The sequence below is a fragment of the Akebia trifoliata genome, unplaced genomic scaffold (assembly GCF_017979445.1).
Source record: "Akebia trifoliata isolate Shusen 1 unplaced genomic scaffold, ASM1797944v1 Contig01319, whole genome shotgun sequence".
NCBI classification, from domain to species: domain Eukaryota; kingdom Viridiplantae; phylum Streptophyta; class Magnoliopsida; order Ranunculales; family Lardizabalaceae; genus Akebia; species Akebia trifoliata.
Genome location: NW_028237667.1, coordinates 24,163 through 96,251, shown reverse-complemented (window position 1 = coordinate 96,251; position 72,089 = coordinate 24,163). Strand labels below are relative to the sequence as shown.

Sequence of the window (72,089 nt, the reverse complement as noted above, 5' to 3'; positions counted from 1 at the left end):
ACGTCGGTTTCTACTTTTTCTCAGAAAAAGTATATTGTTAAACAGACCTAAAAAATAAATAAAGAAATCAAAATTACCTGGTTGATTGTGACAACTGGTTCCCTCAGAGCTGGCAAAGAGCATCCTTGTGTGAGTTTTCCTACTTTTTATTTGTTACTAGATCCGCTTCTGATCTCCAAGATACATGATCCTCTTCCTAGATCTGAGTATTTTTTAGTTTTTTGGATATTTTTTGGGAGGGTTTCTACGTGTTTTTGGAGGGTTTCTGAGTGTTTTTTGAGTAAAAATTGGAGTTTGGATATTAGGTAGGGAATTGAGAATTTAGATTTAAGGTTATGTAAAGGCTGGGAGGTGTTTCTGACCTCTCTTTCATAGGGTTTCTCTTGACCTGCGAGATTGGGTTGTGGAGGGTCCTATTTATAGAGTTTTTTTTGGAGCTTCTAGGTTTAACTAGGTTTCTTTTAGATAAGGTGAATTAGGGTTTAATTAGGATTTTGAATTAGGATTTAGAATTAGGATTTTAATTCTTACGTACAATGAATATTTTTTAAATTTTTTGGAGAACCCCCTAATTATATTTTTACTTCGTTGGACCCCCAAATGGGGGGGTCTTTTAATAAATATCAGGTGGGCTCCCACTTAAATAAATGGGTCACCACTTAAAATTTGGCCCATGGGTTTAATTAATTGGTTTTAATTATTTAAAAATTTTGATTTAATTTATTAAGATTTCACTTTACGTTAATTAATGTTTTAATCATTAATTTTAAAATTTTAAATTTTTAGGATTGAAAATTATCGTTTTACCCCCGAAGAAGACTTTAGTGTTGAGAGGTCATTTTTCGATGTTTTACGATGTTTTGAAATCAATTTTTTGTAAGGAATTCAATGGGAGTATCGGTTTGTTTCACTTATGGGTTTTTGGCGTGAAATGGTAGTGAACCTTATGAGGGGTATTTTCATAATTTTGTCGAATTTGGTGAAAATTGGATAAATAGTTTATTTGATTTTAATTTGTTATTTTATGTGTTCGAAAGGGTTTTCTTAAGCGTAATGTAGGCTTTAGGGATGTTTTGACGTTAGGGGTATTTTGGTAATTTGATCATTTTTAGCGATTTTTCTCGTAAAGTTTCTTTTTGTCTCACAATGATGATTTCTATATTTTTGGATCATATTTTCCTAACATAGCATAGTTTCTAAAATTTTGTTTGTTTGAGATACCTCATCCAAAATTTTGAAACATATCTAGTAACAAATAAAAAATATTAGAATATTCATCCATCATTGGGAACTGTCGCAATCAGATTGACGAGTTGATTATTAAGCGTATGCAAAAATGGGGTGTCTACAAGAAGTCGAACCGATGTAGAAGGAACTAGGATTGGTGGATTAAGTAGATATTTCTTTATCTTGTCAAAAGCTTCTTCGTAGTTTTTGTTCCATTTTTTTTTTGTCTCATTCTTCTTTAGTTGTTTAAATACTGGTTCATGGATTGACTTAAGTTGTGCAATGAACTGCCTAATATACTGAATTCTACCTAAGAATCCCCTGATCCCTTAATTTTATTTAGGTGGTTCCATGTTTAGAATGTAATTTGCCCTGGTCGGATCAATTTCATGTCCCATCTATTAACAAAGAACCTCAACAACTTTCCTGACATTGTCCCAAATACACATTTCACCAAATTAAGTTTTAGACTGTACTTCCTTAACCAATCAAACAATTTTTTTCAGATATACCAGATGATTCTCGTTGAGATTTGATTCGGTTATCATGTTGTCCACGTATACTTCTATTTCTTTGTGAATCATGTTAAGGAATAAGTCAATCATTGCTCATTGGTAAGTTGCCCCAATGTGTGATGAATGCAGTCTTCTCTAGGTCTTTTTCTACCATTTTTAACTGACTTGTTCCCCACTATGATAGGTAAGTTGTGAATAACCAAATCTATGTTTAAATCGAACATGTCTTGATAAGTCAATGTGATGACATCTTGGTATTGTTATAAGAACTTTGTCATTTCTTTGTTCTGCTCAATTGTCAATAGGGCTCCGATCTTGACGATCTATGGGTCATCTTGGGTGCCTAGGTTCACTTAGTTTGTATCCTCTCTATTTGATTGAACACCCTTTTCATGATGCTCCATGAGTTCTTTAATTTCTTTTGGAAGATGTTCAACTTCTTCTTATGATTATTCTTTAATCCCAATGAGGTTGAAGTCGAGGTCGAGGTCGAAGTCGTATTTATCCCTTTCATACTCTGTTCTGTCACAAGGCTTATTCAGGTGAGGTAGTTATTTGAAAACCCTTGTATTTTCAAGATTTATGATTTTTTTGAATTTTGTAAGATTTTTTTTTGAATTTTGAAAAGTTTTTGATTTTTTAAGTTTTTGAAAGATTTTTAATTTTGTGAACTATTTGAATTCCTAAAACAAGATTAAAAAAATTATTCAAATTCATTAGAAACGAAGGTGAGTTTCCAAAATAGTCTTGCACCGAGGACGAAGGCTCATTATGATGCTAGAGCAAATGAGATTCTAGTAACGACATTTTTTTGAAGTCCGTAGGGATTCTGAACTCCATCGCGGCCTCATAAGTGATTGGCTATTCTTCCAAAATTTTGAAGACTTTTTCCTTCTTTACATGGTAGATAGATCAGGATAGTGGCTTTCTTGATGGTTCATATATGACCATCATTTCCGATTGACTGTCGCCAGATATAGGGACTAATAAGAATGCATGATGATTTATTGGGTCAAGTTGGATTAATTTGGTAAAGTTGAATTAAGAAAACTTTAGATTGGGTTTGAGATTGAATTTGTAAAGGTTCATCAGCACGGAGTTGGAGATTTATCAGTACGGAGCTGACGGTTTGTCAGTACAGAACTGGGGTTTGTCAGCACGAAACTGAAGGTTTATCGACACGAAGCCAGATGTTAGTTAGCACGGAGTTATGATTCGCTAGCACGGAGTTGGAGGTTCGTCAGCACAGAACAAAATTCTGTCAATATGAAGTTGAAGGTTTATCGACACGTAGCCGAAGGTTTGTCAACACGGAGCTAGAAGTTCCTCAGCACGAAATTGGATGTTTGTCAACACGGAGTTGGGGTTTGTTAGCAAGGAGCTGAATATTCATCAGCACAGAGCAGGAAGTTTGTCCACACGGAGCTAGAGGTTTGTTAACATAGGGTCGGATGTTCGACAGCACAAAGCTAGATGTTCATTGACATAGAGCAGGATTGTCAACATGAAGCTGGGATTTGTCAGCACTAAACTGGAGGTTCGTCAACACAGAGCTGAATGTTGGTTAGCATGGAGTTGGGCTTTGTCAGCATGAAGTTGGACATTGTCAGCATGGAGTTGGAAGTTCATTGGCATAGAGTCAGAGGTTTGTTAGCATGGAACTAGACTTTATTAGCACGGAGTTGGAGGTTCATCGGCATGGCACTAGAGGTTTGTCAAGACAAAATTGTGGTTTGTTAACACGGAGCTGGAGGTTTGTCAGCATAGGACCGGATGTTTGTCAACACGGGACTGGATGTTTGTCAGTACGGAGTTGAGGTTGTTGATAGTGGACCTATTATTGGGTTTGATCGTGGGTAATAGCCCATTTTTAAGGTCGATGAAGATCATAGACCCAATTAGGGTCAAAGAACGATGGTGGACTTGATTAAGATCGAGAAAGGGTGAATAACCCAATTCTATACATTGTTGCCTTCGTGGGTTTCAAACTAAACTTTACAAAATTGCCTCATTGGGTTGAAAAAAAATACAACAATGAGGGGCTGATAAATCATTTTCCTTACACTTGAGTCATAAGCCTCTAATTGTGTTTAATGCATGCGGTTATAGGTGGCTTCATGGTTACCCATTCTTAAAATCTCTATGCATATTGAAGTACACACGTCTTAGGTTGGTGATTAGGTTAGTTGTGTTCATCCTCGTACTTGAAATAAGCAATCTTGAGTCATGAAACTACTAAGCATCCAGGTTTTAAAATTTCATAGGTAGATGAGGTTTGTGTAATGAGCTATGTAAGTGCAAGTGCACAAGTGCATTTCAAAAAAAATTATCAACCCCCCTTACAAACATTCAACCCATAAAAGAAAATGAGAAGATTACAACCATTTCTACAAAAATAAAGAAAATAAAATACCAAAACAAATAAATAAGCAATAAAGATGTTAGTGAACTCTTATCAAATTTTTTTTAAAACTTTGTAAAAATGGCAACCACCCCAGCAGAGTCGCCAAGTTGTAGATATGAGATATTCTTCATAGAACCTCAATGTTATGTTATTTGGAATCGTCACCATGTCTTTTTGGTAATAGGTGTAAATGGGCACTTAATTCAATTTTTTTAGAAAAGTCATTTTTCATGATATTTTAGTGACACTCGTTCATGGATAAGGTATGGTTTACCTAAGATCTAGGTAAGGGAATTCGATAAGAAACTATGGAAGGTATTAGGCATCCTATTCTTTCCACCTAAGGTGGTTACCTTTTTAAACTTGGTCATTTTAAATAGTTAACAAAATAATAAAAATGCATGAGATGCATGAAATGGATGTAGACATAGTAAGATATACCTTTTTGAAAGATGATTTAATATTAGGGTTGACATGCATGAATATCGTATGGAAAAGGACATCACATGAAATCAGCACATTCTTACATGAGTTGAAAAGTTGGTCTAGGATTTTAGAGAAATTTCATTGATGGAGTTCCATTAGATCTATAATCTTGATGCATGCATATTTGGCTAGAAACTTAGTGTTCCAATCCTACCATAAGAGTTACACATTTCTTCATCATGGTCAAGAATGTGTAATGTGTGTGCATAGTGGACATTATAATGCATGAAAGATGAATGGGTTAAGAAATTGTGGAATTTGTGAGAAGAAATCTTAAAAGCATTTTTAGTATTTGATTTTTGATAAATAGAGGTGAAAGAACAAAAGTACTTTTGAGAGGATGAGTAGGAAAGTGACATGAGTAAAGGTGAATGGTAAGTTGGTAGGTAAAAAAGTAGACCTTGGTTCATTTGTAAATAACTCATAAAGTAAGGGTGGGTGTATATTTTTGAATGGACTAATGGGGGAGCTCTAAGTATGTACTTGAAGATTTTCACATTTTGTGGGTAGGATTGGAAATTCTCTCAACTTTTTTGTTTGACCTTACTTTTTTGTGAGGGTATTCTTGGGTTTTCTTAAGGGGAGTTGACTCTTCAATTAGGTTGTAGAATTGAACATTGAGGGTTTATGATAGATCAACATATGTCATTTTTAAGATAATGGGCTTGGCATGGACTTGGATTTGAATATTTGAGCTAGGTTTGAAAATGGGCTTGATATTGGGTTAAAAGATGTATAATGAATTGGTTCATGGGTTAGGGGAGAGGGTATGTAATTGGATGGGCTACAAACAAGGTTTCAGTACGCAAGATAATATGAGATTGTACATGAGTGTATGTATACATGAAAAATGTTCCAAGTTACAATGTAGGCTCGTTGAAGGGTTTTAAGTTCTTAATTGAAGTCGATCTGAGAAAATTTAGATTTTTTTAATAGGTTCGTGTAAATTCGGGTATCTACAACTACCCCTCTTTGCAGGAGTTGCGTGCAAAAAACTACAAAGAATATATTGGACCCTTATTTGTGTGAACCTGAAATGATTAATTGTAAAATAGTTGAAAACGTCGAATAGATTGATGGTTTTTTTGTAGAATGTGGCTACCCATATATGAGGTCTAATAGGGTTAGTCATTTTTTTTAAATCCTTGACTTCGTGTCATGAACCATGCAATGCAAATATTTTTCCTTTTCTTCTTGTCAACTTCAACCAATCCATTGACTTGACTCTCTTTTTGTTGACTCTTTTATTATTTTCTTTAATTATATATATATATATATATATATATATATATATATATATATATATTTATTTAATTTTTTTTATTTGTATTTTAGCCATTCATAATTTATACTCATATGGACCATGACTTTTTTTTGTTCCCATTTTGCCCCTGATGCTAGTTACGATTTTCACTAAACCCGATTTTCACGTTTTTACGCATCAATACCCTTTTTTAGATATTCATCATGTCGGTGGTTTTGATCTTGTCATAGATAGATTTTTTACTCACAGTACCCTTGTGGGTTTTCACTGTGCCCTTTCAATTTATGCTTATTTTATAGATTTTCACTTTGGATACCTTCTCGATTTCTCAATATCCCTTGTAGCTTGGTGACTCAAGTTAAGCTGTGAAATCGAACACTCTACTCTTCTAGTGATGCTTTTTCTTGAGTAACAGAACTAGACTTCTCTCTCTAGTTCTTCCGACAATTTTTCATAGTGCAATAACTTAAGTTGAGCTTCGAGATCAATGACTATAAAATTCAAGTCACGTTTTTTCAAATATCCGACCTAACTTCCCCTCTCGGGTCCTCTAACAACTTCGGCAGCTTGAAATCTGAATTGAGAAGCAAGATAAAATATACCTTTATGTTATTTCCCAGAACATACTTCCACCATTACTAAATTGCCTTAAATTGTTCCTTGATCTGAGAGGACTTTGAGTAGGACGAAATGATAAGGAAATGCTGGATCTGGATTTATTGAAAGATAGAACAGACATAGGATTTGTTTATTTTTATTCCAAAAGTATTATCTATGTCTCCTCCTAGCGTCTCATGAAGTTATTTAGGTATGAGATTTGGGTTGAACTTATGATCAAACATTCGAGATTTTTTGACTTTTTAATTTTTTTTGTATTTTTAGTTGTTCATAGTTTATACTCATGCGGGCCAGAAGTACTTGGATATGTTTTTTTTTACTTTTGATTTTTTTTTTTGTTATTTTTCTTGGTGACAATGACTTGCCCCAATGCTAGGTTAAGAAATGGATGTGATGGCTCAAAAAGAGTTAACTAAGGGTAGATAATTAGTCAAATAGTGGAACGATGACCTCTCTTCATTTCAAGGTATGATTTTAAGCATAGTATTTTTTGATAGTGTCAGCGTTGAATGGTTGTTGAAAGACTTCCCCGTCCATCTTTGTGAGGACTAGAGCTCCTTCGGATAAAACCTTTTGGATGAAAAACGTTTTTTCATAATTCGGCAAAAATTTTCCTCTTGCATCTTCTTGTATTGGTAGAATCTTCTTCAAGACTAGGTCATTTGATACAAATTCTTGAGGTCAAACCTTCTTTTGATAAGTTTGACCATGACAAATTGATGAAAGACGTTTATCTTCTATTAAGTTCAACTGAAAGAACTAGGCTTGGACCCATTTTGCTTCATCTAGTTCAATTTTTTTAAGATTCGAAGGGAAGGAATCTCGACCTTGACAAGCAAAATAACTTCCATTCCATAGACTAGTGAATAAGGTGTTGATCCAATCGAAGTTCAAATTTAAGTTCAATAAGCATGTAGAACGAAGGATAACATCTCATACCAATCCTTGTAAGTGACAATCATTTTCTCGATGATTTTCTTAATATTTTTGTTAGTAGCTTCAACTACTCTGTTTATCTTTGGCTTGTAAATGATTGAGTTGTGATGGCTGATCTAAAAATCTTTGCAAATTTTTTACATGTCTTTGTTATTGGGATTCTTAGCGTTATTAGTTACTATCCCACTTGGGAGGCCATATCGATATATGATGTTATTTTTCATGAACTTCAAGATGTTGCCCTTCGTGACAATAGAATAAAACACAACTTTTACCCATTTAATAAAATAGTCGATGGAAACCACAATGAAATGATGCCCATTAGAAGTTTGAGGATTGATTTGCTTGATGACGTCTATGCCCCATAGTGAGAAAGGCTAGGAAGAAGTCATGTTGTACAATTCTGAGGGCGTTGGCGTAGATTTGACACAAATGATATTTTTGAAAATGTTGGTACCCATCTCTTTCCATAGTCATCTAGTAGTTACCCATTCTCATTGTCTTCTTTGAGTGCATATGTCCATTCATGTGAGGTCCACAGATTCCACCATGTACGATTTCGATTAAATGCTGAACTTCTACTTCTATTACTACATTTGAGGAATATCTTGTGGTGTGAATTTTTGTATAAGACTCCACTGTTCAAGAAGAATTGTCCTGTCAATTTCTAAATAGTTTTTTATTCATTTATTGTGGCATCAGGTGAGAAAGTTCCATCCTCTAAAAATGCCTTGATGTATGCATACCATGATTTTTCCTCAAGCTCTTCGATTTTCATAATAAGCAAACAATATGATGGTTTTTCTTGAATATCGATCTCAAGATGGTCGACAATGGTATCTTCGAAAATGTTAACCATTGAAACAAGAGTGGCCAGTGCATCTACAAACTAGTTCTTAGCCCTCGTCATATAAGTGAGTGAGATTTGGGTGAAATTCAAGTTTAAATCCTCGAGATACTCATGGTGTGGAACTAGTCTCTACTTTTGAGTCATCCATTCTCCCATTATCTGGTAGACTACAAGACTTAAGTATCTAAATACATCTATTTCATTTACTTCGAAGTCAATTGTTGTTTTCAACCCCACAATTCATGTTTTGCACTCGACTTCGTTGTTAGAGCATTGAAACTTTAGTCTCACTTCAATGGGGATGTGAATTTCATCTGGTTTAATTAGGATTGTGCCAATTTCGTTTTCTTTTTTATTTACTGCTTTATTAAGGTACATTTTCAAGCTAGAATTTTTTTCCTTCATCGTCGTCTTCTACTTCAACAAAGAAAATGGCTTCATTAGAAAATTTATCTTTAGTGGTTCATAGTCGGGCAAAGGGTGCTCCGTTAAGTGGTGAGTAATGGTTTGTCCTTTAATAGCTTTTTGAGTGACATAGGTGATATCGAACTTAGATAATAGTAGTTGTCATTTTGCAGTACATCCCGTTAGTGTCAACTACTCAAATAAATACTTCAAGGGTCCATCCAAGCAATGAGCATAGTAGAATAATTGAGCAAGTAATGGTGTAGGCTTGTGATGCCCCGATGAGGGCATAACATATTTTTTTGAGAGTCGAATATTTCACCTCAAAACTTGTGAACTTTTTACTAAGGTAGTAGATGGCTCGTTCTTTTCGACCGATTTCATTACGTTGTCCTAGCACACAACCCATGGAATTTTCTTATATGAAGAGATACATCAACAGAGGTCAAACTAGTATAGGAGGAACCAGGACAGGTGGATTAAGTAGAAATTTCTTGATCTTATCAAAAGTTTTTTGACAATCTTCGTTTCATTCTTCTTTTGTACTTTAAATACTAGTCTGTAGATCTGCGTAAGTTATGCAATAAACTAACTAATGTACTAAATTCTACCTAGGAATCCCAGATCTCTTTATTTTATTTAGGCGACTCCATGTTTAGAATGTATTTCATCTTGGCTTGATCAATTCGATGCATTTTCTACTGACAATGAACCCCAACAACTTTCTTGACATTGCCCTAAATACATTTTCATTGAATTAAGCCTTAGACTGTACTTTCTTAATAGACTAAATAATTTCTTCAGATTTACTAGATGATCCTCGTCGAGATTTTATTTGATTATCACGTTGTCTATGTATATTTCTATCTCTTTCTGAATCATATCATGGAATAAGGTAGTCATTCCTCGCTGGTAAGTTTTCCCAATGTTCTTGAGACTAAATGGCATGACTTTATAGTGAAATGTATCCCAAGGTGTGATGAACGTAGTCTTCTCTTGGCATTCTTCTACTATTTTTATTTGTTGTAACCTGAGAAGCCATCCATGAATGAGAACATACCATACCTTGCTGTATTATCGACCTGAGTGTCGATGAGTGATAATTGAAAGTCGTCTTTAAACCTAGTTCTATTCATATCTCAGTAGTCAACACACATGTGTACTTTTCCATCCTTCTGTGGTATTAAAACGACGTTAGAGAGCTACTTGGGGTAGGTGGATACCTCGAGAAATCCTACCTGAAATTGGTTAATTACTTTATTTTTGACCTTAAGTGTCCATTTTAACTTTAATTTTCTTAATTTTTTGCTTAACTGACTTGCTTCTCGGTATGATAGGTAAGTTGTAAACGACCAAATCTATGTCTAAATTGGACATGTCTTAATAGGACCATACGAAGATATCTTGGTATTGTTGTAAGAACTTTGTCACTTATTTTTTTTGCTCAGTCATCAATAGGGCTCTGATCATGATGATCTCTAGGTCATCTAAGGTGCCTAGGTTCACTAAGTTTGTATCCTTTATATTTAGTTGAATAACCTTCTCGTGACGTTCTATGAGTTCTTTGATTTCTTTTAGAGGATATTCAACATCTTTCCCTAATTATTTTTCAATCCCCATGAGGTTGAAGTTGAGCTTGAGGTCGAAGTCTTATTTATCCCTTTCATACTCTGTTCTGTTACAAGGCTCATTCGGGTGAGGCAATTCTTTAAAAAACCTTGGTATTTTAAAGATTTATGATCTTTTTTGAACTTTTGAAAATATTTGATTTTTTTAATTTTGTAAGGTTTTTAATTTTTTTGGATTTTTTTAGTTTTTTTGGATTTTTTTAGTTTTTGAAAGATTTTTTTATTTTCTTCCTAGTTTTTTAGAACTTTTTCCTTCTCTGCAGGGTAGATAGGTTGGGAGAATGGCTTCCTTGATGGTACATATATAACCATAACTTCTTGCTGACAATCGTCAGATATAGGGACAAATAAGAATGCATGATGATTTATTGGGTCAAGTTGGATTAATATTGGTAAAATTGAATTAAAAAAAGCTCTAGATTAGGTTTGATATTGAATTTGAGAAGGTTCATCAGCACAGAGTTGGATTTTTGTCAGCATGGAGCTGGGGTTTGTTAGTATGGAGCTGGAGATTTATCGGTATGGAGTAGGAGGTTTGTCAGCATGGAGTTGGGATTCGTCAGTATGGAATTGAAGGTTCATTGGCACAGAGCAGGATGTTTGTCAGCACGGAGCTAAGGTTCATCAGCACGAAGTTAGAGGTTCATCTGCACAGAGCTAGGGTACATCAGCATGGAATTGGAGGTTCATCGGCACGGAGTCGGATGTTTGTTAGCAAGGAGCTAGAAGTTCATCAACACAGAGCTGGATATTTTTCAACACAGAACTGGGGTTTGTCAGCACGGAGCTGAATGTTCATCATCACAAAGCCAAAAGTTTGTCAGCACGGAGCTATGGTTTGTTAACACAAAACTAAAGGTTCGTCAGCACAAAGTCGAATGTTTGTCAGCACGGAGATGAGGTTGTCAACACTAAGCTGGAGGATTGTCAGCACAGAGCTAGGGTTTGTCAACATGAAGCTGGAGGTTTGTCGGTATGGAATTGGATATTGGTCAACATGAAGTAGGAAGTTCATCGGCCCGAAGCCGGAGGTTTGTCAACACAAAGTTGGAGGTTCATCGGCACAGAGTTGGAGGTTTGTTAGCATGGAACTGAGGTTTGTCAGCATAGAGTTGAAAGTTCATCAACATAGGGCCTAATATTTATTAATACGGAGCTAAGGTTGTTCATAATAAACTTAATTTTGGGTAATAGCCCCTTTTTAGATGTGGACCCAATTAGGATCGAAAAAATGTGAATAACCTAGTTATGGTCATCTTGATGGATGTAGACCCAATTAGAGTCAAGGAGTGACGAATAACCTAATTAGGGTTAACTTGATGGATATGGACCCAATTAGAGTCCAAGAAAAGCAAGTAACCCAATTAGGGTCAACTTGACAGATACGGATCCAATTAGGATCAAGGAGTGAAGAATAACCCAATTTAGGTCAACTTGATGGATGCGGACCCAATTAGGATTGAGGAGTGAAGAATAACCCAATTAAGGTCAACTAGATGGATATGGACCCAATTAGGGTTGAGGAAAAGTGAGTGACTGAATTAGGATCAACTTGATGGATGCGAACCCAATTAGGGTCGAAGAGTGGCAAATAACACAATTAGGGTCAACTTGATGAATAAAGATCCAATTAGGGTCAACTTGATGGATACGGACCCAATTAGGGTCAAATAAGGTTGATGGACCCCGTTAGGGTCGGGTTTGAGGATAGCAGACCTTAGTGGGATCCATAGATTGAAATGAGATCGAATGAGGTTCGTTGACGGGTGATAATTGAAGTCTTAATTTGGATTTATTAAGTTTAGAAAGTCGAAGACTCGGGCACAAAACTAACTCATTTTAATGTATAATATACCCCAAACTCGATAGCAAAGTTAAGATTTTTTTTAGGTCCATATTTGAAAAATGGATAAGTATAAATTATCTAGGGATTAAAGATGTAAATTAGATTAAATAAGAACATTTAAAAATCTGAAATAGAATAATTTATCAAAATGGAGAACTTTTCAAACTTATTTACCAAAATGGTAAATTTTATCATTTTCAAAAATATTTTATGTTATCAAAATGACAAAAACAGTAATTTCCATATTTTTGCTATAGAAAATACTGTTTTTATCGGAAGGATCCTTCTGACATAAGATTAGAATGTATTTTATACAATGTAAAAAGGAGTTTTCTGACATTATATAAAATACATTATGATCTCAGTTTAGAAGGATCTTTTTGACACTGTATAAAATACATTCTAATCTCATGTCAAAAGACTTCTTCTAACATTGTATAAAATACATTATAATCTCATGTCAAAAGGATCTTTCCAACAAAAAGGATAATTTCGGTAGCAAAAATATGAAAATTACTATTTTACTATTTTGGTAAAATAAAATAATTTCAAAAACGGTAGATTATCATTCTTGAAAATAAGATGTATTTATCGTTTTAGTAAACAATCAATATGTCGTGCATGTTTTGATAAATTTTCCTTTAAAATACAAGGTAGAAAAAATTTATGGAGGTTTTGAAAGTAGTAAATGGAAAGAGAACCAGAAACATTAGCTAAGTTATTGTACTCTCACCCATCCAATCTTGACCTTTACAATAATAATTTTAATTATAATAACCAAACATTATATAATCTATCACAAAGTAAATCGAAAAGAAATTCAACAATTGATAAAACAAAGTTTTTTTTCAACTAAGCTAACTGGTATACAACCAGTGTGTGACACAGAACCAACTTTTTTTAAACATAAACACAATTAGCGAGACTAGCGTAATTGCCTTAGTAAGCTATTAACTCTTACTAAGGATTGTGGGGCCCATGTGGACTGTCATGTTGGCCAAATAGCACATTCGTCCTCTAAGTTCATGGCTAAATTAGATTTATAAAAAAAATAATTTGAGCTTGATCTAAGGCTTTGGAAATTAATGGGTATAGATTTCCCAAATTTAAAATTCAAATTCAATAGTGAATTTTTTTTTTGTTAAACATCATATGATACATTGATAATGTCTAAATGTATTAGAATATCCAATATGTTAGCATTGTTAGTACCATGTTTTGTCAATTTCAAGATTAGTTGTGTGTTGTCATGTTGTAACTATTGGAAGACATTGTTCGTTTGCATTACATCAACGACAAATCCATAAGTATATCAAAACAAATCAAGGACAAAAGACATTTTCACCCATGGAGCATCAGAACATGTTTATCGAAGCATCTTGTGAGTGTTCTAAGGTCATCCCAAAATCAACTCTATCTCAAGGGAAACATAAACTGTAGCAGGAGTGAAGGATCCACCGTCATCCACCGACAGATCAAAATGGGAAATCTTCTATCGGTGGCAGAAGCTCTAACCTGTCGGTCCCACTGACAGAATAGTCATCGGTTCCACCGATCAACAACCTATCGGATCCACCGCCATCCACCGACAGATCAAAATGGGAAATCTTATATCGGTGGCAGAAGTACTAACTTGTCGGTCCCACCGACAGAATAGTCATCGATTTCAACGATGAACCTCTTGTTGGTCCTACCGCCATCCACTGCCAGAACTAATTGAGAAATCATCCTTCGGTGGCAGAAGCATAGTTTTGTCGGTCCCACCGTTATAATGCTCATTGATCCCACCGATGACTCTTGGAGGTTCCACTGACAGTGCTTCTGATAGTGTTCAACGGTAAGATTTTCGACCGTTATATTTCGTCGGTGCCACCGACGAGATTCAGGTGCCACCGATAGGAAGCCGTTAAGAGCAGTTTCTATAAAAAAAAATCTCCAGGCTTCATTTTTCTTTGATTAACAACTTCTGAGTTAGGTCCAAGCAAATAAGTACATTTCAAAAGGCTTAACAAAGTAAAAAGAATCGTTAGGTGAAGTCGAAGTCATGCACATCAAGCTACTTCATCTGAGTTGATCAAGCTTCACTTACTTCATCCTTTAAGCATTTACATTCTAACATTGAGTTAGTCAAGGAGCCAAAGATGAAAGAAGTAGTGAAGAACCAAAGAATTACAAATTCACCTCATTAATCATAATTGTGAGTTTGATTGTTTTGTTTTAACTTCAAAAATACTATTGTAATAGTTTACTTGATTTCTCCTTCAAAATCAAGCACTTGATTGAGTTGCGGACTAAAGTTGAGTGATAAAGGTTACTGAGTTCCCGAAGTATAAAACTCAGACATTTTGAGTGGATGTGATTCACTCAATCTTTGGGTTGCAGAATTAGCCCCATAAAATTTTATGTACGGTTTAAGGTGAACCAAAAATCTCAGTTTTAGTAAACACCAAAGAACCATCAATTGGGGTTCTCTTGGTGGTGGACGTAGGCACAATTGCTGAACCACTATAAATTGCGTGTCTCGTACTCTTTTTTCTAATTTCCTTATCTTCATGCAAATCTGAATGCATTTCATGACTGATCATAGCTTGCATAAATCTTTTGTTCCATGAATGATTTGGTGAATATATCAATATAACGAACTCATTAAAAATTCAGTCTCACTTAAGTGTTCGGATTTAGAAGAATTTTTAAAAAGTCCTATTTACCCCCCCCCCCTCTAGGTCTATACATTGTCAAAGCCTGTAATTTCAATTGGTATCAAAGCGGGTTGCTTTAGAAAGGTTTAACAACCCTGAGTGATCTGTGGCTTTGCATCATGTCTAGAGCCGATAAATGGTCCTCGGCTCGTCCACCTATGTTCGAAGGTACCAAGTATGCCTTCTGGAAGAATAAAATGATGATATACATCAACTCTCTAAGTAGGGATGTGTGGGACATGATTGAGGAAGGTTGGGAACCTCCCGTTGATATCATCGAGGTAGATGGTGTCACTACCTCTATTCTGAGACCATCATGAAAATGGACAGAACAGGATAAAATAGACAGTAGCAATAATTACAAGGCTCTTAACGCCATTACGAGTGCTATATCCGATGATGAGTATCAACGGATATGCACGAGTCAGTCGGCCAAGCAAGCATGGAAAATCCTAGAGGCCGCTCACGAAGGCACGAGCATATTGAAGAAATCTAAACTTCAACTCCTCCGCACCCAATTTGAAAATATTAAAATGGAGGAAAGTGAAACTATCCAAGAATTCTACGCACGTCTAAGTGACATCTGCAACTCTATGTTTTACGTAGGGGAGACTGTCCCTCAAGGGAGGATTTGTGCAAAAATCCTCAGATCCCTACCTAAGAGATTTGCCTTTAAGGTTACCTCAATTGAGGAATACCGAGATGTGGAAACAATGACTGTTGAGGAACTCATGGGGTCCCTCACTACCTTCGAATTCCATCTCGAAGGGCCTCCCTCGAAAGGGAAAACTCAGGTTCTAAAGACCTCTTCTTCGAAGTCCATGTCAAAGCGAACATCTCGTATCCGGTCTCAATCCTCCTCCCATGACCACAAGAAGATATTGATTGAAGAGGATAAGGAGACATATTCGGATGAGGAAGACTTAGCCTTATTAGCTTTAAGGTTTCAAAAGTTTTTCAAAAGAAGAGGACCTGGTAACACTAGTAAATGTAATCATCCGATAGATAGACATGCGCCTATAAGTAGAACCGTGTCTAAGCCAAGGGAAGATACTGAGTGTTACACATGTGGTGGTCGTGGCCATCACTCAAATGTATGCCCCACTAAACCCAAGTCCAAAGGTCTCCCTAGACCTAAAACTAAGGGCACAATAATGGCTGCTAAGACCACATGGGATGACTCAGATGAGTCAGAGGATGAAGAAGAGCTAGGTTTTTCCTCAGATGCTGAAGACCAAGACACTCTTTGGATTCTTATGGCAGCCACCACGGTCTGTATTCCAGATGTGGATGAAATTGAAGGGGAACTAGACTGTGAAAGTCGGAATCACTCCTTAGTCACTTCTTCCTCTGATGAAGAAGGAGAAGATGAGGACAGTGATGACCTTGAGCTTCAATCTGCATTTAACCAACTGTTCATCAGTCATGTAAAATTAACCAAAAAACACAGTCGAGAAAAACTCCAAAAGGAACAGTGGCATGCCCAATATAAGCACATCTGCAAGGAAAAACTCTCCATAGGCATTGAATTAGAAGATATTAAGATTCAATTCTCTACAGCCTTAGAAAGATAGTCTAGCTTGCTCTCTACATCTGAGACAGTCCTGATTGAGAAAGATGAGATGGTAAAAAATCTTCAACAACTCAAGAATCTCCTTTCAATGGCCAACTCCACAATAGCTCGTCAAAATTTAGAATTAGTAAATCTCCGTGATGAAAACAAAGTTCTTAAGTTTGACATCGATGAACTGCAAAAACAAAAGACTAGACTTGAGTATAACTACACTCATGGAAGCTTGGAGTTACAAAAACTTCTAGGGGTGGAAAAATCCTATGGAGATAAATGCGGCTTAGGCTATGATAGGTATACTTCCGCATCACCTCCATCTCCTCCTGTGTTTGTGCATGGAGAGTCATCAAACACTAAGAAAGACTCCAAGAAAGTTATCACATGAAATTTCTGTGGTGGAACGGGTCACATGAAATTTGAATGTATCGAATATAAAATCATCTATCACACAACCTCACAGATCTCTATTGGTAAATCTTTATCGGTAGAAAAGAAGAAGCATGATAAGGAAAAGAATCCATTGGTAAATAAAGTCGAAAAAGCAAAGAAAGAAAAGTCTCCAAAATGGAAGGGAACAAAGAAGTCATCTCCTCCAATATAAAGCAACCATATTGGGGGACTCTTCAAACATATTACCTACCTAAACCTAAAAGTTAAAGCAGTTGCTGAATCAAGTAGAGGAAATTAAGGTGGAAGAAGGTATCCAACGAAAAATTCTCCTTCAAAATCACCCAAGAAGGGTAGGTCCCCTAAGAAAAGCTCACCTATTAAGGAGAACTCTCCTCCTAAATATAATCCTCAACTCCCCAAGACGACTCTACAATGGAAAGTCAAAAATGGTGATAACAAGTGCCTTGTAATTCACACGGCCCTCAAGGCTGGAAATCTTTCGCGATTGTATCTTAATAGCAGTTGCTCCCGGCACATGACGGGTGACCGAAGTCAATTTACCCACTTGGTTGATTTTGACGGAGGGTCAGTCACTTTTGGTGATGGCAGCACCGCTAGGATTATTGGGCGAGGAACTGTCAGTGGCCATGGATTGCCCACAGTGGAAAATGTATTGTACGTAGATGGCTTGAAACATAATCTTCTTAGCATATCCCAAATTTGTGACAAGGATCACCAAGTGAGCTTCAATCGTGAAGCTTGCGAGATCTCCACCCCGACTGGAAAAATTATCATGAGAGGTCTTCGTACTTCTGATAACTGTTATGTTATCGAAAACTCAAGAGAGACCACTGTAAGCAACATGGCTCAAATTGATGAAGTCCAGTTATGGCATCAACGTCTAGGTCACGTTCACTACAAGAACTTGTTTCGACTTGCCTCAAAAGGCTTAGTTAGAGGATTACCCAAATTGGGAAAACAAGCAAGAGATGTCTATGGGAAGTGTCAAATTGGTAAACAAATTCGAAGTACCCACAAAAAGACAACTACTCTTGCAACCTCAAAACCCCTAGTACTTTTACACATGGACCTTGTGGGTCCCACTAAAGTACAAAGTCTAGGTGGAAAGAGACATTTTTTGGTAATCGTTGATGATTACTCTAGATTCACCTGGGTCGCGTTCCTAAGAGAGAAATTTGATACTTTTGATGAATTCGAAAAGATTATAAAGCGTATCCAAACAGAAAAGGAATCTATTGTTGGTAGAATAAGAATTGATCATGGTGGAGAATTTGAGGATAGTCGATTCACACAATTTTGCGATAAGCATAGAATTTGACATGAATTTTCAACTCCGAAGATCCCTCAGCAGAATGGAGTTGCTGAGAGAAAGAATCGTGTTCTTCAAGAAATGGCCACAGTCATGCTACATAGTAAGAATCTTCCTAAAAGTCTATGGGCCAAAGTTGTAAACACTGCCTGTCACATCATCAATCGAGTATATCTTCGAGCAGGCCTAAACAAAACAACATATGAACTATGGAACAACAAAACTCCAAGTGTCAAGCACTTCAAGGTCTTCGGTAGTAAGTGTTATATCCTCAGAGATCGGGAACATTTGGGAAAGTTTGATTCGAAAAGCAACCAAGCAATCTTTCTGGGATACTCTTCGAACAGTTAAGCTTTTCGAGTTTTTAATTAGAGTACCTCTGCAATTCAAGAATCCATAAATGTGGTGATCGATGATCAACCCATTAAGGAGAATGGTCCCTCTGATGCTGAAGGTGAGGACGAGGGAGTGTTCCCTCCTACATCCTTACCACCCCCAACGTCTCAGGTTCTAGAAACATTACCTATTGTCAAGGATCATCCCGCCAGTCAAATCCTTGGGGATCCTCACATCGGAGTAAAAACCCGACGACAACTAGAGATGTTAAATAGTCATCTCTGTTTCACATCCAAGTTGGAACCCAAAAATATTGATGGGCCCTCCATGATGAATACTGGGTCCAAGCTATGCAAGACGAACTTATTCAATTTCATCGAAATCAAGTGTGGCATCTTGTACCAAGGCCGTTTGATAAAAATGTGATCGGGACAAAATGGATTTATAAGAACAAATCTGATGAACTTGGCAATGTTGTCCGAAATAAAACTCGTCTGGTTGCTCAGGGATACTCTCAAATTGAGGGGATTGACTTTGATGAAACCTTCGCTCCGGTAGCAAGACTTGAGTCAATTCAGATTTTGATGTCCATTGCATGTGTGATGAAATTCAAACTATTTCAAATGGACGTTAAGAGTGCCTTTCTTAATGGCTTCTTAGATGAGGAAGTATATGTTAAACAACCAAAAGGATTTGTTGATCCCAAACATCCTCACCAAGTCTTCAGACTGAAAAAAGCTCTCTATGGTCTCAAACAAGCCCCCCGTGCCTAGTATGAAAGACTGACTCAATTTCTGCTCAGTCATAAATTTGTATGGGGGAGCGTTGATAAAACGCTGTTTGTTCAAAAAATTGATGGTCACACTCTTATTGCTCAAATCTATGGGGACAACATCGTGTTCGGGTCCACTACCGAAGGATTAGCTAACAAATTCGCCCACCTTATGCAATCTGAATTCGAAATGAGCATGGTTGGTGAACTCAGCTTCTTTTTGGGATTGCAAATTAAACAACTCGAGAATGGCATGTTCATTTCCCAAACTAAATATGTGCGAGACTTGGTAGATCGATTTGGTTTAAAGTCTGGCCGAACTAACCACACCCCTATGAGCACCACTCTTAAACTTTTCAAAGATCCTTCAGGTAAGAGTGTAGATGAGCATCTCTATAAGAGTATGATTGGTAGCCTTCTCTATCTTACAGCCAGCAGGCTCGACATCTCTTACAGTGTAGGAACCTGTGCCCGTTTTCAAGCCAATCCTAAGGAATCTCATCTCCTAGCTGTTAAGAGAATTATCAGGTACGTTGCCAATACTACCGAAAATGGTCTCTGGTATCCGTTTGATTCCTTGTCCATCATAACCGGGTACTCAGATGCGAATTGGGCCGGCAACATGGATGATAGAAAATCCACTAGTGGGGGTTGTTTCTACATCGGGAACTATTTAGTTGCCTGGCATAATAAGAAGCAAAGTTCCATATCCCTTTCCACCGCTGAGACTGATTACATTGCAGCTAGAAGTTGCTGTGCGCAACTTTGATGGATGAAGCAGATGCTCACGGACTATGGGATATCTCAAGATACGATGAGCCTCTTATGTGATAATACCAGTGCCATCAATATCTCGAAGAATCCGGTCCAATACTCTCGCACTAAACACATTGATATTCGGCATCACTCCATTCGTGAACTTGTTGAAGAACACATAATCAGGTTGGAATATGTACCGACTGAAAGTCAACTTGCTGATATTCTCACTAAGCCATTAGATTCCCTAAGGTTTGATCACCTTCGGAAATCCATTGGGGTCTGCTCTTTATGAGCAGGGCTTTTCCGACATGATGCAAGAGTGCATGTGTGCACTCGGGATGCAGGATTGCTTCCCACTTCTGCTCTTCATTGAACATTCGGTTGGCCCCTATGATTATGTGCCCTTATTGGAAAATTTGAGAAATGTTTGTCTCACAAAAAAAAAATGAGGGGGGGAGAAGAAATCTGCCTATGGCAGAATGCACATTCTATCGGTTCCACCACCAGTTTACTCATCGGCAAATGTCGGTGGCACCGACAGAATCTGACGGTCCGACCGACAGCCCGCGATTCGTCGTTTTAAACCCTTTTCCCCATTTTCTCTTCGCGCCCTTTCATTTTCCTTCCCTGTTTCATTGCTTCATCTCTCTCTCTTCCTTCGTCTTTCTCTGCCTTCCCTCTCTTGTTGCTCGCCACCATGATGATTCTCGTCGCTCTCCTTGCTCTGATCTCCATTGGGTTAGTCATCGATCTCATGGCTCGCCGTCGCCAAGCGAGGCCACCACCTGCCCAAAGGAATGTTAGGAGCAAGCGTGCTTCTACATTATCTGCTCGCCCTTCCTCCTTTTCGTCCTCTTCCATTATGACGAAGATAATGATGAAGAGGACGTTGATCTGCCACCTCCACAGGGTTCTCGTCACCCTCCTACTTCAGATATAAGCATTGATGATGATTAGCGCCAATACATAGAGCGATTGCAGTCCCCTTCGAGATCGCCCAATTGTCTGTGAACACCGCGTTGACATCGCAGTCGTGCACCCATTTGGCATCCCTGATTTACTTCATCAAATGGACTGGGAGGCACTTCTGGACCTTGGAGGCGATGTCTTTCCTTCGCGAGTTCGTCGCTTCTATGCTAGCATTGTGGACTCTCGCGACTTCCCTCTTTCCCTTGACGTGGTGGCATTCGGCACGTCCGATCAGATCAACACTCATGTTACTGTCGCCACTATTGCTTCCATCCTGGGAATCACGTGCACTTATGTTGGCCATCCTGATCCCATTTTCGACCTGGGGACTCGTCGAAACGCATACATGGATGTACTCTGTGGACGCCGGGACATCCAGTGGGTTAAGGACAGTGCTATTCGTGGCATGGATCTCCTCCCACGGTATCGTCTTCTTCACAAACGTTTTACATCTAATCTCTATCCGCGTGCTGGGAACAAGACTGATGTTCCAATGCACATGGCCGATACTATGTACTGTGTTGCCACCAGACAAGCCATGTGCCTTGCCACCTATCTCCTTAATACGATTATCGATTTTGCTCGCTCTGGTCGCACATCCGGTAACCTACCATATGGTCACCTTATTTTTCAATTGGTCGTCTTCTGTGGCCTTCTGGCTAACACCAATCCGGTGATTCATGAAGAACTGTTCACAACCGCTACATTCTCCAAGATACGGATTGCCCTTCCAGCCGCACCTCCTCCACCTCGCCCTGTCCGTCGGGCCCCCACTCCACCTCCTCCGAACACATCCGCTACTCCTCTGACTGCCTCCCTCCGACCTTGAGTCTCGGTTGGCTGCTCTGGAAGCAGGCCAGCTCCACCTGGTACAAGGGCAAACTCGTTTGGAGTCGTGCCTTAAGAAGATGAACCGGTACCTCAAGACTCTTATTCGGGCTTGTGTACCCGGGCACGCCACCTTCGAAGACAGTTCGAGCAGTGCTTAGTTTTTATAGTTATATTCTCCAGCTGTTTTGATGTTCAGTTGTATTTTGTCGGGTTGCTTCTGTTATGACGTGTATTTATCTATCTTCGGTTCCTTGTACTGTTTATACTGAATATATTTGTTTAATTTCATTTCCCTTCTCACTGATGCATGCATCCTCGTTCTTGGCATATTCACTATTGTGCATCTCTGTATCTGTTCACCCTGCCGTATCTCTTGTTATTGGCTTTCCTTGTGTGTTGGCTTTTGGGCGGTTCGCCCTTTGTCAACAACTGACAAAAAGGGGGAGAAGACATCCCACCTGTGAACAAATGTTTTAATGCAAGCATATATGAATAATGCAAGGAGTAAGGGGGAGATATATGTTGCCTTACATCCTATCTATCTGAAAATGTATCTGTAATCTTTTAAAGAATTCTACTGCTTTGTATTTATATATCTTGTGTAAGATCTTGTTGGGATCTACATGTAATTGATTACTTCTACAAATGGTTCACAGTTGGTAGTCTAGGATTGGTTTTGTCTTGTAATTGACAAAGGGGGAGATTGTTAGTACCATGTTTTGTCAATTCCAAGATTAGTCGTGTGTTGTCATGTTGTAACTACTAGAAGACATTGTTCGTTTGTATTACATCAACGACAAATCCATAAGTGTATCAAAACCAATCAAGTACAAAAGACATTTTCACCCATGGAACATCAGAACACGTTTATCAAACATCTTGTGAGTGTTCTAAGGTCATCCCAAAATCAGCTCTATCTCAAGATAAACATAAACTGTCGGTAGGAGTGAAGGATCCACCGTCCAACAGATCAAAATGGGAAATCTTCTATTGGTGGCAGAAGCTCTAACCTGTCAGTCCCATCGACAGAATAGTCATCGGTTCCACCGATGAATAACCTATCGGATCTACCGCCATCCACCGACAGATCAAAATAGGAAATCTTCTATTGGTGGCAGAGTACTAACTTGTTGGTTCCACCGATGAACCTCTTGTCTGTCCCACCGCCATCCACCGTCAGAACTAATTAAGAAATCATCCTTCGGTGGCAGAAGCATAGTTCTGCCGGTCCCACCGTTATAATGCTCAATCGGTCCCACCGATGACTCTTGGAGGTTTCACCAACAGTGCTTCCGATAGTGTTCAACGGTAAGATTTTCGACCGTTATATTTGGTCGATGCCACTGACAAGATTCAGATGCCACTGACAGGAAGCCGTTAAGAGCAGTTTCTATAAAAGAAAAGCTCCAGGCTTAATTTTTCTTTGATCAACAACTTCTGAGTTAGGCCCAAGCAAATAAGTACATTTCAAAATACTTAACAAAGTAAGAAGAATCGTTAGGTGAAGTCGAAACCATGCACATCAAGCTACTTCATCTGAATTGATCAAGCTTCACTTACTTCATCCTTCAAGCATTTACATTCTAACATTGAGCTAGTCGAGGAGCCAAAGATGAAGGAAGTAGTGAAGAACCAAAGAATTACAAACTCACCTCATTAATCATAATTATGAGTTTGATTGTTTTGTTTTAACTTCAAAAATACTCTTGTAATAGTTTACTTGATTTCTCCTTCAAAATCAAGCACTTGATTGAGTTGCGGACTCCAGTTGAGTGATAAAGGTTACTGAGTTCCCGAAGTATAAAACTCAGACATTTTGAGTGGATGTGGTTCATTCAATCTTAGGGTTGCAGAATTAACCCCGGAAAATTCTATGTACGGTTTAAGGTGAACCAAAAACCTTAGTTTTAGTAAACACCAAAGAACCATCAATTGGGGTTCTCTTGGGAGTGGACGTAGGCATAACTGCTGACCCACTATAAATTGCGTGTCTCATGTTCTTTTATCTAATTTTCTTATTTTCATGCAAATCTGAATGTATTACATGACTAATCATACCTTGCATAAATCTTTTGTTCCATGAATGATTTGGTGAATATATCAATAGAACAAACTCATTAAAAATTTAGTCTCACTTAAGTGTTCGCATTTAGAAGAATTTTTAGAAAGTCCTATTCACCCCCCCCCCCCCCCCAGGCTATACATCTAGTCTATACTTGTCAAAGCTTGTAATTTCAAGCATATCCTCATATGGTTTGTTTTGTGTAAATGACTTGTATTCTATCGTGCTACGCAGAGCTGCAAGGATGAAGGGGGCAGCGTCTTGGCCCGAATTTTTTAAAGGATACGAAAAGAGCAATCGTGTAATATTTTCTTATTGATTTTCTTTTTTTTTTTTTTCCTTTTAGGGGGGGGGTTTTGTTTTGGGGAGTTTTACATATTTTGGTAACTCTCGATTTTATAAATAGAGATCTCGAGAGCTATAAAACTTATGAGAAAACAGTGATTGTTCTTGCTCTGTTCTGTGGATGTAGGCACACTGTCAAACCACGTAAATCCTTATGTTTTGTGACATTGTGTCGTCTTTTCTATTTTGATTACAATTTGCACACTTATCTACCATTTTTTGAGTCAACGACCTCAATTGTATGTCCCTATTTCTGTTTAGATATGCTTTTGTACTCTACGTATATGATGAATGAAATCAAACACAAAAAATATTCAAACCAAATTTATCATGGTATCAGAGCCATTGAAGATTCAAACCTTTTAAAATCCATCCCCTCCATTTATACTTCTTGTCCTATTATTGACATACCTAAACCACACCTTCCCTAAGTGCTTTACCATCTGATGACACACCAGATCACTCACCTGTATTCCCTCCATCATTGTCTAATCATTCCAATCGTGTTCAACAAAAACGTAGCTACCTCGTGGATTATCAATTTTAATACGGCCATATCTTTACTCTCTTCTTTTGATTCCATGCAGCTCAAGGATTTTTCCAATACTAATTGGGTCAGTTGTTCCGAGACAGATCGATCGATTACCAATTATTGTATAATGATAGGAAATTGTCCCATTTCATGAAAATCCAAGAAGCAATCTACAATATCCTGTTCATTTTCTTAAGAGGAATACCAAGCCATGGCTTCTACATGTTGTGAAATTACTTGGCTTTTCAATATTATACGAGATGCACGCATTCAACATCTATAGCCTATTTCATAGTTTTGTGATAAAAAAGGCTGCCTTCCACCATTGCCACAAATCATGTCTTTCATGAGTGCACAAAACATGTTGAAATTGATTGTTATATTGTTTGTGAAAGATAAAATCAGGGATAATTCAGACTGAGCACATTCCTACAAACCAACAACCAAGGCACTTAGCGCTTCCCAGTTTCAACTTGTCATTCACAAATTGGGTATTCATAATATTCATACACCAACTTGAGGGGGAGTGTTAGAATATCCACGACTTGTCTATCAATTATTAATGTAATTTTTGGGACCTCCCAAAGAAAAACAACTAAGAGAGAGGGGGGTGGGGTGATCTTCTGAGACTCCAAAAGAGTATACCCCCAAGTAGAGCATCATCATTATGATGCACTGGATGATAAAACCTTATAGGAGGAGTCCAACATGCTCCACCAGAGAGGGTGTACATAAATATCCCAGACTCCTTCCCTTTAGAGAAAAAAAGGGACAACTTATCCCTGTTCAATTGGATAAGAGGGGACATACACTGGTTCTCCCTTGTGGCAAGAACCAAAGCTGAGTTAGCCTTTGGAAGAGTAAATGATTGAAAGGGTTCATAGGTCTTGGAATATAGAGAAAACATCACTATCCCTGTTAGTTTGTATACCTTACAATTATTCAATATCTTTATATCATTAATAAAGCTAATTAATGTAGGCCTACATTGGTGATTATTTAATCATTGTATCTCGAATACCATCTTTAAGGTTCAGAGGATAGTCAAAAAAGTTTAATGATGAGTCCCAAGAAAGTTGGTGATCTGATGATGTAGTATCGGAAAATCAATTATATCATTTCCATTAAATTACATAGAAGTATTTAATAATTCTTTATTTTGTATATGAATACAATCAAATATAATTTGATCAAGAAAAAGCTAAATAGTTAAAGTAATCAAGATCATAATATTGTCAAGTTCGATAATAAAAACTCAATAATCAGCCAAATGTGGAGGCTTCTGTGAGTCCCTGAGGAGATTTCCCATAGGGTCGAGTTCAAATATTATTAAGTTGAGCCATCATTGTCAGTTCCAAACACGAACATCAGACACCAAAATATCCAATTAAATGTTTTAGTTTGGAAACTAATCGTAAGAAGAAAAAAGCAGAAAAAAAGAGAGAAAGAACACAACTATTAGATCATTTTCACTCACATTAACACTTAATATATGCTTTTTCCAGCTAATCTCCCATCCAACAATGAGAAAAAAAGAAAGAAAGAAAGAAAGAGAAAAACAGTCAATCTGTGTCCTGCTGTTAGCTGATCCTTGTTTTATGAAGGCATTTATCTTATTAGACTGCATGGCCAGAGAACCCAATTGCTGCACTCTTCTTCGCCCTAATAAGTTGACCTATCAGATTTTTTTTTATTTTGTTGTTGGTATGGGTGGCATAGTGTGGGTATTTGAAGATTTCCTTTCCTAATTTTCTTGATTTGCATAGAAATTCAGGAGTTACGATACTAGTCAAGCTGAGAGAGAGTTTGGTTTGGGTGTGTTGTTGGGGGTAGGCAATCAGTGCTCAGAGGCAATGGTGCTGCAAAAACCTATGAATCGTCTCATAACTGGTCAATGTAATAACAGCAGCTGGGGTAGTTCTCAATAGATTAGTAGCACAACCGCGATAAAAACCAGCACCACCTTCCTCGTGCAAGATCTTTTTAACACAGTCGATGACACCCTTATAACGTAACTCAAAACCACGGGCTTGTCCTTGTTCTTGCAGCCTTGATCGCACGACCTGATGTCATTGAAACCGCATACATTCTAATAAGGATTTGTACAACAATCATAGGGTTGGGGGACTGATCTTCCAAATTACCTGGGGGAGAGGGGGGGGGGGGGGGGCGATTGTAAAGAAAACACTTTCAGAAAATCAATTTCCTGGGAAATGACAGTAAGAAAATAAATTTCCTTGGATAATGTTTGCCAGTGTTTGATTGCAGGTAGGAAAATGTCAAAAAGTGAGTTGATTTTGGGTATTTTAGAAACACCCCCCTGTAAAATTAGTATATTAGGTTTACCCCCATTGATCATAAGTAAATGTTGCGTTTTCTTGATTTAATGGGGCAATTCTGATTTTTCAAAATGCACTTTAAATACTTAAATTACTAAATCAAAATTTGGAAAATATCAAAATGTCACAGTTAAATCTTCAGGAAAAAACGATGTTGACTTACAGTCAAGGGGAGTAAACCTAATCTTGCATTTTGCAAGGGAGTAAACCTAATATCACCAATTTTGCAGGGGGTGTTTCTAAAATACCCGTTGATTCTTTGCTCATGGCGAGTGAGGGTCTTTGGGAGGGAATAACATTAGGATTTTCCCATCCTGATGAGAAAATTATTTCCCTAGACATTGGGTCAGGTATATTTTTCTGCCAAGACAGGAAAATAATTTCCCTGGGGAAAATGATTCTCTGTTTCCAATTTTCAAGTGTAATCATATAAACCCTACGTAACGCAAGTACACAGCTATCGTAAAGAATGTACCTCATGTGGGTATGTAACTGTGGAGGCAAGAACTTTAGATATAGAAGAGGCAAGAGCGACATGGCCAGCACTGAGGTTATCGACTATTGAATTTTCTGAGTATTTCACTTGTTATCAGAAATAAAATCACAGAAGTGTATAATAAGAAATTGAAGGTTCTGCAGTTTGAAAAACAGCACATTTACCTCTTCTTGCTAAGTAAGACTTGATCTGTTCATACACGGGAAACTGAATGGCGACATGGGTCACCCCAGCTAGTGAAGGCAAAAGGCCACTGTTTAAAATACATTAAAGCATTATGATACTGAAAATGTGAGTGAAGATGCTAAATCTGGTATGCATCCAATAGAAACGAAGTGTTTCTTTAGTTGGTTCCCACTGGATGTAGTTATGGTAGAGACCACTACCATGTATGTACTCGGCATGATTGGATGGCCATTTTTCGACGAGTCTAAGAGCATCTCCAGCACTCTTTAAAGTTTAATGGCTCTTTATTTTAAATGGTGAAATGTAAAAACAATCTCCAAGAGAATCTTTAAATGCAAAAGTTAAAATAGCGGAGTGTTCCACTCGCCAAATGAGTGAGCTTCTAAGACTAGCTAAAAGTAAAAATAAAAAACTAATATAATATTTGACAGAATTTAAAGTTAAAAAATGAAAAATACTTTCCTTACTAAGTAAGATTTAAGGGTTGTTGGGCCCACATGCATTACCACATTGGCAATCCAACACAACATCCTTCTAGATTTCAAAGAAATACTCAGATTCAATATATATATTCATTTATTTTATTTTTGAGCTTGATCCAAAGTGTTGTAAATGGATGGCTACCGAACTCCCAAAACTTAAATTAAAATTCAGCTGTAAAGAGTAATTTTCTTTTTTTAATTTCATTTTCATTAAAATTCTTAGAATTTCGTCCTCTACTAGCCCGTGGCATCGGATCATGTTTTTGGATGCCAAGATGTGAGCTCGTGTCCCTTAGTAAGATTTGAAGTCTTAATTAATTAACCAGGCTAAAAAGACTCTTATTATAAAATATTATGAATAGAGAAAAATTTGTTGAGTCTCTTGGAGTGAGACAAAACTTTAGAGTAACGAAAGTAAAATTTTTCACTTTTTAACAAAAAATGCACTCCATTTTAACTAGCATTGTTGGAGATGCTCTAACATGACAATAAAGTCTGCCATGGATTGGGCTGATTATTCAGCTCGAGTGAACATAAGCAGTTCATGAATTGTTCAAAGTTGAATGGCCAAGAGTTACAAACAATCAAGAATGGAAAAAAAGGAACACACAGATCTTGAACTTTAAATAGAATATTTAAAGAAAAAAAATTGACCTACACACACAGATCTTGAACTATAAATAGAATTTTTAAAGAAAAAACCAACCTATACAATCCTCGGATACCCTCTTCATGCACAATCCTTCTCAAAGCAGAAAATACACTTTTATAAGGAACCACTCCTGACCTCATTCCCTGCGTCTAAATAATCAAAGTACGAAATTAGAGACAAAACTACAATTATGGAAATGAAAAAAGAAAATGTGAATGATGTGTGGGGTTACGTACATACTGAAAGGCTGAAAGGAGGTTAATAAAAGCAACTGAATTTGTTATTAATTCCATGATCGTGAAATCCAAAGGTCAGGTACAAACATTAAGTGACAGATTTTTGGTTCCACAGAAGTTCAATGGTGCACCGTCACCAAATGAAAACTTGTACACATGGAGTGGATGAGTTTCTCTATTACTAATTGTATGAGGATGTATAAAGATTTGCTGACACACAGTGGTGAGTCAAGCTCAAGGAAAGTGAAGTGGCTCCAGTTTCTGTCCGAGAGAGAGAGAAGTTTATTAAGGAATCATGGTTTAAAGTGAAGAGAAGTTTATTAAGGAACTCTTGTGGTATGATTAAGAAGACACTTCTGAAATTGGAGATTCAATTAGCAACCTTATTATGCGCAGCAGAGTCATCCAATTGAAATATGGTACTAGAAATAAATGGTTGACAGCGAATTGTCTCATTTGACCTAGGTCTCTGATGTTTGGAAAAGGATCATGCAGGTGTATTTTGAATTCTGTAAATGCAATCACAAGAGGATCCGTACAGGAGAAGTCAAATTTTGGGAAGACACTGCAGGGATCTCCTGAGGATTTTCTGTTGCCTTTTCTCACTTCCAGGAAATACCTCCTTTTTTTAGCATTTCATGGTCTAGGTTGGGGAGAATTTGTTCAATAGTTTTAATTTCTGGAGAAGTTTTAATAATCATGAGAATGAATCCTAATAGTGAATCATCTAATTAACCCACAAAGTTACCATACAAATCATCAACCAATCTGTTTCTTCATTGTTACCTGGCTTGGAAAATTTGGAGGTCGTTCTTGCCTAGTTTGGGATACACAAGATTATATTGAGTTATGGGAGTTATGGCAGACATGCCACCAACAATTAGCATTTAGAACACATTAGCATTACGAGCAAGAGGGTGGATTTTGTGAAGATTCCTTAATTTCACAATCATTTGGAGCATAAACATATAAACGGGACGATGCTAATGGATAAAAAGAGTCTTCACAAGATTATTCATTGTTTAAAAGGGCTTCTGTTTAAATCATCTTAGTCTTCAGAAAAGTTAAGGGGGCTAGTTTTTGGAGTCTTAGATGGGACGGCCTTGTTATCGAAGAGGGATAGTTGTTCTTTTCTTAGTAGGTCAATTCAAACTATAGGGATGCTCCCATGTTCTGTTTCTTTACTTTTTAATAAATTATTAACTTTTCGGGATATCTATGTATATATAGTGTGTACTTACCTAGAAAGTCGAGGCTCAAGCCTTGCTTGGGCCTCATGCTTTGACACTTGAGCCTCGAGGCCAGAATCAAACACCTCACCTTGAGGCATAAGCTTCATGCACGAGATTTTAAACTATGGTATCACTGTCAACTAAAGCAGCCAATGCAACATTTTGGAGGTGGAAATCCAAACGAAGTTCTCAACCCAGTCCTTTCCCTAGTAGCTCTGAGAGGAGATCCCATTTTCTATCTAAGGTGGTGTTCTTTACATGGATGGTAATTCATAATTAAATCCTTATGATCAATCATTAGATCAAGGTTTAAAATCTTGTTATTTCGGATGCATCTCAATGTTACAAAAGTTCACATATGGATCCTAAATGCTTAAATCGAGTTTTTCGCTGTAAAACTATCAAGACGAGAGTTCGTCACTGGCGAGTGGAGGCGGTAGTTCTGTCGGAGAGGTCGCTCGATAAGTTTTCGAAGGAAAGTGAGGCAGACAAGACGTTCGAGAATTTACAAGATAGGACTACGAGTTCTGTGGGTTGGAAGGGTTTCGAAACTGAAGGGAACTCGAACCAGATGAGCAAAAAGGTTAGTGTGCTTGGTTGCAATCACCTCAACGAGGGATCGTTGGGCGTGGAAACCCAGAATGGCTGCTGTTTTATAGTAGGTGGTAAGCTCAAGGTTAGTTTGTCGCCTGGGAGTTGGGGTTTGGGCTCAGAGGCGGAGGGGAGTCTCTCGTATGTTCTGATGACAGATTCAGGACAATCATGGGTTCCATGGGTCTCTTTTTCCTCGACTTTTCTGGGTGGTTTTAGAGGGGCAGAGCGTAGGTTTGATGAAAGTTTGTGTTGCAAAAGGGCAGACTACTTGGAACATCAACAAGTCCAGGGGTGCGATTATAGTTTAATAAGGGATTTAGGTTCCTTGTTTGAGTCTGAAAAAGACAACAGAGGCTTCTGCATGGACATGTGTGCATATCGGCAAGGCCAGTTACGTAAGTAAGGGTAGGGACTAATAAACAAGTGCACCAGAATAATCTCAGGAACCTTACCGAATAGATCTTGACTAACTTATTGGAAGTTGGATTGAAAGTGGGGATGTCCGTCAGAAATGAGGGGAAGGTGTCCCAGCTTCTCGTTAATGTGGCCCTGAAAACTAGTAAGGGAGTGGAGTTTGCTATGCAGAAGGTGGTGGGACAATGGCCTCTTTCAGAGGCTTATACCCCTGTCAGTGGGGAGGGGGCGATGCTGCCGAGGGAGCGCTTTCAGTATGAATTCTCTAGGTTAAAGATCACGAGACAATTATCGTGCTGCGATAAGATAATCAAGGAGAGGAATAAGAGACTGAAAAAGGAAATTATTCAGCTCAAGAGATCGGTGGAAGATACCATCCCAGTTACACAAGGGAAGAGAGCCGGAAGGCGCTTAGTAGGTTTAAATGTCGATTAAGATCTTTTCTTGGAACGTAAGGGGTTTGAATGCGGCCCAGAAAAGAGCAGCAATCAAAGCCATGTTGCACCAATATAAACCTCACATGGTGGTACTGCAAGAATCGAAGTTAGATAAGGTGGATGATAAGTTGATCAAGGAGATTTGGGGAATCAGTTCAGTTGGGTGGTGTGCCCTCCCGTCTTGGGGGGCGTTAGGGGGTATCATTCTTTTGTGGAATAGGAAGTCAGTGGTGGTGGAGGACAATCTCATTGGAGTTTTTTCGGTGTCAGTGCTATGCAGGCTGATTTGAGAGGATTTTACTTGGGTGTGCTCAGGGGTGTACGGCCCAACAATAGCAAGAGAGCAGAACCAATTTTTGGAGTAACTAGATGATATTAAGGGGCGGTGGGATAAACCATGGGTTTTGGGGGGAGATTTCAATGCTATTGGTTTCTCGTACGAGAAGAGTGGAGGGTCGAGAATTACCTCAAAGATGCGCAAGTTCTCGGAGTTTGTACATTGTAATGGGCTGCTTGATCTGCTTCTCTGTGGCGGTAGGTTCACGTGGTTTAATAATCAGGAGAACCCGAAGCTCAGTAGATTGGATCGTTTTCTAATATCGTTAGATTGGGAAGAACACTTCGGTAGGCTCTCTCAGGATAAATGGCCAAATCCAATGTCAGACCATTCTCCTATATCTTTGGTGGCTGGATTGCAGCGGAATCGGCCTACACCATTCAGATTTGAGAATATGTGGTTAGAGCATCAAGGTTTTGGGGAGATGGTTGATGTTTGGTGGAACGAGCTTTCATTTGAGGGCAGGCCAGGAAAGGTGTTGAGACTGAAACTGAAGGCTATCAAGGAAAAGTTGAAAATTTGGAATAAGGAATCGTTTGGGTCTGTGAGCGGTAGGAAAAATGCTGTGTTGTTGGAAATTCAGGATCTGGAGGACAGAGAGGAGAGTGGGGGTTTGGGCGCTGATGAGAGACTACAACGAGTGAATCTTAGAGTTGAGTACCAAAAACTAGCTGCTATGGAGGAAATTTGTTGGAAACAAAAATCGAGAGTCCGGTGGCTCAAGGAGGGGGACAAAAACACAGCGTTCTTCCATCGTATGGCAAACTTTAATAGTCGGGTGAATTTCATCTCGAAGCTGAAAGTAAATGATGAGTGGAAAGTAGGGGAGGAGGAGGTGTGCGAGGGGGTAGTAAATTTCTATAGTAATCTGTACACGAAGGATTATGTGGATAGGCCTACTTTAGACGCCTTACACTTTGACGGTATCTCTGTAGATCAATAGAGGTGGCTAGAAAGACTGGTTGATGTAAATGAAGTGTGGGGAGTGGTATGTGGTTTGGCTAGCGACAAGGCCCCGGGCCCAGATGGGTTCTCTCTGGGTTTTTTTAAAGCTTGTTGGGAAACAGTGAGAGTAGATATGATGGCAACTATCGAGGATTTTTGCAGGGAAGGTTTTCTAGATCTGGGCTCCAATTGTACTTTCCTTGCTTCGATTCCCAAGGTGTCAGGGACAAAAGACATCAAGGACCTCAGGCCGATTAGTTTGGTGAGCTCAGTTTATAAAATCATCTCGAAACTTTTAGCTTCTAGGCTTAAGACTGTGCTAAGTGATATTATTGGCTCGGCCCAAGGAGCTTTTGTTTCAGGGAGACAGATTTTGGACGGGGTTCTTATAGCAAATGAATGTATTGACTCGCGCAGAAAAGTGAGAATTCCGGGGTTAGTTTGTAAAGTTGATATAGAGAAAGCTTACGATCATGTGAACTGGAATTTGGTGAAGTATTTACTGCGGAGGATGGGGTTTGGTGAAAGGTGGGTTAGGTGGGTCATGAAGTGTATCTCAACGGCTACATTTTCGATCCTGGTCAATAGATCTTCGACTGATTATTTTAGGACTTCGAGGGGTCTCCGCCAGGGTGACCCGTTGTCCCCGTTTTTGTTTGTAATAGTCATGGAGGCTTTGGGACAGATGATTTCCAAGGCCGTGGTTGGAGGGGAGCTCACCGGCTTTACTATCAGGATGGGTGGTCATGTGGTTTCGCATCTGCAGTTTGCAGACGATACATTAATCTTCTTAGATTATTCCCCAAGTCAACTGAGCTTCCTAAGCAGCATTCTTGGGTGTTTTGAGGTAATCTCTGGAATTCCCGTGAACTTTCACAAGAGCAAGCTGTTTGCGGTTGGGGAAGAGGAAGGGTTGGAAGTAGCGGCGGCCTCAATTGGTCTCAGGTAGGGGCCCTTCCATCCACATGCCTGGGGCTTCCTTTGGGGATGGGCTACACGAGAAAAGATATTTGGGAGCCGATAATTGAAAGGATGAGAAAGAGACTTAGCAGTTGGAAAGCGAAGCTTTTAACCAAAAGAAGGAAGATTACCCTTATTAAAAGTACGTTGGCCAGCATTCCTATCTCTACTGTCTCTTTTTTCATTGTCAAGATCTGTGGAAGTTCAACTAAAAAGAATTTGCAGGGATTTTCTGTGGCATGGTAAGGACGGTTTGAGAAAACACCATTGGGTGAGTGGGAGTAAGCTATGTCTGCCCAAGAAGAATGGGGGATTGGGTATACGGAACTTTGGCTCTATAAATTCAGCACTGCTGGGGAAGTGGCTTTGGAGGTTTGGCGAGGAAGGGGACAGTTTGTGGAGGAAAGTAATCGCGGACAAATATGGTGTAAATGAAAACGGGTGGGAGAGTAGTCCTGCTAGAGGTGCGATGGGGTGTGGAGTGTGAAGGGAATTCTTAAAAGACTCCCGGCAGTTAAGAAAAGAGCGAGACGGAAGGTTGGGAGTGGGACTAAGGTGAGGCTCTGGGAGGATTGGTGGTGTGGGAATGGTCCTCTTAAGGACTCGTTTCCAAATCTATTTCTCGTATCTTTGAAGAATAACCAAGTTATTTTTTATTTCAAGAGGGTGGAAAATGGGGCACTAAACTGGGACTTTGGGTTTAGAAGAACTTTTAATGATTGGGAGTTGGATACTTTAGGGAGGTTTATTGCCACTGTGGAGAGAAGATATGTTCAGAGCCCTTCGGAAGATAGTAGATTGTGGGTAGGTACCCGGGATGGGAAGTTCACGGTATCGTTGTATGATTGCATTGTTCCTAGTAACACGGCATTATTCCCTCATTTTGTTGTCTGGGGTGGTAAGATACCTCCGAAGATTTCGTTTTTCCTTTGGTTGACGGCTCTAGGAAGACTTGCAACTCTAGACCAATTGATCAGAAAAGGCTTCATTTCTCCAAACCAGTGTTGTATGTGTAGTTCCCAGGCGGAAACGGCAGATCACTTATTCATACATTGTAGGGTGGCTCACCACATTTGGACACATTTCTTGTCTTTATTCAGGATAGTGGGCTGTTTTCCTAGATCAGTTAAGGAGTTGTTGGACTCTTGGTTGGCGTGGAGAGCCTCATTCTCGTTTTCTAAACGGATTCGTTGGTTCTTGGTTCCATTCGCAATCTGTTGGGGTATCTGGAAAGACCGTAATAGTCGTATATTTGAGGGGAATGCCCCAATGATGGAAAGAACAATTTCATCTGTTCTAGAGTTCCTGTTCTCTTGGAGTAAACTATACAAAGAGTTCAAAGGGGTTTTCTTCGAAGACTTTGTCGTGCGTTAAGACATGGTGTGTGTGTTACAAGGAGACTGACCCGGGGGCCATATCTTTGTTTTGTTATCCTTGCTTTTGTTCTTGTTGCTTTCTTTGTCTTGTAGCTTCGTTTTCTTTGTGGGTGGTCATCTCGACCCCTTTATCATAAATCATCTTTACCGATCAAAAAAAAAAAATTATGTTTCAATACAATGCTTCAGTCAGGAGCAAATCCAAGACGGTCTTGACCAAAACATTCTGAAACATTCAAAATTTTGAAACATTGCATTCAAAATTTTCCAGTGCTTTGTTCTGCTATGTAAAAAAACAAGATTGTAGTGCTAAAACATTCCGAAACAGAACAAAAATTCGAACCATGGATATTATTAGTTTTATTCTATAATTACGTTTTAGAGACTTGGGTCTTCCAACATCAGCATCAATAAGAAGATCCAATATAAAAAAGCATGCCTTTCTTTAGAAATGTAATTACTTAACTGATAAAAGAAAACAATAGCATGTAAACATCACTTGAGACTTCAATAGAAATGCAAATGAGAAATTTTGTGAGCGTTTAGTCATGGGTTAATCTCAGAATATGGGGAAAAATAAACCAAGGATATAAAACAATTTCGAGTAAAACTAAGGGCAGCTAAAGAGCAAATTTATAGCTCCATGCAGGCAAATTCGCAATGTAATCAACCTAGTACTGAAAATTGCAATCAAGTACAACATCATCAGCATCACGGAAGCCTTATCCCAAAGGTTTGGGGGTAGCAGTATCAAGCACAATATAAGAACATCAAACATACCTGGAGTCTGGTCTTAACAACCCACAATGGACTTGTAGTGATAGCTGTTGCAGCTCCAGCACCTGAAGCGACTAGGACATTTGCACCAATTGTAAGTTGATTACTCCCATCTGCAACATTATCATAATTTAAGAAATGTAACAAGAGTTCAAAGCATGCTAGCCAACCATCTGTAACATAGTACAAAGAGTTCAGTTAATTAAACTTAATCAAGAAGATAGTTCATCTCGCTCAAACTCAAAGGAAAAAAAAATGGAGGCTTATTAAGAGAAAAGGTAATGTAAAACCAACCATGTGAACGAAGGCCTTTTAGTTTCTCATAAACTGTGAAATACACCTACATAATTAATGAAAACATCTGTTGGTAGGAGAAATATGTAAAATAAAGTTCTTTGTGTTGAAGCATCTTACGTAGACGGATACGAGAAAAATCAAGAAAGAGGAAATTATTAAGAGTCGGAAAATAAAGTAAAATGCAATACAATACAATAAAACAAAAACTAAAGGATCTAAGAAAGCAATAGATTAGTCTAAATGGCGTGTTGTAAAAAATGAACGAGAGAGAGAGGTGAGGAAATAATTCAATTGTAGTATTTGGAAAGGTGTTATGAGGGTTTGTTTGAAGTTCCGAAGGTGGATTAAGTTCAGGGTGGGAAGGGGAGAGATAGGATAAGGTTTTGGGAAGATTGACGGTGTGGTGTTTCTCCATTGTGTCTTCAATTCCCACATCATTACAGCTTGTCAAGAAAAAATAATTTGGTACTTGAAACTTTCTTGATCCACAGTGGAAGTGGGCCCTCATGGGATTTGAGTTCCAAGAGGTACTTCAATGATTGAGAGATTCAAGAGCTTGCAAATTTGGCTAATTAGCTTGACCATACCTCAAGGGAGCCATCAAGGAGTGATAGGAGGGAGTGGACTTGCGCTAAAGGTAAATGCTTCATTGTGAAATCCTTTTGTTTTTTTACTGCAATTCCTCCATATCCATTGCCAATTTTCTGGCTTCGTTAGTTTGGGGCTCCAGATGGCCTTCCAAATTTTTTTATTTTTTTTGTTAGCTTCTCATGATAGAATCCTCACTATTGACCTTCTGAGGAAAAGAAGCTTTTGATGCCAGATTTTTGCTTTTTGTTTAAAGCTAATGGGGAGTCAACTAGTCATGTTCTGTTGCAGTGCCATGTTAGCATGTGGATCTGGTCTCACTTCTTAACCCTTTTCGAGATCCCTGGGGTGTTCCCTAGTTCGATTCTGTCTCTTTTCATGTCTTGGGACCAATCTTTGTTCTCTGGGAGGAAAAAATTCTTGTGGAGCATCCTTCCCTTTGCAGTTTCTTGGGGGATTTGGTTGGAGAGGAATGGGAGAGCTTTTCAAGGAAAGGAAGCTGAAAATCACAAGATTATAATCAATATTCTTGGGCTGATTTCTTTTGGTGTAAACTTTGTCCAGAGTTCAAAGGGGTTTTCTTTGCAGAGTTTGTCTTTAGGTGGAAGTCGGAGTGTATGTGATTTTTTTTTTTTGTTCTCTTCTCAAGGTTGGTCATCTCGACTACCTATGTACATTCTTATCCTTTTTGAATAAAATGTTCACTTATCACACACACACTCCATGAGACTATTATGACATTTTTTTTCTTTCTTTCTGATAACTAACAATGTAAAGCTTTTGGTTGAATGCCATTATGATTTGAATCAACAATGAAGTAACTTCCATCACAAGGGACAATTGAAAAAAAGAAAGTCTTTTATGCTCTGCCTTTAAAATTTTATAGGTCCATACCTTTTCAACCCTCACCCAACCTTCCCAATAATCCACACTCTGTACATTATCGAAACTGCTCACCATATCTGAAGTTGCTCTTTTAATCACATAAGCACCACTTGAAGCATAGTGAGGTGCACCTCATCAAGTGTAAGCCTCACTAAATACTCAAAATTAGTATGGAAAATAGAGTAAAACAAGATATAAAGGACCTACTAATATATCGAAATATGAGTCCTGATAATGGCTTGGCTTGCAGTGAATTGCTAATGTCAAATGTTTAACTACCCTTTTCAAGATATATATATATTTTTTTTAAAACATATTCACTGACTAACGTAGCGGAAGTAGCAAGTTAAAATATCATTAATGATTGTAAAAATTATAAATGTAAGCATTTAGGATCCATATGTGAACTTCCAAATAGACAAGTGTTTTTTCAGTGTTCACTAGCAAAACTCTTATGGTTTCAGTTTGTAATCTAGAGATGAAAACACTACAACAACAAAGCCTAAACCCTGCTCTAATACTTTAATTTCATGAGTTTAGGCTTCATAGAAAAAGAAAGAAAAATTGAACAATACAGAAAAGCAATCTTTTGTCAGAACAGAATACTATCAAAGAAAAATAGGAAATCAATAGAGAGCACAAAGCACACAAATCCCTAGCAGAGATACAAAGGAACAAGTCACCAGTTTCCTGGAAACAACTTCAAAAAGATAATACTCACAGCCCAGTTAGGAAGTAGGGCCAATATTGTTGGAGAAAGGCCACGATACATTCCCCTAATGCCCTCGTTTTTTATTATGTGTTGCAGGCTTGTAATTATGAGACTGCCTGATTCTGGCCAAATAATGGAAATCATCAACACAAATTCATATGTTTATAGAGCACGAACAGAAATAAAGAAATCCTCTTTCGAATTTCACAATTGAAACAGATTAAATCGATGACTGAATTTGCAACCATTTGAGCACTTGCGTGAAATTTGCATTTTATCATGAAAAAAATACCCACCCATCGATAGCATAAATCATCTTAATAGCTGGGTTCAGATGCGTTTTTGAAGACCGTATGTTCAATTGGAGAAATGTTTGTAATAAAGAGAGAATAGCTTTGGGGATGGTGCCCATCATGCTTGACTGGAGTTTGCTTGGATTTTGTTTTCTTTCTTCCTATTATGCATGACAAAAGGTCTTCTTGCATCTTTTTTCAGAAAATACAACTTGAATTCACTAAAAATAAATAAATAAGTTTCTTTCTATTTGGAGCGACTTACAGCCCTAGATTCTTCCAAAATACTCAAACTCATCCCTTCCCTACCCTTCAACAATATGTTCCACAGACAGCCAAAGCACCTTCAATATGTTACCATCAACATCAAAACAAAAAACTGGCTCATAAGCCAGGTCGAAAAATATACATAAAACAATAATCAGATTAATAAACATAAATAAGAAAAAAAGAAAAGAATTACCATTCGGCTCATATCAATCATGACAAACACAAGAATCAACTACATCACAGGTGGCACACGTAAGAGAGCAGCTTCCACGAAAGCAGCCTGCTTCTTGTCCCACCATATTTAAATGCACTCTATATGAAACCAGTCTTTTCTATCTAAGTCTCTATAGATCATAGCTTCAAGGATAGAAGATGGAACAAAGAAAGGACCACGTTATACGGGGTTCCTTATTTTATAGTATATTATATTACATTTTATATATATAAATCATATGAAAACAGCAACATCATCGATGCCTTTTCCCAAAGATTTGGGTTCTCGGCTAAATGAATCGTGTTCCTCAATTCAATTCTGTGTAGAACCACATCTTCTGTTATTCAACTCTTATATGTGGCCACTATCTCAATCCAGGTTTGTTTTTGCTCTTTTAGAGCCTTCAACTTGTATGTCCACTTGAAGGGGCTGTAATTGGCTTTTGTTGAACATGCACAAGCCATCTCAATTGACTTCTCTTCATTTAGCACCTATTGGAGGTACTACTACATTTTCTCAAATCTGTTCATTTCTAATTTTACCTTCCTAGTCTTTCCACTCATCCATCTCAACATCATCATCACTGCTACGATCAATCTATTAACATTATAATATCATTATATCAAATATTATATACTAGCCATATAATAACCTCTCTAATGACATACAAGTCTACAACTATACACTTACACTTTGCTAAGGCATGTATACTTGCATTTTATAACTACAGCCAATATCCCCAGTTCCTTGCCTACTATGTAGTAACAATACTCAACATTAACTTCACTACCAAGTCAAAATTGTCCTTGACAAAGGCTGACATGAGGCCCAATCAAATTACAAATCCAACTCAACAAAAATCTGGTGTAATCACAAATTTGATAGTTTAATTTGTAGACATAACACATGCCATCAAAAATAGTTTATTTATCATCTATGTAATAGTTAAAATTGAGAGAGGAAAAAGAAGATTAGATTAATTGATAAGCCTTAATTAGGCTTTAAAGGGGAATTACATAGTCTAATAAATGGAAAAGACTAAAAAAGTCTAATAAAACAAAATTATTCAACACTCCCCCTCAAGTTGGTGCATGGATATCAACAACGCCCAACTTGAACAAGACACCTTCAAAAGCAGTTTTGCTGACACCTTTAGTAAGAATATCAGCAAGTTGTTAAGATGTAGGAACAAATGGAGTATAAATCTGCCCAGAAACAATTTTCTCTCTAATGAAATGTCGATCAACTTCAATATGCTTCGTTCTGTCATGTTGAACCGGATTTGTTGTTATGTTAATGGCTGATTTATTATCATAATATAGTGAAAAAGGGACTGTTACGGGAAGGCACAAGTCAACTAGTAAGGTTTTGAGCCACAACAACTCACACACTCTAAGTGTCATAGCTCTGTATTCTGACTTAACACTGGACCGAGAAACCACATCCTGCTTCTTACTACGCCAAGTTACCAAGTTGCCACCAACTTCAGTATAGTACCCCGAAGTGGATCGTCTATCAGTCATTAACCCAGCATAATTTGCATATGCCCCCGCCTCAACGTGAAGATGACAATGATTACTAAACAAAATACCTTGACCAAGACATCCCTTAAGATATGTAAGAATACGATAGACAACAATAAGATGAAATATTCGAGGCAAGTGCATAAATTGACTTACGACACTAACAACATAGGCAATGTTGGGACGAGTCATAGACAAATAGATCAATTTTCCCACAAGACGCTGATACTGACCAATATCTAACAAACACTCCCCCTCAGAATCAGTCAACCTATGATTCTACTCAATAGGAGTATCAACGAGACGAGAACCAAACTGACCGAAGTCACGAAGTAAATCAAAGACATATTTACGCTGAGAGATAAATATACCAGAGTGAGACCGCGCAACCTCAATACCCAAAAAATAACGAAGATGGCCAAGGTCCTTAATCTCAAATTGACGTCCTAAGTAGGATTTGACATCGGTAATGCCAACACTATCATCTCCAGTAGGGACAATATCATCCACATAAACAATTAGAGCAACAATTTCGCCCTTGGAGTGACGCAAGAAAATAATGTGATCAACAAAACTCTAATAGAAACCAACTGATGCATTGCTCTAGTAAAGCACTCAGACCATGCACGAGGAGATTGCTTTAGTCTGTAGAGAGAGCGATGAAGACGACAAACATGTGCAGGAGAAGCAGGTGTGAGAAAAACAGGAGGTTGGACCATATAGACTTCTTCTTGAAGATCACCATTGAGAAATGCATTCTTGACATCTAACTGAAAGAGAGACCACCCTCTGATTGCGACAACAGAAAAGAGAACTCGAATGGTGGTCATCTTGGCAACCGGAGCAAATGTTTCTTGATAATCAATCCCATAAGTCTGAGCATAACCTTTTGCCATTAGACGTGCCTTATAACGAACAATAGAACCATTATGATTATACTTAAGGGTGAAAACCCAATAACATCCCACAACTTTCCTCCTAGGCGGAAAAAGAACAAGTTCCCAAGTCTGAGTCTTTTCAAGAGCATTCAACTCATCAATCATAACAACTTGCTACTCAGGATGAATAATAGCATCTACAACAGTATTAAATGGAGAAACAACAGAAACAAAAGCAAGAAAACTCTAATACGAGGGTGAAAGAGCAGAATTAGATATATAATTAAAAATAGGATAAGTACAAATGTGCTTACCCTTGCGAGTGGCGATAGGACGATCATCATAAGGGACAGTAAGAAGCGAAGCTGGAGGCAAGGAAGCGAGCTGGTCTGGCATAGAAGTGATGGTCGTATTACGTGGTTGCCGAGAGTAAACCTGCAATGAAGGAGGTGACGAGCTGACAAGGGGTGGAGAAGAAGGAACAGGCATAGGAAGAGAAAATAACAAGGGAGAGGGATCATCATTAGGAGAATCTAGAGGAAACCACTCGGACTAAATGGCAACTGACTAATGTAGTATGAGGTATGCTCAAAAAATGAAACATCCTGAGAAATGAAACACCTTCAAGAAGGAGGATGATAATAGTGATATCCTTTCTGGGTAGAGGAATAACCCAAAAAGATACATTTTATGGCCTTGGGATCAAGTTTAGTACGAGTTTAGTCAAGAATTTGAACAAAACAGACGCACTCAAACACGCGTGGAAGGAGTGGAAATAAAGGACGATCCATATGTAGTTGAAAGAAGGGCATGACAAACTGAAGAACTCAGGATGGGGTCCGATTTATAATGTAAACAACAATAAGAACTGAATCGGCCCAATAGGATTGTAACAAGTTCATGCCAATAGAGAGGGTACGGGCTAACTTCAGAATATGGTGATTTTTCCTTTCTGATCGATCATTTTGCTGAGAAGTCTTAACATTGGACATTTGTTGCTCAATGCCAAACTCTAAACAAAGTTTCAAAACCTCACTATAGGTGTACTTAGTACCATGATCAGAACGGAAAGTTTTTACGGTACGACCAAACTGGATATGAACCATAGCAAGAAATTGCTTGAAGATCCCATATACTTCACTCTTGTATTTCATAATATAGACCTAAGTAATACGACAGTGATCATCAATGAACAAAACAAAATAGCGAAAACCGAGAGTAGATGTGACGGAGGAAGGACCCCACATCAAAGTGAATTAGGTCAAACATAGCAGGTGCAGTACTAATTCACATTAATAGGATAATGAGAATGCACATGTTTAGCTAATTGACAAGTTTCACACGAAAAATCAAGTAAATTGTTATTATGAAATAAACTAGGGAACATGTGCTTCAAATATCCAAAGGAAATATGGCCTAAGCATAAGTGCCAACGCATTACAAGAACCTTATTAGACTGGCTACTACTACTAAGCTGAGAAACAGAATGAGTGTTAGGTGAATCGGATGCATCCAAGATATACAAGCCATTTACTTCACATCCAGTGCCAGTCGTCTTCTTTGATCCCAGATCCTAAAAGACACAATGAGAGGAATTAAAAGTTACACTGCAATTCAAATTTTTGGTAATACTAATAATAGATATAAGATTAGTAATAAATTGAGGAACATGCAGTGTATTAGTTAAGAATAAAGATGCAACAGAAAATTGACTTTGACAAGCTATAGAGGACAAAGAATTATCAGCAAGGCGAACTTTGCAATGGCCAGAACAAACACTATAATTTTGGAATAGGGAAGACATACCGGTCATATTATTTGAGGTACCAGAATCAATGATCCATGGTGAGGAAATGGTGGGAACACTGTGTGCAGATGCAAAGGTACTTGAGTGAGTAAAAGTAGAAACCAGTTGAAATGAAGTCTCTATCTGATTGAAGAATTTCCTAAACTTGTCAAGCTCAGCCTGGGATAGAGATACTGTATCCGAAAAGGAGGTAGTAGCTGAAGGAGGTGTTGGATTAATAGTCGATAGAGAGACTACATAAGCTGAAGATCAGTGAGACGGTTGACGTTGCTAATTAGGACGACCATGAAACGCATAACAACAGGCCTTTACGTGACTCAACTTTCCACAATGATCACATTTATGTTGCTGATGTGTAAGCAGAGACCCACTAGGAGACTGTGGAAAAAGTAGGCGAGCAAGCATGGCGGAGTAGTTTCCTGAAGAATGAGGTAAAGCAGCTATGCGATGACTCTCATCAGCCAAGACATAAGAATACGCAGTCTGTAGGGACAGAAACGGATCCATACCCAATAAATGAACTCTCGCATACTCAAACCCATCCTGGAGACCAGTTAGAAACTGAAAGACTCGATTCTTATCCAGAATCGACGTATATAATCCCTCATCAAAAGAGTCCTTCCACACAAAGAACGAACAATAGAAAGTCAACTCTTCCCATCAAGTACGTAATTGTGATATATATGTGGTGACTAAAGAGTTACCTTGAGAGAGGCGAGAAATCTCACGCTCTAAGTTAAAAATGCGGACATTGTTTTGACATTGTGAGTAGATGTTCTATACGGAATCCCATATTTGTTTTGTTGTCGTGGAGAACATAAAACCCGTCGCAATGTGTGGTTGTATAGATGTAACTAACCAAGAACAAACCATAGAATCATTAGCAAACCAGTTGGAGTAAGCAATGTCGATCGGTGCAGGTTGTTTGTCCGCCCCTGTGAGGTAACTGATCTTTCCTTTTCTACCAATGAACATTTCAACCGATCTTGCCTAAAGAAAATAATTGGGGCCATTTAATTTCACAATGGTAATTTGGATGCTTAGAAAGTCAGTTGAATGAGAGGGAAAACCACTTGATCCACCACTATGACCGGTGATCGAGGAAGAGGACGTCTCAGAGGCCATCAAATAATCGGTGTGCTTTGTTTTAAAGAGACTTCAAATTAGAAGAGGGGACAACTCACGAGGGGAAAAAATGATCGCAAGCACCCTAAAGATGACAATACACCATCGTAAGAGGCGTGGAAGGTGATCGTACGCAGTTGTATGTGACCCAAGCAAGCATCAACTCAATCGTAGGGCACCAATAATCAATTATGTCGCTATCGTAAGTTTCAAACAACTACTTGCTGTTGTTACAACCGTCAAACAACACTGCTGTGAGTGCAACCCCAAACAACAGCACTGCTATGATCGCAGGCTCCAAACCAACAGTTTTCTGTGTTGCCAGCCCCAAACAACAACATTGTTGTGATCGCAGGCTCCAAACCAACAGTTTTTTGTGAACGTCAACCCCAAACAACAACACTGTTGTGAGTACAGCCCTCAACCAGCACCCTTGTTGTGATCGCAGGCTGCAAATAGGGTTTTGTTGTGATCGCTAGCCCCTATGGAGGTCCAAACCTACGTCGCCTGCCTTAATCTTCAGCAAACAACCAAGTTTTTGTCATCGTAAGCCTCTGTGGAGGTCCAAGATGCCATCGTTAGGCTTAATCAACACCAACCAGCAAATTTGTTGTTGATGCAGCCCTTGATGGTAGCTACACTACTGCCGAGGGATTCAAACAATCCTCAAGACCCTATCACATGATGCGATTAGAGTGTGGAGCAAAAAAAGAACCCACGTAAAGGTGATATGTATCGAAGACGAGAGGTGTAGAGTATAGATTTAAGGAAGAGGAGGGCGATAGAGTTTGTAGCAGAAAAAAAGGGGGGGTGGGGGCGAGAGAACCTGGTTCTGATACCAAGTTAAAATTGAAAGAAGAAAAAAGAAGATTAGATTAATTGATTAGCCTAATTAGGCTTTAAAGGGGAATTACATAGTCTAATAAATGGAAAAGACTAAAAAAGTCTAATAAAACAGAATTATTCAATAGTAACCATCGCATGGACATGAGTGTTGGTGTAAACATTGATTTGAGGTGTCTAAAATGGCTCCTTGGAGAAACTTGGCATGTAAATGTGTTCCATACGCATGTGTTATATAATATTGCTTTCATCTTATTTAAATCAGAAGTTCTTTTAAAAAATAAAGGATCAAAGGGATATAGGGGAAGTAAAAGAAAACATTTCAAACAGAGCTATCCAATAGCTTAATTAATAGAAGTAAATTTATAAGAGGGGAGACTGTTAAATAGCTATAGTTTTGTAAAGTAACATATAGAGGATGAAACAGACCAGCCCTATATCATTTGAAAAAGAGTATGGGTGGGTGTCTGGGTGTGTGTGCGTGCGTGTGTGTGTGTGTGAAATGTGAGCACAACATGTTGTCCAACATGAATTTTTCAAAAAATGGAGTGTCCTCATTAAAACATTCACCACCTTCCAAAAATCACAACTCCAAGAACCCTCATAGAGTTAAGGTACTAGTTAAGAACTATGGCCGAGAGGTACCCCAAATCACACATTTCTAAATTATTTGGCTATGCCATCCATAAGGAGAAAGAATAAGTTCCACTTGAACTAGAGCATGGGGGCTGTGAAGGGCTTTGAGGTGACTGCCATATGCCAATGAAACTTTGGAAATGCTTTATGGTGATAAGAGTTGTTATGCTTTAAGCAGAAAATTTTTGGCTTCAAAAAGAACATGCACACCAAATGGGGATGGCAAAGATGAGTAGATTGATATGGATGATTGAAGTGACAAGCAAACAACAGCAACAAAGTCATATCCTAAAGATTTGGGGTCAGCTAAACTAATCTTGTTCTTCCATTCCTCTTTGTTCAAAGCCAACTCTTTTCTAATAGAAAGTGAGTTTATATGTGCCTTTTTTTGGGTCTTCATGATGCTCTTTTAGGACCTTCAATTTCAATATTTCTTTTATCCGGGGCTGTAATCAATCTTCGTTGAACACACCAAAACCATCTTAGTTGACTTTCTCTTAGTTTATCACTTATTGGAGCTACTCGTTCATTTGAAAATGCTTTCATTTTTAATCTCCTCTCTTTTTATTTCCGCTCATCCATCTCACATTCACATCTCTACTACTATGAATTTATTAAAATGATGCTTCTCATCCACGCAAAATTCAGATCTTCCAAAAAAAAAAAAAAAAATTAGTTTGATTGGTATGTGTCTATCACATAGCATGAAGTGCATTCCGGTTTAACCACCCAACTCTAATTTTATGGGTAACATCTTCCTCAATCGCTCCATCTCTATTGTTAATAGGCCCAAGATAAAATTGTCACTTCGAGGTATTTCTAGACCATCAATTTTACTGGGCGTTCCACCTCCTGAGTGTCATTATTAAATTTATATTCCACATACTAGGTCTTGGTTATACTTATTCCAATGCCATTGGACTCAAACATCTCTATCCATAATTTTAGTTTTGTATTGATTCCCTTTCTAGTCTCATCAACTAATATTACATCATCTACAAATACCATACACCAAGGAACGTGCTTGTGAATATGAGCAGTTCATTTATAAGTAGAACAAACAAACACAAAATCAAAGTTGATCCCCAACATAGGTCAATTGCAACTAGAAACACATTCGTCACCTTTCCATTTTTCTTCAAACTAGTCACAACACCTGTCATTGTATCCATTTGGGATTCCCTTCTTTCCAATTACCTACCAAATTAGGTCTCTAGAAATTTTGGTAGGTAGGAGTAGCTTTAATCCATTTGCCACTAATTTTGTTTTGGTTTTTTACTTGTCATTAAAGTGACAAGAAGAAGAAAAAGAGAGCATCTACGGGAACATATGAGTAACTCCAATAGGTGATGAAATGAGGGAAATGACCTGCAATTATTTTGGTCATGGTGCAGTGATTTGACAGCTCAAGAACAAAAAGGAAAAGAGTGAAAATGACATGGCTCAAAGTAGTGTGGTGAAAAAAATTGAAGGCATGCACATAAATCAAGAATATGATCCTTGATAGATAGGGAGTGCGGACCAGTACTTGCGTAGCTACCCCAAATAGTTTTGAAAAGGCTTAAGTGATAATAACATATAACTATCTAAAGATTAGTCACCATATCAAGTATTGTAAGGATAAATTCCTATAATTAATAGAATTCCAGGTAATAATAGGCATTTAGCATTCATTCTTTACACTAGTAATATGGTGTCCAACCAGTCATGTGGAAGTCACAATCACTAAAATTCAGTTCTTAACTAAAGCTTATTTGCCCAAATACGAAATATGAATATCCCCATGCTTTGTATTCTGAATAAAACAAATGCTTTCTCCCATATCCATAACCATAGTTTTGCCACTATAGAGTAGAGATTGCACTGACTACAAGGATTTCAAGATGTTACATGATCTTTAGATTCTAATTCACAAGTTGTATATTTGCAATTTGATAATTACAGTCACTAGCGTGATCTTGGGCTTTACCATGTATTCATGCTATGCATACATGATTGAGGAGTCTTGCTATTTAGCACATCATAAGCTGGAAAAAAGAAACATGATGTAGTGTTCTCAATCAGTTCTATGTATGCAATGTTAGCGTTGTTGTCCTCTTTACCTTTCCATATTCCCATTATTTAGAGTTCAAAAGTTACGTATGAAGTGGTTCTTTTGTAGTGTCAACCATCCAAGAAAAAAAATCTTTAACTTCAATCATCTTATTGCTTATGATGAACTTATTAATGATTTTTTCTCCATGCAGAGCAAGTGGGAGAATATCACTACCTTCTAATCCATTGTCCAATGGAAAATAGAATATGGCGCCCTTTTCTTGCTCTTCCATAATTATTTGACGCTTCTTTGATTTTAAACCACTTCAATAGTTAGGAAAGTCACGTTTTTAATGATAGAGGAGGAACTATTTGGAGTAGATTCTCATTTGATGTTAGTTGAATTAGTTGGGAGGAGAGGAATAAGAAGACATTTGAATGAAAGGAGCATGATTTAGTCCTTGATATCAAATCACATACGTTCCTATGGACTTGATGATTTGTGGGGATGGGAAAATTCGGATATTACGAAGGTCAGTTGCATGACAGAGGTTTTTTTTTTCTCTTATTGTTCCTTTGCAAGTCCTATCCTACTAGATCTCTCTCAATCAAATGCAATCCACTTAAAAAAATTGTTTGCTAGAAAAAGTACATTTTAAGCCCTAAATTTAGATTCTTAGATTGTCGAAAATTCACTTTCCATGACCAAGATTTGAATGTGCTGCAATGCTCAACAGGTTGGCAACAACTAGAATTTTATGGAATTTAAAATTTATATATCAAAGTTATCCCATAGTTGTAAAAACCAGTTCTGTTTCAAAGCTACATGGTTGTTTGGATTTAGAATTTTTTCTGATTCTTTCATGCCATTTTTGGTTCTTTTCTTTGATAAAAAAAAAAAAAAGAAAGAGTTGGGTACAGTGTTGTTAAATGTGATCACATATGCAAGTCTGAAAAAAAAAATCTGCATACACCACCACAATATGTATGCAAAAAAAATAGTTGTTGGTCCAATATGCGATGGCACATGCTCCAACAGTAAAAAATCTGACCGTTGGACAATAATTTATTTATTTTTTGTTGCTTTAAAAAAAATAAAAAGCTCTTTTAATAGAGCACCCTAAACTTCTACCCTCCCCTTACAACACATACACATTGTGATCTCTACTTTCTAGCATTCAAACACTTATATTCTAGTAATCAAAGACTTTTTTTAATTTAATTTCACTCAATTCCTCTTCTATTCTTCTTGAATCTTCCATTTTATTTTACTTCTTTGTCTTGAGACAAGATCAAGAGTTCAAGACTTTCAAGTCTCAACTCAAGTGACTTGAGAATCAAGATTCAAGATCAAGATCTCAACTCAAATGACTTGAGATTCAAGATCAAGACTCTCAACTCCCAAGATCAAGATTCAAGATCAATTAAAATCTCAAATCAAGTACTCAACCAATCAAGCCAAGTACTCTACTCAATCAAGTCTCTCCCAAGATTAAGAAATCAAGATTCAGGTATCATCACTCATCGTCAAGCATTCAAGATCAAAATTCAAGCTTTGATATTCAAGAATCAAGACTCAACTTCAAAAATCAATTCAAGACACCAAATCTTCATCTCTCCAAGAATCCAAGTCTCCCTACACTACACTCAATCCAATTCAACTCTCAAGTCTCTTAGAGACAAATTTTTTCATTGACTTTGTCCCTTTGTTAGAAGAACATCACACATTCACATTTTAAAATTTAGAAGAACATCATACATTCACTACCATCATGTCTTCCTCGTTGGCCAACTCTTCTCTATGGCCAAAGTCTAATGATCCCGGTTGGAAATACAAGGGCATTATCGTAGTGCAACCGAAAAAATCAAGTAATTTGTAAATTATGAGGCTACATAAGCCAAGGTGGCATTGCATGCTACAAACAACACCTAGTGCATATGTCGGGATCAAATGCAAGGGCATGCGATAAAGTTACACTCGAGATATGGATAAGATGACTAGGAAAAAACAAGACTATGCAATACACTTAGAAAGTTACATGGAAGGTGGTGGGGTTGATGAGAACGATGACATCGTTGCATATGATACTCCTTCTAAGTCGACGAGATGTAGTCAACCACTGGTTCCTCCCCTCGAAGAACAACTAAAAGAGCTTGAGCACATGGTCCACTTGATAAGTGGTGTAGACCACATCCAGAGGGTGTTGTGGATCAAAGAGCAAATAGTAAAGGTTCAGTTCAAACAACCATAGAACATAGTACTAAAGATAGTAAAATTATCATTCAGTACAAAGCTAAATGGTTATAGCAAGCCAATATTGCTTTCAATACCATTAAATTAAAAAGCTTCAAAGTAATGGTGGAAATGATTGGTTAATTTAGGCCTAGCCTCAAACCATCTTCAGACCATGAAATATGAGAGCCTTTTCTAAAAAAGAGGTAGAGTTTACCCAAGATTTAATTACTGAATATTGAGAATCTTATAAAACCTATGGATGTACTCTAATGGCTACGAATGGACAAATAGAACCGGCCGAATAATAATTAACATTTTAGTTAACTGTCTCATAAGAACAATGTTCCTTAAATCTATGGATGCTTTGGCCCATTCTCATACAACCGAGTACTTATTTCAATTGTTAGATTGATGAAATTAGTAAAGAGCATATTTTCCAAGTTGTAACGGATAATGCCGCCGCCTATGTGGCCGTTGGACACCTCTTAATGGCTAAGAGGCCCCACTTATATTGTTCGCCATATGCGGCACATTGCATAGATCTTATATTAGAAGATATAAGTAAATTGCATATACGTATTGTAGCCAAAGCTAGAAAAGTTGTTTTTATGAATAAACATATTTTACTATTACAAAGAATGCATGCTCATATAAATGGTAAATTACTTAGACCTGCAATCATACATTTTACTACTGCCTTTCTGACACGACAAAGCCTTCATGGGAAAAATGCAGAAGTTAAAAGCTTTGTAATGTGAGCTAATTGGAACAATGAGCTCTAATCTAAAAAGTCTAAAGGCAAATTGGTTGCCCAAACTATCCTGTCCCAAAATTTTTGGACAGGTGTTGTTAAAGCACTAAGAAATTTCATGCATTTAATTACTGTACTTAGATTAGTAGATGACGATGAAACGCCACTCATGAATTATATTTATGACTCTATAGAAATACAATTGAAAAAATTAAGGAAAATAATCAATACAAAGAAAGAAATTATAATAAAGTAGTTGATATTATAAATAAGAGATGGGACAGCCAAATGTCATCTAACCTGTTATTTGTTAATTATCAATCATTAATTTGTTATCTTATTTTAATTTCTTCATATACTTAATTACTTATTAATTATTAAGTATTAATTTAAATTTTGTTATGCATTGAACAGATTCACACAAAGAAGAAAAATAGACTTGAGCAAAAGAAGCTCAATGACTTGGTCTTTGTGCAATACAATCAGAAAATGAATGAAAGATTCAAGCAAAAAAAGGAAAATTCGAAATTTTACAATCCTATCTCCATTGAAGACTTGAGTGGAGATCATTTGTGACTTACCAAAGCACGAGATGAGCCGGTGTTTGAAGGAGAAGACTTGACTTGGGCCCCAGTAAGTAGCCTTTGCACAGGCACCTGACCTGGGAAAAACTCAAGCCAAAGAAGAAAGGGAGGACGATCAAGATTACAAGATGAAGAAGAAATACAAGAAGAAGACGATGAAGATGAAGTTGAAGACCATTGGGAGTAGATGAGATGTTAGTGAAATCAGATAATGAAGAAACAGAAGAGGAAGAGATGTACATAGAAGAAGGTGACGATTCAGATGATGATGGGAATGGAAGTAGTGATGGTGAAGGTGATGGTCCTAATGAAGATGTTGTTCCCCAATGGATTAGGGATGGTTGTGTGGAATATGATGCAAATTATCAAATATTAAAGAATATACTTTGTAATTTGTAAATTTTAACTTAAAATTTTAATAAAGGTTTGAGGTTTTTTACTTGCATTTATAAACTTTTGTTGATATTTTATATTATATACATGTTTATGAGTTTTTAATAATTTACTGTGATTTTTTTCTGATTTGTTTTTCAAAAATAAAAAATCAGTTGATCAATATGCTATTTCACATATGCGCACAACCTATGCAGGTCGCAACGGTAGCATGTGCTATTTAACAACACTGATTAGGGTAAACTTGTTTCAGTTTGGACCCAAATAAGTTGGAACTCAAAATCTGCATTAAAACCTATTAAAGTATTTATAATAGTGATAACATAAAAGAAGTGCTTATTTCACCTCAATCCTCCAATTCCATGAAAACTGGATTGTTCATGAAATCAAGTTCTCAAGGAAAATAAAATCATTTTTAGTTCACCTAAATTCAGTAACAAAATCGAGCAGCACAATCCATACATTCTCTAACAACTAAATAACATAAAATTGACTGAATGGTAAAGATTCCCCAATACCTCTTGGACCATAATGTGGCAACCCATGGACCTGAAGCCTAGTCTTAATCACATCCAATGGACAAACAAAAGTGGCAGCAATAGCTCCTGCAGTAGAAATTTATTCCTGTTAGAGAATTTGCATTCCACAGTAACATTTCCAAGGTTTGAGATTTCATAAATAAACCCAAAGATGAAATAAATCAATTCTATGAAACTGAATCATGGATGTCAATAGCAAAATTGAGAATTTTCAAACCTTAAGGACTAATTAACAAACCCTAATAATAATAATAATTTAAAAATGTGACCTGCTGCAGCACCAGCAGCGGCTTTGCAGAGAAGAGCTTTGGCGTTTTGGTCATCTGACTTTCGTTCGCTCATCTTGAAACTTTATGAATCGAGGAATTGTGAATCTTGAATCGTTTATATACTAAATGTTTTGTGATTTTTAGAGATTTGATGGAACGAAAAGAGAGTCGCATGGTCAGATGAGTAAAGCTTATTAGTCTAACTCAGGTCAGAAGAACCACTTGCATACATGAATTCAAACTTCAAAGGGACTCGCTCGGTACCAGACACATTTGATTACTTCAGTACTATGACTCTCAGCCTCAGCCCGAGTTAAGAACATCTCTAATCGTGTAAAACACGTTTAATTTGTTGAGATGACCAATTCACCATATAAAAGACGTATCTCGGTTAGGTGCAGGTGATACATCTTATAAAGAGAAATTTTTAAGTTCAAGTCACCATTTGACCACTATAACATTATTTGATTTGACTGAACGATCAGATCAGATTTGGATATGAATTTAATGAAAGACAAATGATTTGAATATGATTTTAACTAGTAAGACCGAGTCGAATTTGGATCCGGATTTAAAAAAAATATGAATATAAACATACTCATATTCAACCAAAACTCAATTGATTTTAAACCCTAAATTAAGATGAATGGTTAGATCGGTTGATCATGTATGAAAGTTAAGTCAACAATTTATTCAAAGTCTTTTTATAAATTTTAGATGATTTGTCAACACATTATCTGTCATGACAATCCGAAAACCTTACCCAATGTACCAAATCCGATCCGATTAATTTTTTTCTTCGACCCAAAACTGTTATGAACAATTGAACCTATCCTAGCCAATTCAAAAATTAGGGTTTTACATCTTTTTCTAGAAGAAATGAGAGAGAGAGAGAGAGAGAATATTAGATCCTCTTATTACCTTGTTAATGGGTAAGAAATTGAAAGCAACAAATCAAAGTTCTCTCTATCCCCCTGCTTAGGGTTTCTTCATTTCTCATTCTAAATATCCAAATGAAACACACACACACACAATAGTGAAAGGGAGAGAGAGCATCTTTTACCCTAACAAAGAGAGTGTGGGAGACAAAGGGGATTTGTTATAAGGCATTGGTTTGGTTTTCTAACAGATCGGTTTGGTGTGAATCCAAAACTGATTCGAAAATGCATTGGATATATCTTTAATCTCCAATCCAAATCCGATCCAAAATCTTGATCCAAGCCCTATTTTTTCAGATTGGATTAGATCGGATACCATGTTAAAGTTGAATCATTGCTAGCCCTCAATCAATCCTTGATGTAGACTAGTTATAAATGGAAAAGCATTCATCTTCTCTCCCTTTCTCTCTCTTACACGTGTAAAAACATCCATTGGTAAAATAAATAGATAACACAGGTGACATGCTGAGAGTAGAAATTAAACACTACAATGCGGTCGAAGCAAATGAGAGAGAGAGACCAAATTTGGTTACATTCAAACTTGAGTGATACTCTTAAGTTATTTATATAAGAGACCAATCGGACTACCTATTTACATAAACAAAAGCCTCATTTTTTATGAATCAAAAGTGGTTTCTCTTTGAGCATATTTCCCCCGAGCAACGCTCCATTTTCGAACCTGAAAGATTCACATGCATTCATCAACCACAAACATCATGTGCTCCCTTACTAGTTTCCATTGTAGAAAGCCCTTGGAGGTGTTGAATCTCCATCGGATGACTCATCCGACATAATATAAGTGTTTCCAATTTGAAAAGGTGCACCGAGATATGTTGAATTATGTGACCAATTACCATATTGTAGGGATGCGATGTCGACGTATCCATCAATAGATAGCCTATCATACTGATTTGAGCTTATAATGTCTTGATGATGATTGGGTTGTGCTGCTGTATCACATAACAAAATTTTTCAATAAATTAACCATCAATAGAAATGGAATCATATTGATTCTCGATGAATTACATGAGTCCTATTATAATTTATATAGAAAATAATGAAAGAAAATTCAAAATAGAAATGAACAGACTCTAATTAATCCGATCTTAATCTTCAACATAAGAACATGATCTGATATATCATTATGACAGATATCCAACTGACAAAGGAGAATGAGACATTTAAGAAAATGACATAAATGCACACACAGGCGAGGTGTTTGAGACATCGGAGAAAATGACATAAATGAGAGCAAATCTTGTAACAGACTTCTAGTTGTGCAAATTTCCCTAAAACACACACAGGCGAGGTGTTTGAGACATCGGAGAAAATGACTCATGATATATATATATATATATATATATATAGGGTAGCGTTCAATGGCCAACAGTTTGGCAAACATTTTGGCAAACACATTTTTCAAAACATGGGTTAGAGGTCTTGGAATGGGCTGATTTTTGGTGAGGATGATCTCTACGGTGAGATCATCATCACCAAAAATCAGCCCATTCCAAAACTTCTAACCCCATCAAAAATGGTTTACAAAAAATAGACGGTTCACGATTTTTCAACTTGTAAACTGGGGCTAGAAGTTTTGGAATGAGCCGATTTTTGGTGAGGATGATCTCCTCACCGTAGAGATCATCCTCACCAAAAATCAGCCCATTCCAAGACCTCTAACCCATGTTTTGAAAAAGTGTTTGCCAAAATGTTTGCCAAACTGTTGGCCATTGAACAGGACCCATATATATATATATATATATATATATATATATATATAGATCTTCAGGTGTACAAATTTCACACACACTAGTAAAATGTCCAAGACAACAGAAAAAATGAAATAAATGATCAGATTAATTTATGTTATATATCTCTAGAGGTCGACAAATGGGAGAAAATGACATAAATCAGAGTGTGAATTTCCGCTAAATCACCCCCTACACATGCTGGTGGCAGGGAACTTCGAATATTGGAGAAAATGACATAAATCAAAGAATCTCATGGTTCAGATCTTTATGCGTGTAAACCCCCTCCTTCCCCACCCCCATCAGACACACACACACATATCATATCATAATTAAACTACAAATTAAGACCAGACAAAGAACATCAAGAGGATTGGATACCAGGCAATAGTGAAGCATTGTCACTCAAGAGTCCATCCACCTCTTCCAAGGAATTCCAATGTGCGTATGCATCCCTGACCAGCAGCTCAACATCAACCTACAACATTTTATACGCATAAAAATATAAATTCACCACCACGCACACATATTTAATTAAAAGGAAAAAAAAAAACAGTTGGGGAATTAATAATAGATGATACCCTTTGAACTCCCGTAAGCTCAGTCGTAGGGTAAGTGTGCCCATTGAGCATGACACGTACAACTTGACATATCGGATTCAAGATGAGGGTATAACGCGGTGGTCTTTGTAATATATACTGCTTGTTCCCCAAAATGCAAGTCCTGGCATGCTTCATTGTTACTTCCCACATTTTTTCAGACATCCCGGGACCTAATATCTGTTGCACCAAATCACAACATAAACATAAGACACTAAAATTTGATAGATCGAGTTAAGAAAGAAAATGTTTCTTTCTTACTCTTTTGAGCCTGGCAGGGTCGACCACCCACAACTTCAAGAAATCTTGGACTTTCTTAATACCATGGGCACCTAATTTCTTATGGAAGGCCCCATCTTTCCCTATCTTCTCCAGACGCCACACCTCGTCGTCTAGGGATGGTGGATGATGTTTTCGGTACACTGTTTAGCAAGAGAAACAAATAAGAATAATAATGATAAAGGTGTCGACTTGCTAAGTTTAGGTTAAGGTTCAAAATCCTCTTTAATAAGAAAATTCTAAGCCAATAACTCTATGATAGCCAAGCTCCCACCCGGACTAGCACTTGAGAGCACATCAAGCGGCGGAAACTAGCTAAAATTATAAGCCAACTATATGTTAGTCAAGCTCCCACCCTTGACTAATTAACACACCATGTGGGGGAAAACTACCTATAGCCAGTTACCAAGCATGCTGGGCCACTGTGGCATGCCCAGAAGTATTAGTCAGGACTGGGGTGGGGTGTGGCGTTTGATGGTCTTGGTTAGGCTAGCAAGACTCAATTACTAGCCAATACTAGCTGGGTTATCAAGAAAAAACTATTATCTAAAGGTTACTTAGAGCTCGATTGAATCTGCTTAAAAAAAGAGTAATTTTTTTTCTTTTAGAAGTTGAAAAGTTAATAAAGTCATTTAGATTAATTTTTAAAAATGAAAAACCTTAACTTTTTAAAATGTAAAATGAAATTACTTTCTACTTTATAAAAAATATTTTCTCCCAAAATTACTTTTTTTCACAATTGCTTTCTACTTTTTAATTTGTATCCAGACACACAAGGCCTTAAATTGACCTAAGTATAAGAGGATCTGGCTAAAAGTGGACCAGGAATGGACATACTGACAAAACCATTAGACGGATTAGGCTTGGGTTTGACTTTTGGGCTCAATTAACTAACCTATTTACCGAAAATTTATAAACCACTTTTGACGGACTTAGAAATTTCAGATCTGACTAATTTTTTGTGAGGATGATCTCCTCACCATACCTCACAAAAACTCAGCTCAATCCGAAACTTTTAAGTCACATAGGATAAAACTTTTGTGAGCCGAATGCCCCTCATATAATATATATAATTGTCACCCCTAGATGCGTGGTTACTAGTTGCAGCAATAACTGCTAATCTTCTCTTCATAGAATGCTCTTTTGTGTGTATATTGTTAGGCCAGATATGTAATGGATCCATCAGGACATTACTTCTAACCATATATTCATCTTATCTATGATGAGAGGGATAAAAGCATATAGTTCTAAAACTCGAAAACATGACTCATCTGGTCATTGAGTCAAAAACTTGTGAGTCAATTTCGATGAGCCAGATAAAAATAATTATTGAATTTATAAATATTTTAAAAGTAGTTTTTGATGTTTTAAAATAAATAAAATAAAATATTCATTTTATTCTTCACAAAAATACGTACTATATATAGACGAATAACTAGTTTGAATTTTTTTATTTTTTATTATCTGACCTGATGCATTTACTATCGACTTAACCTAGTTATCAAATTGACTCATTGAAGGTGCCAGTTAACTTTGTAAAATTTGCCGATGAAGAAACCATAAACTTGGGTTCATTTTCCACCATCACAAAGTTATTGATCTTATTAAAAACAGATTTACCATTATTAGACCAAGTCACCTTGAATTCCAATCAACTTAATTGGATTTCGAGGAGATTTGATGAGTTTAAAACTATATGGACAAAAATATAAAGAAAGAAGTCAAGTCAGTCGTTGTGTTTGACAGTTTGATTTGACCAAAGATTTGGAATGGCATCTAATCTATGAAGGAAGAGCATATGGTATGGAGGATGCTTCATCCTGAACATTTTTGCTTAAGGACACGACCGGAAGAAACTATCCTTTTGTTAAAGTTGGTTGACTTTGAATCCGACATGTTTAAGTTGGATCTACCTCCAGCCTGACTGACCCATTCAATTTTTGAACTTTGAACCTAATTTCGTTGACTGGTCAAAAGTAGGTAACTGGATGGATCTTGGAGTTTTAATCTATCAACTCAGATGGATCACTCAATTAGATTCGGGGAAAAAGAAAAAAAGAACGGTAGCCAGAGTCTCAACCGAGCGGACTGATTTTTGTGGGCCATTTTATAATACTTTCTTCTAAGATTAAACTTTTTTATTTATTTTATTTTATTAAACTTATGGAGGAATAAAAAATATATGTGAAGACCTATGGTTCAGTTTAATAATATATTGCCTTGTTTCAATGGGCCATTATAACTTGAACTAAACTTTTGTAATGTTTGAATGATGTGTTTTAATCTATAATTAGAATGGGATAAATAATTTAAGAAATTGGGAGTATAATAAGTAAAAAAAAAATTATATAGTTTTTTTTTCTTTTTTTAATTTTATCAATAAAAGATTGAAACAAAACCCATACTGTTGTACACCCTGGTGGACAACATTTTAGTGCAATCATGCCAAATTGTTTGCACTTTGAATGGGGTTGGGTTTTGCAAGTTGCAATTCTGTTTATATTCGACTCAAAAAACACAAATTGGTGTTTATTGAGGGTAAGGACAAATCGCAGTGAATTGCCCTTTATAACCATGGTTTTAAGAGGAGTCGTACTACCCAGACTTTGTTTGATATTGTGTTCAACACTTTGTTGATTTGATAGTGTACATATATGATCATAGATTTCTTTCCTCGAAATACAAGTAAAAAAAATCTATGATTTTCTGTGCACTGTCAAGTCAGCAAAGTGTGTTCAACATTTCCCTTTTAAGAGTTGAGATCAATAGATTTAAAATTTGGAAACTCAACTCAAATATCCATGTAATCAAATTATATATGAGTTGTGATAATTTGACTTCCCCATGTGGCATATTCAAAATACTCTCATGACATGACATGTTTTAAAATCATAGATATTTTACCTCGGGATACACATATATACATTTATATAAATGCACCCTTAAAAATAAATCCATGATTCTAGCCCATATCACATCAAAAGAGTATTTTCATAATGTCACTTGGGGGAGTAAAAAAGTCATTACTCATTATATATTGTTTAGAGCCAAACAATTCAAAATTCAAACAACTCATACAACTTATTGGGTAAGCCAAGTTTTGGATTTTAAAAAAGTGATAAGAAATCCTACAAAGAAAAAAAAAAAAAATGTGATTGCGTGACCTCAATTCACATTTTGCTGATGTGGAATTCTCGATGAAAGCACCTATGGTTCTCTACACACCTCCAACTCAGCAAAGTGTGAATTGAGGTCACGCCGACATTATTCATTAAAAAAAAAGAAGAAGAAGGATCGAAAAACCTTACATTCTCCTCGGTGATCTTTGACAACAAAAGGCTCAGTCATGGCTTCACGTATCCTACTAACACCACGAGCACATCCTCCTGTGGCCACCCTCACACCCAGCCTGAATTTCCGACTTCGAATCCAACTCGAATTATCCGTAAATGTAAGATCACCAATCAAACCAATACCATCTCTCACAGTGACAAGAACATCTCCAGCAAGTAATGGTCTCTTCCCCATTCTTTCTCTCACAATTTTCTTGTCGAACTCTTCACTGGTCCAATCATTCCCAGGAGAGAACTCTCCATCGAGAACGATGATCTCGACTTTGATTGGATATGGTAAAGTGATTGGAAGGTTTTCATGGTCTTTGACAAGGATTTGGAGAGGGTTGTTGTGTTCATCTTCAATCTTGGTACCTGTGAATACTGGGAGTGACAGCTTTTTGTTGAAGCTCAATTGCAAGGTTGACCCTTCTTCTTGTGCTTGGATATGCAGTTGAGAGCACCTATAATTAATTAATTAATTATTTATTAAATAAGGATGAAATTACAAACAATTATCAAGTTATTTCAAATAGGTTGTATGATTTACGTCTGTCAATGGATTGATTGGGTTTGGATTGGATCAGGTCGAATTTCTTTTGCATCTCAATATTAGGATCCAATAACATTCGGATCATATCAAATCCGTTAGGGTCCTATTAGATTGGGATATTATCGATCCAAAACCAACCCAATAGGTTATTAAATTGGATCCCTTCGAGAACCAGTGTTATTTAATAGGTGGCACAAGAGCATTTTTGTTATTTGAAAAAAAAAAAAACAAATTAATGCGGACACCCTCTCTCTTATTATAAAAGTAAATCTCATTGGGTTAAGATCCCTCGACTTGTAAGAATAACTTGACTTGTAAGAATAACTTATGATCCTAATCTTTGAAATGCAAAATCCAATCCAATGATTGAGATTTCTCCTTTCAAAAAATATTTTTGAGATTTGTATTAAAAAGATATTCATAAATCGAATTTTATATTTTAAGAATTGGGATGAGTCAATCTTATAAGTCAATGGATCCCAATCTCATTGTAATAGTAAAGTCGTGAAGTAACAAAATAGATTTGTGTTTTTGTCTTAAAATTTTGAAGCGGACTGACTCGTTGGTCTGGTCACCATGTTTGGTTGGTAACTTCTTTCTCAATAAATCAAAAATTGTGGATCCCACCACATTGACGGATGGGTGGTTGACTCCAAGATGTGTGACCCATCACGAGTAAGGGTTTTATTACGCTCATCACATTAAAATTAAATAATTTAATAACTGAAGTATTTATTGAGCCAAAAAAATTTACCAAATTGGTGGGATGCTAATTTAAATTTATTGAAATTTTTTTAAAAAATAGATTTTTTATTAAGTTATTTTCATTTATTATTATAAAAATTAAAATTCAAAAATATTTGTTTGGATTTTAAAGCACTGAAAAATATTTTGAAAACAAAGTGAGGGGGTGATTCCTATGATAAATTAGGTATAACCTCAGGATTTTGGTAAATATTTGAGATACCCCTTCATGATAGTGGTCCGTTATGAGAGATTAATACAAAATTGACTGAAATCACCTCATCTTCAAGTAAACAATTAATTTCCCCTCAAAATGTGTATCATCTTCAACATCTTCACTCCTAGGATAAAAACTTGCTTATGTTGCAATTATCAAACTTTTTACCCCAAAATCCATATTTTGTCTCCAAGCACCTTTTGTTTTCCATCCTTATTTTATTTGGCAAAATCTTCTATGAAAGCAAATGAAATAATAGAGAAAATTGTATAATTAATCAAATGATCATGCAAAATAAAAAAAGAGTGAAGATTTTTTCCTCGAAATACAAAGTTGAAGAATCATGTTTTCGGTGTGGTGGGGAATCAAGGATCTTTGAAAAGAGGTTGAAGATTAGTATTGCTATATATAATTTTGGTTGGTCTCTCTCTCTCATTTAAGATCATTATCAAGTTATATATGTCGTCGTCTTTGAAATCAAAGAGTAATCTCAAATAGTCATCAAAACATAGGGTGATGGATACATATAAAATTATCAGGATTTAAGTAATTACCTATTTGATGGACGTGCACTGTGTCTGAGTCCTCTCTCCACTTCCTCATTAACCTAAATAAATACATAAGGATTAAGAAGAGTTGAAACTTAAAATAAATGATTTACAAATCTTATTAGGGAAGTCTATACTAACAAAAAAAATTAAAATTTACAAATGTATTGATCGATAGTAAAAATAAAAAATAAAAAAATTATTTTTGTTCTATATCCATGTGGCACCCAATCATTAGTTATCATAGAAAATCATGAGAGAGAAGATAACAACAAGGCATAAAATTAAAAACAATAAATGTTGTTTAGATGAATTAAATATCATAATACATATGTGTGTTCCTTTTAGATTAAGGTAAGGGGATCGAGGAGGCATTGAAAGCTAATATATAGTCGTGTTGGGGTAACATTGAAATTGACATCGTTTGAGACATAGGTGTGCACAGAACCATAAATGCCTCTCACTCATATCTCGTTGAAAAGTATCTATGGTACTATAGACATATTCATGTCAGCAATGTCCCAAATGATGTACATTTACATGTTACTTGAGTATTTTCCTAATATATATATATATATATATATATATATATATATATATCATAAGTAGAAGATCATGTATAGATATATATATATACCACTTTCCGAAGCATGGGCTCCAAGGCTGCACAAAAGTTCTGTATCGATTTCCCCATCACAGCTTCTCTGATCACACTGTCAAAACAGAGAAAAATCCCATATCACCTAAATGAACATTTATTAAAAATTATGGTAAGATTGTAGAGGCCAGGCCTGGCCAGGGTAAGAAGGAAAATGCTTCAGATTCCAAAATATGTTTATATCTTATTTCATAAATTAATTCTAGAAAGTCTTGGTACTTATTTATTTTTTCATCTCAACGGATGACCTATTGATGGTGAGTCTTAACCCTTGCTTGGGATTAGTAAAACAATGATGATAATAAAAATAAAAAAGAAAATAATGTAATAAATATCATCAAACTTTCATGGATAAATTGGGAAAATGTAAGTGAAAATAGTGCATGCTGAATTTATTATTATTATTATTGATAGAAATCAGAAAATGAATCAAAAGAAATGAAAAAGGGTGGGCATATACTACTCCAAGCTTTGAGTTACTATTTTAAAATATGCACTTATTGACCTCAGTCTTCTCACGGACTGATGATGAAAATGACTTAAATGCCCTCATCTTCAAAAAACTCCTTCTTTCATCTTCTTCAACTTCTAATAGCAAATTATTTTTAATCTATTCAATCTATGATTTTCATCCTCAACATTATCCCTTATAGAATTAAAACACTTAATTATTCTATAAAAATACCATCATCTTCTATTTCTCCAAAATTCCTATCTTCTTCTAAAAAAAGATTGGTAAAGATTGAAGAAAATCATGAGAGTAAAATTTTCACCCAAGGGGTTGAAGGTAAGACTGGTTTTGGAGAAGAAATTAAAACTAAAAGTATTTGGCTAAAGGTTGCAGACAATAGCATTTAGGTCCTTTTTGATTAATCTATTAGAAAAAAGACCGAGATCATGGAGGGCGTGCCATCAATCCATATCTCAAATATTCACCAAAATATCTCTAAAAACAAAAAAAAAAAAAACAAAAAAACGAAAAAATGAAGAGAAAGAGAGAGATGTGGATAAAAAATTGGATACAAACGCAGCGAAAGAACGAGTAGTTCTCATCCGTTTCTCCTCGGGCTGATCTGGGTCATTGAGAAGCCTTTTAGCTGCCATTTTTCTTTCAATCAAATAGAAGAATCACCGCAAAGCCAACAAAGAAAGATGCAAGTGAGATGTAGAAAAACCTTACAACATTTTTCTAGTCTTGGTTTCGTTGCTAGTCTCTCCTCTTCTTGTAGAGACAGCTAATATATATATAAAAAAAAAAAAAATTTTGAATTTTTTAATTAGAATATAAAATGTAAAAGCAGTTTCTTGGAAGGAAGGGAGAAGTAACCTCGTCAGAGCGGGGATTGAAATCAACTAAGGGATGATGTCATGCCCCTTTACGTCATCCTCACGGTTGTTTGGATTTCGTCGAGTTGAGTGAAACTCGGTTTAATTCACTTGACTCAATTGGATTTTGAGATGATCCCAAAACTCAGTTTAATTAACTCACTTAATCAACTCGGTCAAGTCAACTTAAAAATGCACCAAAGTCGCATTAGAAACTTGACCGAGTTATTCCGATGTATATACTTTTTAGTAAAACACTTTCCTTAGTAACTTAGTACACTACGTCATAATGGGTAAAAATCGACGCGGTTTTTCCGAAAAAAATGACAGTTTTGAGCTGTCGTTTTAAGCGACGGATTCCCACAGTCGCTAATCTGGGAAAAATGTTTTTTTTCTGCCTCAAACTCGACTCGACTCAGACGCTTTTTCGTTCGACTCAACTCGTATCGATTTTCAGACTCGACTCAAACACTCAATTTTATTCGATCACTCTCTGTCTTTCTCTTTCTCGACTCTCTCTGTCTCTCTCTCTTTCACTCACTGGTTTGTCTAAGATCGAATCTCTCTCTCTCTTTGTCTCTCTTACTCGTCGATATTGTTCGATCGAATCTCCCTCTTTCACTCACTTATTTTCGTTCGATCGGTTCTCTCTCTTTCACTCACATTAGATTTCGTTCGATCGACTCTCTTTCACTCACATAATCGATCTAGTTTTGAACATTAATTCTTCGCTCAATCTCTCACTCACAAAATCTCAGATTTTGAAGAAAAATAACTAGGGTTTCCAGACGCAATCAAATTTCAAAATCATTGATCTAGGGTTTGATCTCTCTCGATTCTCTCAAATTACTAGGGTCATCTTTAACAGATTTGAAAAAGAAAGAGGTACGGATTCGCCCATCTCAAATTATTTCTTATGTTTGAAAGCATTAAAGGTTTTTTAATTGAAGAAAGAGGTTATTTTCTTGCTTTTTTGAGTGTTTCATCACTTTTTTATAGGTTATATTGGTTTTATTCTGTAGATCTGCTTTCGCTGCTTTTTTTTCTTCTTAAAATCGGTTAGATTTTGATTTTTAAGCATCTGTGTCTTTTGTGGTTGCTTTGTTGTTGAAGATTTCTTAGTATGGATATGGTTTCTTTGAGTTGGATTGTTAAAGTCTAGTGGAAGCATATTCATCCATAAATGCCACAATGTTTTTTGTGTTTTTGCTGCAAATGATTGTGTTCTTGAAGATTCGCTCTGATTTCTTGGTATTTTTCCAAAGATACAATCAAATCATTTCCTTTCCTTGGAGGTCTGTTTGAAATTTGAATGTTTTGAAATCTCCGATTTTAAGTGTTCTTATTTTGAACTCCAATCTCTGTAGTATTCTTCTGATTTCTAATTGTAGTAATTCATATCATGTTCACAGAACTAAGATCCACCAACAAATCCCTAGCCACGATTGAGTTTTCTAACACTATTGTGACTAAACAACTAGAAGTTAATCTAAAACTAATATTTGAAAGACTTAAGTAGTTCTAATGTGTTCATTTCTGGGGGAATGATTTGGAAAACTTGTAAAATGAGACTAGCTGGGGAAGTATCCAATTTAAGCATTAGGTAGATGATCTACTCTTGTTGAAATTATTTGTTTAATCTAATATGTCCACATTGCCAAATTATTTGTTGAAATTGGGAAATCTACTCTTGTTAAGATTGTTGTTTCACATTTTAACAAAAGGGAATAAATATTTTACAAATGAATGTCATGAAAAACTAAACCAATTTTGTAGTATACGAACTCCCTTATATTAAGATGTACTGAATTTTTTGATTAGTTTTATGAAATAAATATAGGTTCTATCCAATTAAAACCATCTTGCAACTGTAATGAGATTTAAAAATGTCATGGAAGTGTTCACTTATTTATTTTAATGTTCTATAATTGGTTGTATAACTTGATTGTATTTAATTGCAGATTCTACTCGGGGTTATCTTGGCAATCCCACTCTTCAACTATCTTGTCAACCTTGCTATCTCTAAAATTGCCCCTGCTTTGATAGCCGGAAACTCACTTGTGTTTAAGCCTCCAACTCAGGTAGTTTACATTAAAAATAATCTGCTTGTGTCTATTCTTATGACCACCTCATCCTTGAACCCCCTCATCTCCTTTGAAATGAAACATGTTGCATAGATATTTTCAACAGTGTATTGTAGTCACAGATTGTATCACAATTTGGAGTAAAGGGTGCTAAATTGTTAAATTAATAAGATGCAAAAACGTGACTGTTTTAAGGCATAGATGTTCTTATTATCATTGTTTTTTTTTTTTTTGCTAAGCATGAGTGTTATTAATATACATAATATGAGTAATTGATCAAAGTTAGTGGTCTTCTCTTTCTATTCACTCTTACAATTTGAGATGTTCAATCGATTTATTATGGAAAAGAGAATCTGATTTTTGTTGCTTGTGTGTTTTTGGATGGATTTCTTAAACTGCTAAAAGGATTAATGAAATTGGCTTAGAAAAAAAAAAAAAATTTGTTAAATATGTTGAATCATGGGTTGTGGTTGCAAAAATGAAAAACTTGGGAAAGATTTTTAAAAAAAATCATAAATAAAATATTTATTGTAAAATATACCATTTTTATTAGATAATTTTTTTTTTCTGATATGGACTAAAATGACATTGTTGTCTTGGAAATAAATTCCGGTGGATTCCTCTGAGTCTATAAGAGGATTTAGAGCTGTGATTAGAGAGGAGGTTGTTGATGTTGTTGCAGTTGGGTACCAAGATCATTCAGTATGAGTTTTGGATATTTAGCAGAATTGCAACCAAGTTGTATGCCAAACTGATTCCAAGATCCTTGGTAAATCGAGTTTGTTGTTGTTCAGAAAGACAAGCATAGCTACTTAATGTTTTAGGTGATGTTTCTAATATTCTAGATGAGTTTTGGCCTTGTAATCTTACTCTTTTAATTTGTCACTTGGGTTCGATAAACCTCTTAAGATTTCTTCCATGGATTTACGACAGTTTGGAAGAACTTGCCACCCAATTGGCAGACTACATTGCTGAATTATCTGAGGTGTCGGTAAAGAAGAGGGGATTCTTTGCAATCGCCTTATCCGGCGGTTCTCTCATTAGTTTTATGGGGTATTACTTTTTTTTTTACATTTAAATTTTTTTTTTTTTAGGGTTATGGAGGCTAATAATTTGATTTGTAGCAGAAAACTCTGTGAAGCTCCTTATAAGAAGACCGTGGATTGGGCCAAGTGGTATATATTTTGGGTTGATGAGCGTGTAGTGGCGAAGAATCATGCAGATAGTAATTATAAATTAGCAAAGGATGGCCTGTTATCCAAGGTATTTAAGTTGAAATCATCTTTTAATAAAATTTTCTCTTTGATGGTCAGAAGCCCCGGAATTTTTGTTACAATTTTTTTTCCTTTAATAGATAGTTTTAACAGATCCTGTTAATTTTAGGTTGAACCTGTGTGTGTGATCAGTTGAGGATAAACCATCTTCAAAAAATGAATTTGATTCCATTGCGATTCTAAATCCCGTTTACTGGAATAGTTAATCCAGATCTGCATTCATTATTTAGTACCAAAATTTATCTATGTTTGAAATATGTCTTACAATAAAATTCTTCTTCAGCTATCACTGACAGAACAACGTTTTGTTATTTAGTTCTTCAATCTGCTTTTCAATTGGTTGATCATTGATGTATATATTTGGCTAGGAATATCTAATCAAGTATCATTATATTTGTGGGTGTATAATTATGTCTGAGGATGTTGACCAAATGGATAGTATATTAAAAAAATAAAAATTAGTATAATTCATTTGGCGGATGACTGATTCCAGTTGGAGACCCCCACATGTTAACTCCCCTGAGTCCATAATAGGGCTCAGCAAGAGTGACATATGGTAGCATTAAACCACTCAGCTAGACATGGCCGGGTGATCTTTAAAGTTAAGGAAATATACAGTAATGGTAAGGGGATTAAAGCAAATCTTGGCAGAAGAATTCCTAGAGTGGTCGAGATTCTATTATTTACGATTGTTTAGAATATGTTTACTATTAATGTCATATGATATAAACATTTTGAAGCTCAAGGCCTGTTGTTTCATTTGTGTGGTCTATTATGTACCCATGTCATTGTGGTTTGATTTCGGGAAATATGGCAATATATCTAATGGATATAGAGAACAAAAAAAAAATGGAGAGTAGGATAAAGTCATTAAAAAGTAGGAAGTTTTTTATCTATTATTCAAGCTCATGTGCCATGGTTATTGTTGTCAACTTATTGGTTCTCTTGCAAGCATAATGAATTTTACCAAAATTCCAATAATAAAATTGATCGATTTACTATTTTGACTTATAACTTAATTTTGGATAGGTTAAGTTTATAATTTTATTATGTATTGGTAAAAATCAAAGTGACATTCATGAGTTAGACATGAACCAATCAAATGGCACTTGTGCTGCACTTTTATTACATGGCCATTAATCTTTCTTTCAATCAACAATCAATGCTTGAGTATGTCTGCAATGGAAGTTAACATCAGTTACATCTAAAATGAAGGGAATGTAACAAAACAGAATATGTGAGACAAAACAGGTCGATTATCACGACTCATATATATTTATATTCCAATTTCCAACAGCTGAGACAAAACATGCCCCTATTGATATGATGTTGGTGAATTCATCTTAATAAATATTCAAGTATGTTTTATATGTGATTTTATCAAATCACTTTATGACACGTGTTCTCATTCATGCCGTTGGATTTCAGGTGGACTGATTCACCTAAGAGATGGGGCCAACACACAAAGATGATAAAGTCATCTTTCATCCTGGTAGCCCTATTCTATTTTCCTTTTTTCCATTTTGGTTTAAAATGATAGACGACCTTAATTGAATCCATGGATGATCAACAACTGAAAAAATATGTGAAGAACAGACCAGAACAATGGATCCCTTATATTTGATATCCCAAGTTGAATTTCCGTAACCATTCACAATGCCATATTCACTCATTTATGTCAAGTGCCCATTTATTATTTACTTGTTTTTTTTTCCTGGATAGATCAAAATCATTTGTAGGTCTCATGGGTTAATTCCAAAGAATCAGGTATCATTCTTCTTCCCCAATGAGGTTTGCCAACTGTCATCGGATGTTTATCTAATTAGTTGAGTAAAATGCTTGGTTTGTTGTTTCATTTGCTGTATAGGTTGCAAATGCATGCTTGAGGTGGTTGAAGTTACTTCAATTGGACCACCAAAACCAATGTGTTTTGTTTGGACTTGTTGGTATGTGAAAACAAACCGTCCTTTACCAAACTCAGTTTTCTGGTCTAATGATGACTAACTATATTTATGTTCTATTGTTGCTGTCAGTGTCGGTGGGGTTCTCATTTTTACAGTTCACAAACATGAACTCAATGAGAAACTTGTTCATTACGGGTATCTCACTGTTCTTGGGTCTATCTGTTCCCCAATACTTCCGGGAATACACTGCCACTGCTTTTCATGGTCCAACTCACACCGGAGTTGGATGGGTACGTGTTTTTCAACCTCACCTAAGCTTATAGCGATATTCATTCAAGTTCAGTTATGAATTGAGCTGGTTTTGATGTTGTGTGGTGTAGTTCAATGATTTCCTCAACACCATCTTCTTCTCATCCCCAACTGTCGCACTTATTGTTGCCGTTTTCCTTGGTGGATGGCAAGTGTGTGTATTTATTTTTATTATCAAATTTCATTCATTGGATCATGTTTATTATGTTACAGAGTCTGTTTTCTAGTATGTGTGCAGAATATTCTGAGTTTTTTAATCCCGTTTCCCAAATTGGTACTTAGCGTTCATTGGGTGAAACATGAATCTATTTCTGTATGTTTTTTGGAGTTCTCAAGTATGTCTGCAGAGAACTTAATCAAGTTATGTGTTCTCTAGTCCTGGCTACTTGTAAGGATTTGAGAACTTTATCAAAATTTTCAATTTGTTGAGTATTGTCATACCTTTTGTTTTAACTGGTGATTTTTTTTTCTAATTAAGCTTAATCAAGTTATGTCAATTCATATTTCTTTGTTGCAAGTGCTAGAGATGCTGGGTTGATTTCTCTTGGAAATGGTCTTCCATGCCTACAGTCATTGGATGTATCCTGTTGTAGAAAGCTCAATGACAAGGGACCGATTGCCATTGCTGAGAGCTGTTGCAACTTAAGAAGCTTGCACATTAATAAATGTAGCCATATTGGAGATATCGGGGTTTCGAGTGTTGCCAAGGCTTGTTCGAGTGTTTCTGATTCTTCCTTGGGTTTCATCTTCTCGCTATGCAGAAACTTAGAGGCCCTTGATATTAGGTGCTGTGAGGAGGTGACAGATTAATCTTCTTGTGAATTGAGGAACATTGGTTTTGAGTCTCATCTAAAGGTTTTGAAGGTCAGCAACTGTCCGAAGATACATTAAGGGGAGTGTATGTTTTAAACTTTGTTAGTAATTTGTTGATATAAGAACCACTTTGAATGGCAAGACTTGAACCAATTATTGCATTCCTATTTTAGCCTGCAGAGCTTATAATTGCACTTGTTTACATCGGAATCCCTTGCAGTTATTGGCCGATATAGGGAAATTGGTAGCTGAGGTGATGGATCCAAACATCACAACAATGGTTTAGCAACATCCACGTTATCTCTGTCCGCACAAAATATTAGTTTTTCATTGTTTTTGTTGGTACAAAATAGTTTTTGATACATTGCAGTGGTTTTGTATTTCAGAAAATTAATTTTCTTAATGATCCATTTTTCTAATTTTCAAATTCAGAAAAGTAATTTTTTTAAAATATAAATCAAGAAAAACGACGGCCTAAGACCGTCGTTTTTTATGACTGTCTAAACAGTCGGTTTTAACGGGTCTAAACAGTCGTATTTTACGACGATCTTAAACCGTTGTTTTTTCGACGGTCTAAAATCGTCGTTTTTTCCGACATTTACAGGCAGTCGCATTTTTAACGCGACTCCTTTTTAAACGACGCCTTAGACGACTATGACGGTAGTCGTTTTGTTCAAAAACAACGGTCTTGGGCCGTTGTTTTATAGTGATTATGACGTAGTAGTAATATTGTAAGCCCAAGTTTTGCTCAAATGGTAATTTTCGAAGTGATTTTTGTGATTACCTCGAGATTCTCATTCTCAACCTCTCGATCACATGATTTGCAACTCCTTGTGATATTTCCTATTCCACAGAGCCTCCGATGCTAAAGTCAGAAAATAGAAATAATTTAAGGATTTTTCTGAGTAAGAATTGCGTATTTTTTAGTGTGGAACTCTTCCTCTATTTATTGGGAAGAATCCATCCTCTACACGTTTTCCTCTTTTATCTCCTATTTTGGGATGAAAGTTGTGTGAGACTTCTTTATTTAGAGTCCTTTTAAGATCGTGGCCCTCAAATCCCAAGAATTGAGGGATTAAAACTCTTTGTATTCAAAGAACTTTGTTTACCTGACCTCCATTCAAGACCCTTTCCCTGAGCGGTATCAATATAACGAAGTGAAAATTTTGTCCCCTGTGAAACCTCTCATCTTCCGAGGACACTTATTGTTATCATAGAGGCTAGGGAATTTAACCCTCCACAATGCCCCTTCACAAAAGGTCGGGAGTATCCCGTCATTCTAAGAAATTATACCACCTTACCTCTGAGTTTAGAAATTCCTAATCTTGAGTCTCTGAAACAACATGAATCAAGTAGGTTGCTTGTTCCCAATGTGTGCATTAATTAGTCGTTCCACGTGTCCTTTATTCATTAGTCTGTAGTTCTGAGTCATCATCTCATTATGAACCTGCGCTCAATGTCATCCCTTGACATTCCGGATGGTTGGTTCTTTCCATGTGCTGCTTCCTTATTGGGTTGACACGAGGCGCACGACATTCGATCTCCTCATTTTGGAGCTTGGCAACGACAACCCGTTATGATCTCTCCCTTCTAAGTGATTTCAACCATAGTATGGCTTATAGATCTCGATATAGGCTTTCTCAATAAAA

General features: G+C 36.7%; 3 protein-coding genes across 9 annotated transcripts; 1 reads left to right on the top strand and 2 right to left on the bottom strand.

Annotated features, from left to right (window-relative positions):
• Window positions 1–26,144: 26,144 nt before the first annotated feature.
• On the bottom strand, window positions 26,145–53,440 carry LOC147380539 (nicotinamide adenine dinucleotide transporter 1, chloroplastic-like). Of its 3 annotated transcripts, none has more exons than XM_086431575.1 (9): window positions 53,115–53,440; window positions 52,825–52,911; window positions 38,729–38,841; window positions 36,532–36,577; window positions 36,241–36,410; window positions 28,984–29,078; window positions 27,774–27,862; window positions 27,589–27,683; window positions 26,145–26,837 (listed from the first exon to the last, which is right to left on the bottom strand). In XM_086431575.1, the coding sequence occupies exons 1-9, from the start codon at window positions 53,185–53,187 to the stop codon at window positions 26,619–26,621; spliced, it is 987 nt and encodes a 328-aa protein (XP_086287701.1). In that variant the 5' UTR covers window positions 53,188–53,440; the 3' UTR covers window positions 26,145–26,618. The 3 variants fall into 3 exon arrangements, with proteins under 3 accessions (XP_086287701.1, XP_086287702.1, XP_086287703.1); XM_086431576.1 differs by having other exon boundaries at window positions 26,222–26,837; window positions 36,241–36,350; window positions 53,115–53,439; XM_086431577.1 differs by lacking the exons at window positions 36,532–36,577; window positions 38,729–38,841 and having other exon boundaries at window positions 26,222–26,837; window positions 36,241–36,350; window positions 53,115–53,439.
• Window positions 53,441–54,502: 1,062 nt separating this feature from the next.
• LOC147380538 (protein SAR DEFICIENT 1-like) lies at window positions 54,503–63,937 on the bottom strand. 4 transcript variants are annotated; one of them, XM_086431574.1, is made up of 9 exons: window positions 63,758–63,937; window positions 62,710–62,785; window positions 62,079–62,131; window positions 59,987–60,474; window positions 56,661–56,821; window positions 56,382–56,579; window positions 56,182–56,278; window positions 54,907–54,999; window positions 54,504–54,731 (listed from the first exon to the last, which is right to left on the bottom strand). In XM_086431574.1, the coding sequence occupies exons 1-9, from the start codon at window positions 63,832–63,834 to the stop codon at window positions 54,676–54,678; spliced, it is 1,299 nt and encodes a 432-aa protein (XP_086287700.1). In that variant the 5' UTR covers window positions 63,835–63,937; the 3' UTR covers window positions 54,504–54,675. The 4 variants fall into 4 exon arrangements, with proteins under 4 accessions (XP_086287698.1, XP_086287700.1, XP_086287697.1 ...); XM_086431573.1 differs by having other exon boundaries at window positions 54,506–54,731; window positions 54,907–55,002; XM_086431572.1 differs by having other exon boundaries at window positions 54,503–54,999.
• A 740-nt stretch (window positions 63,938–64,677) lies between these two features.
• On the top strand, window positions 64,678–70,652 carry LOC147380537 (nucleobase-ascorbate transporter 2-like). 2 transcript variants are annotated; one of them, XR_015175260.1, is made up of 8 exons: window positions 64,678–64,941; window positions 66,018–66,137; window positions 67,074–67,193; window positions 67,268–67,403; window positions 68,843–68,906; window positions 69,137–69,181; window positions 69,282–69,360; window positions 70,389–70,649. XR_015175260.1 is itself a non-coding variant. In XM_086431578.1 (8 exons), exons 4-8 carry the CDS (start codon window positions 67,387–67,389, stop codon window positions 69,639–69,641), a joined length of 399 nt encoding a protein of 132 aa, XP_086287704.1. In that variant the 5' UTR covers window positions 64,678–64,941; window positions 66,018–66,137; window positions 67,074–67,193; window positions 67,268–67,386; the 3' UTR covers window positions 69,642–70,652. The 2 variants fall into 2 exon arrangements, 1 of the variants encoding a protein (XP_086287704.1); XM_086431578.1 differs by having other exon boundaries at window positions 69,448–70,652.
• Window positions 70,653–72,089: the final 1,437 nt, after the last annotated feature.

Excerpts from the sequence above, each read along its gene's own strand:
- LOC147380538 (XM_086431571.1), bottom strand. The coding sequence starts at position 63,834 with ATGGCAGCTAAAAGGCTTCTCAATGACCCAGATCAGCCCGAGGAGAAA. Across the intron at positions 62,132-62,709 it reads AGCCCATGCTTCGGAAAGTG|GTTAATGAGGAAGTGGAGAG; the intron begins GTATATATATAT and ends GTATTTATTTAG. Across the intron at positions 60,475-62,078 it reads AGTGCACGTCCATCAAATAG|GTGCTCTCAACTGCATATCC; the intron begins GTAATTACTTAA and ends AATTAATTATAG.
- LOC147380539 (XM_086431575.1), bottom strand. The coding sequence starts at position 53,187 with ATGAGCGAACGAAAGTCAGATGACCAAAACGCCAAAGCTCTTCTCTGC. Across the intron at positions 52,912-53,114 it reads CGCTGCTGGTGCTGCAGCAG|GAGCTATTGCTGCCACTTTT; the intron begins GTCACATTTTTA and ends TTTCTACTGCAG. Across the intron at positions 36,411-36,531 it reads AAAAGGCCTTCGTTCACATG|ATGGTTGGCTAGCATGCTTT; the intron begins GTTGGTTTTACA and ends ACTATGTTACAG.
- LOC147380537 (XM_086431578.1), top strand. Across the intron at positions 68,907-69,136 it reads TAAAGTCATCTTTCATCCTG|ATCAAAATCATTTGTAGGTC; the intron begins GTAGCCCTATTC and ends TTTCCTGGATAG. Across the intron at positions 69,361-69,447 it reads TGTTTTGTTTGGACTTGTTG|TGTCGGTGGGGTTCTCATTT; the intron begins GTATGTGAAAAC and ends TGTTGCTGTCAG.